We start from the raw sequence: 65,466 nt of genomic DNA, 5'->3' as shown, positions 1-65,466 counted from the left end.
AATTCATTTCATAAAATCCTAAATGAAAAAGCTGGAAGGTATCTTAGAGACCAGCTCCCTCATTTTACAGATGAGGAAAGAAGCTGGAATTGCCTCTTACTTTGTCTTTACTTCTTAGATTTGATTTTCTTCTCTAATTTTTTCCCTAACCTTTTTAGCTTGAAGAGTACGGAGATACATACCAACAAAGTCAGATTAATATAGTTCTGTCTTCCTTTTTTTTATTATTTGTTAACAATATATTATGTGAGGGGGGGGCAGATATATAATCCAATGGATAGAGAAGTAGGTGTAGAGATGGGAGGTCCTGGGTTCAAATGTGGTCTTAGACATTTTCCAGCTATGGGACCATAGGCAAGCCACTTAACACCCATTGCACAGACCTTAACACTCTTCTACCTTGGAACCAATCTATAATATTCATTCTAAGACAGAAGGTAAAGGTTAAAAAAAAATATATTGTTTTCCATAAACAACAAATCTCTATCATCTTTGATCTTCTTATTTATAGCTTTTATGTAAGGGGGTTTAAATCCTTGGAGCATGCACAGTTAGTGAGTTTGCTTCTGAAAATGACTGTGTGTGTGTGTGTGTGTGTGTGTGTGTGTGTGTGTACTATAAAGCCTCCCCCAGTTCTATTTTGGGGTAGATGCAGAAATTCTATAGCTACTTCTGGACTGATAACCACATAGAGAGGAAATGGACTTTGGCCTAGCTGCTGACCTAATATTAATGCATTCAATATGCAGTTAGATGATGCAGTGGATAGAGGACAGCCAGTGAAAATGCCAAGAGGCAGAAAATGGAATGCCTTGTTCAAGGAACGAATAGGATTCATGTCACTGGATCACAGAGTACCTGGGATGGAATAAGATGTGAGAAAAAGAAGTGGCTAGCTTATTAAGAGCTTTTAGTTCCAAACAGATGGTTTTATGTTTGATCCCAGAGATGATAGGAAGTTACTGAAGCTTATTGAGTAGGAGATCGAATTGGTCAGATCTGTGCTTTAAGAAGACCATGTTGGCAGCTGAGTGAGTATGGACTATAGTGAAGAGACTCAGGCAGGGAAAAAGCAACCAGGAAGTTATTGCCAATAGTTCTGACATGAGGTGATGAGGGTCCACATCAGAGTGGTGGCAGTGTGAGAGGAGAGAAGTGCCATAGATAAAGATATTGGAAAAGCAAGAATGACAACCAACAGGCTTTGGCAACATATTGAATATGGGAGACGGAGGTGAGAGGGTGGGATGTGGAGGGAGAGTGAGAAGTTGAGGATGATACCTAGTGTGAAGAATGAATCAAACTTTGTTTATCAATCAATAATTTTTAGGTTAATCAATCAAAAACTTAAGCACCCCTACTTAACATTAAGAGTGTTTGCAAAGAAACCTCTGACAAAGGTTTAATTACTCAAATTTATAAAGAGCTAAATCAACTGTACAAAAAATCAAGCCATTCTCCAATTGATAAATGGGCAAGGGACATGGATAGGCAGTTCTCAGATAAAGAAATCAAAACTATTAATAAGCACATGAAGAAGTGTTCTAAATCTCTTATAATCAGAGAGATGCAAATCAAAACAACTCTGAGGTATCACCTCACACCTAGCAGATTGGCTAACATGACAGCTATGGAAAGTAATGAATGCTGGAGGGGATGTGGCAAAGTAGGGACATTAATTCATTGTTGGTGGAGTTGTGAACTGATCCAACCATTCTGGAGGGCAATTTGGAACTATGCCCAAAGGGCGACAAAAGAATATCTACCCTTTGATCCAGCCATAGCACTGCTGGGTCTGTACCCCAAAGAGATAATGGACAAAAAGACTTGTACAAAAATATTCATAGCTGCGCTCTTTGTGGTGGCCAAAAACTGGAAAACGAGGGGATGCCCATCAATTGGGGAATGGCTGAGCAAATTGTGGTATATGTTGGTGATGGAATACTATTGTGCTAAAAGGAATAATAAAATGGAGGAGTTCCATGGAGACTGGAACAACCTCCAGGAAGTGATGCAGAGCAAGAGGAGCAGAAACAGGAGAACATTGTACACAGAGACTAATACACTGTGGTATAATTGAACATAATGGACTTCTCCATTAGTGGCGGTGTAATGTCCCTGAACAATTTGCAGGGATCTAGGAGAAAAAAACACCATTCATAAGCAGAGGATAAACTGTGGGAGTAGAAACACTGAGGAAAAGCAACTGCCTGAATACAGCAGTTGAGGGGACATGACAGAGGAGAGACTCTAAATGAACACTCTAATGCAAATATTATCAACATAGCAATGGGTTCAAATCAAGAAAACATGTAATGCCCAGTGGATTTACGCGTCGGCTATGGGGGGCGGGAGGAGGAAAAGAAAATGATCTATGTCTTTAATGAATAATGCTTGGAAATGATCAAATAAAATATTTAAAAAAAAAAAGAGTGTTTGCAAGTCACTTGCTAAAGTGGGTGACAATGCCAGAGGCAAATGACAATCCCCTGGGAAGTGCTAAACAGACTGAAAGACTGCAATTGTTTCCTATAAAGTAGAGGAAGGGACAGGAAGGGACTTGGAGAAAGGACAATAAAAAGTCCTAAATTTCCTGTCCAGGCTTCTGGGGCTGGTGATTTGCCTCTTGGGGGTGGCTTTGGACTGGGACTTCGACTTTGACTTGGGACTTTGGTTCTTAGACTTCTGATTTGGAGGACTGCTACTGAGACTTCCCTTTCAGAGACTCTGCATCAGATTGCTGGGTGAGTAGCTGGCTTTCCTTTCCTGGCTTCTGGAAAGATTGGTTCCAGAGAGGTCCTCTTTTTCTGGAGGAGACTGCATTGGTAGAACTCTAGCTGAAGATAGATTGGATTTTCTGGATTGGGAATTACCACTGGATTTCTGGCTTGGGAATTAGCAGGAAATCCATGTGGGGAAGCCCTGCAAAACTGAGCCTAAATTCACCTGAGAAGGGCTGGTAGGCTTGTTAAATCTCTCTTTTGTTACATTTTTCCACTTTCATTCTTTCCACCTCTCCATAAATAAAGGTGCTAAAAGTCATTTTGACTTAAACTATAATGTTTTAAAATCAGTGACCACAAGATTATTTTGAATTCTCATATTAGCATAAAACCCTAATTTTAAATTCTTACACTAGGTTGTGAGGGGGAGGGGAGTGAAAGAACTGCCATACCTTCAACAATAATAGGGAAGTGAGACGAATTCTCTAGCAAATTGCTAGAGAACATATGCAATGGGATCACTTGTGCACATAAAAGGGTTTGCCTTGGCAAGAAGAGCTGCCTCATTATGTGAGACAGGGTTGAAGGAGGAGATCACAGCAGAATGTATCTGAGTGATGTTAGATGAAGAAGAAGGGGATAAGTAGGAGCTCTCAACAAATGGCCTCAATCTGTCACTGAAATATGAGTCGAGGTTTTAGCTGAGAGGGTGTGGGAAGGAGGAGCCAGGAGAGGTTTGAGGAGTGATAAAGGATGGGAAAGGCCACGCTAATGACTTATAGAGTGAATCAATTAGGGAAGGGTAAAAGGATTGCCTTGCTGCAATGAGAGCCCAGCTGAGATTATATAACTAACATACATTTGTAGTGGACTCAGTTGGCATGGTTTTGTGGTTTTCTTCAGCAGCCTATAAGTAGGAACAAAGGCAACAGATGGTGGGAGTAATCCAAGGCTGAGACTTGAGGCAAGACTAACAATAGAAAAAGAAGGCAAGGGATTCAAGAGAAGAGAATGGTGTAGAGTTGATTTAGTTTACCAAAAGGGGAAGGGGAGAAAATGTGGCCAGGGCAGGGGTAATGTCCTAGGAAAGAACTGAAGAGATGAAGAGGGACTGGAGATCATGTACCGAAAACTTGGTTTAGAGTTTTGTGGCAGAGGGAAAGCTGAAAGCACAACAGATTGTGATTAGATAAAGAAATTTCAGTTTGTAAAATTTGTTTGTGAATATAGAAGTGGAATATTTGTGGATGATGGAAAGATCAAAGTATTGATCATTTCTGTGTATAACTAAATTGAGATAAAATGAGTAAGTTGAGGATCTGGGAGGTTAAGATTTTTGAGGGAGTTTCTATATCTATTTGTGTGTGTGAATGCACATATACATATTTGTGAAGATATATATCTATATATATATATTGAGAGAGAGAGCCTTTTCTTGGCAAAGATTCTGAGTAGTGGTTTGCCATTTCCTTCTTTAGCTCATTTTACAAAAGAGGAAACTGAGGCAAATAGGGTGAAGTAACTTGCCTAGGGTCACACAGCTAATGTCTCAAGCTGAATTTGAACTCAGGTGGATGAATATTCTTGACTCCAGATCCAGCATTCTAACGAATATGCTACTGATCTTTTGTGTGTGTGTATACACAGACACACATATATGCAATCTATATATATGTGTAGATAAATATATACATATGTGTGTATAGACACATATACATAGGTATGCATAAACATCCCCTAGCATGAGAACAGGAGTTGTTGAGGAAAAACTGTGAACTAGGCACTAAATTAATTAAGGAAAGAAGAAAAATATCCTGGACATAGATAGATAAGTTATTTGAATCTTAATTGGGTAGTTATGATTAATTGAAGATCTAGAGGTTACTAAGTGATGGTGGTAGAGAGAGAGAACCTGGTAGCAAAGGGGAATGAGAAGAATTTCAACTCCTTTATCATTCATGACCAGTTAGTTGGAGAATATAAGTTTATGATGGAGAATATAATCATTTATGTGCAACTAGGGGAAGCTAAGTGGATAGAGAGGCAGGGCTAGAGAACCAACAGAATAATTAATCAAGCCTTGATCTACTGTATTGCTGACTTCTGAGGTTTAAATACTCTCAATGAAAATTTAACAGAGCCAGGCCTAGAGATCAGAGGTCCTGGGTTAAAATTTGGACTCAGACACTTCCTAGCTGTGTGATTCCGAGAAAGTCACTTAACTTCAATTGCCTAGCTCATACTACTCTTCTGCCTTGAAATCAATACTTAGTATCAATTCTGTCAGCAAGTAAAGGTTTATAAAAAGTTCAACTTGTTCTGGAAACAGTGGTCAGGAAGACTGAATAAGTGATTATAATACAAAATATTACATGATGAATGCATTCAAGAATTTCACAGCAAAGTTCAAGGAGGATTGAATGGGGTGGAGGAATCGGAAAATGCTTCTTGAAGGAGGTGATATTTGACTGGACTTCAAAGGCTGGGTAGGAATTCAGCAGGTAAAGTAGAGAAGCAAACCAGAGGAGGTAAGAGAACACATGGTATGTTTGAGGAACAGAGAGCAGTCCACTTTCAAAGGAGTGTAGAATTATCTGAAGTAAAGCGAGAAAGAGAGGGTTACAGCAAGCTGGCCTTGAATGTCGGGCAAAAGAGTTTAGCCAGCTTTAGTCAGACTATGTTTAAGTAAACCAAAGATTCTTCATCTGAGGAAGGAAATAGCCAGATCTACATATAAGAAAGATTAGCATGCCAGTAATATAAAAATAAATTTTCTAAATTTTAATTTTATCCAGATTACATGGTAATACAATTTTTAACTTTTGTTTTCTGACATTTTGTCACCCATGTTCTCTCCCTCCCTCCCGTTCCTTCCCCCTCCCCAAGAAGGCAGGTAATATGATATTGGTTGTACATATGTTATCATATAATGCATATTTCCATGTTCATCCTGTGAAACAAGACACATATCATATACGTTAGAGAAAAATTCATGGAGGAAATGAAGGGAAGAATGGTTTGTTTCAATCTGCATTTGGACTCCATCTGTCCTTTTGGCAGTAGATAGCCTTCTTCATATGAGACTTCATATAAATTTTTCCAGATTTTGGTGATCATTTAATTTGTTGTTTCTTATGGCAAATAGTATTCTTGTTCAGCCATTCCCCAACTGATGGACATCCCTTCAGTTTCCAGTTCTTTGCTACCAAAAAAAAAAAAAACAGAGAGAGAGAGCTGCTAGAAATATTTTTGTATAAACAGGTCCTTTTCCTCCTTCTTTGATCTCTTTGGAATATAGACCTAGTAGTGGTATTGCTGGGTCAAAGGCTATGCACAATTTGAAAATAATTTTTCAACTAATAACAGCTAATCCTTATATAGCACCTTAAGTTTTGCAACATGTTTTACATTTGTTGTCTCATTTTATCCTCACATCCATCCCCAAAAGCATTATTATCATTATTTTACCTATGGTTCAATTGCATCAGATAGAGTTCTTGCTCAAGGTCTCCTAGCTAGTAAGTAGGTCCCTGAATTGAGATTCAAACTCAGTTCCTCTTGACGTTAGGTCCAGCATTCTAACCACTCTACCATCTAGTTAGAACACAATGAGAAAGGACAGGAAGACCCATTCGGGATGTATTGTGATAGTCTTGGCAGGGGATATTGAGGAATTTTGAGTTTGTGCTATGGAAATGGAGAAGAAATGGAGGTGATAGATTATGGGAACTTAGAAGAGAAAGGGTTTAGCAACTATGAGAAATAAAGCAGAAGGAAAAGTCAAAAGAAACCCCACATTTCTGACATGAGAGACTAGACAAATAGAAGTGTTACAGATATAATGAAATCAGAAAGAAGGGCACATTTAGAGGGAAAGATATATAGAAAGGCAGTGTGGCAGAATAGTTAGGGTGCTATGCTTAAGAGTTAGGAAAATATGAGTTCAAATTCTATGTCAAACTCTCTAGTTCTATGACCCTGGAAAAGTAATTTCACTTCTCTGACTCAGTTTCCTCATGATGAGGGGAGTTTGATTCATTGGCCTTTATAAGGTTCCTCCCAACTCTAAATCTGTGACCCTAAAATAAGTTCAGTTTGGACAAATTGAGCTTGAAGTGCTACTCTATAGCTCAGAAGTCAATGTTAAAGACAAAGATCTGAGATTCATCTAGGTAGAAGTGGTAGCTAAAGGCACAGAAGTAAATAAGGTTATCAAGAGTGAAAGCACATGGTGCAGCCAGGTGGCTCAGTGAAGAAAGTCAGGCCTGGAGATGGGAGGTCCTGGGTTCAAATCAGGCCTCAGAAACTTCCTAGCTGTGTGACCCTGGACAAGTCACTTAACCCCAACTGCCCAGACCTTACAGCTCTTCTATCTTGGACTAGATACAGAGTGTCAATTCAAAGATGGAAGATAAAGGTTTTAAAAAAAAACAAGGTAAAGAGAATAGAGAAGAAACTCTTAAGAAATGCACACACTAAGGGGTTGAGAGGATACACAACTAGCAAGACAGAGATGGTAGTACAGAGGGAGGAAGATCACTAGGAAAACATATTGTATTTGAGTCAAGAAAGGAGAGAATATCCAACAAGGGCAAGTTAATAATCAAGGCTGCCCCAAGATCAAAGATGAAGACAGAAATAAAGCCATGGAAGTTGGCAATTAGGAAACAACCAACTTTAGAGCAATATTGGTGGAGAATTGGGGACAAAAAAAAAACACATTGCAAAAGGGTGGGAACACTGGGATGATGATGAGGAATTAGACTTATCAGGTGTAGACTGTTTGTCAAGAAGTTTAGCTGTAAAACAGAGAAGGTGGAATACCAGCTAGGTAGCACAGAGGCTAGAGGGCTGAGCCTAGAGCCAGAAAGACCCAAGTTCAAATATGAACTTAGACACTTCCCAGCTGTTTTTGTCTGCCTCAGTTTCCCCATCTGTAAAATGGAGATAATAATAGCACTTACCTCCCAGTGTTGTTGTGAGGATCAAATAAGATAACTGTAAAGTGCTTTGAAAATCTTGAAAATGTTGCATAAATGCTAGCTATTACTATGAATAGGCTAAAAAGATCAAGGAAAGAATTGTTTGAGGTTTTATTAGGCCTGGGAAGAGGCCTTGGTTTTCAGACAAATGCTAAAGCCTCAGTAGATGAAAGCCTGAAAATTGTGATGTCAATACATAATCAGGTTAAGTGAGCAAGTTCTTGGAGGAGGCAAGAAGGAATGGGGACCACAACATGATATAGAAAGATGTTGTACCATAACAGATATATGACTTATATTTTATCCACCAACTTGAGGAAAGGGGAGGAGTGAGAGGGAGAGAACATGGATGGGAAAATGTCAGAAACAATCACTGAAAATTATAAAGGGGGGAATCTAGGTGGCTCAATGGATTAAGAGTCAGGCCTAGAGATGGTAGGTCTTGGGTTCAAATATGACCTTAAACTTCCTAGGTATGTGACCCAGTTGCCTAGCCCTCACTGCTCCTCTGTCTTGGAACTAATACCTGTATCAATTCTAAGACAGAAAGTAAGGGTTAAAAAAGAAAGAAATAGCACTATTCTGGGAGCTGGTACACATGAGTCTTTTGCCAACTGCTATGTGGTCACAGAGTTTAAATACTCTGGTCTTTAGTGTCTTCACCCACTAAGCAGATCTTTTAAAAAATGGTCTCAATCTACCTCCCGAGACAAACACAGGAACTATATGAACACAACTACAAAACACTCTCCACACAACTAAAACTAGACTTGAGCAATTGGAAAAACATTAACTGCTCATGGATAGGATGAGCTAATATAATAAAAATGACCATCCTACCCAAACTTATCTATTTAGTGCCATACCCATTGAACTACCAAAATACTTCTTCACTGATTTAGAAAAAAACATAACAAAATTCATTTGGAACAACAAAAGATCAAGGATATCCAGGGAAATAATGAAAAAAAAACACATATGATGGGGGCCTTGCAGTCCCTGACCTTAAACTATATTACAAAGCAGCAGTCATCAAAACAATTTGGTACTGGCTAAGAAACAGAAAGGAAGATCAGTGGAATAGAGTGGGGGCACGCAACCTCAGCAAGACAGTATACAATAAACCCAAAGATCCCAGCTTTTGGGACAAAAATCCACTATTCAATAAAAACTGTTGGGAAAATTGGAAGACAGTGTGGGAGAGACTAGGAATAGATCAACACCTCACACCCTACACCAAGATAAATTCAAAATGGGTGAGTGACTTAAACATAAAGAAGGAAGCCATAAGTAAATTGGGTAAACACAGAATAGTATACATGTCAGACCTTTGGGAGGGGAAAGACTTTAAAACCAAGCAAGACATAGAAAGAATCACAAAATGTAAAATAAATAATTTTGACTACATCAAATTAAAAAGCTTTTGCACAAACAAAACCAATGTAACTAAAATCAGAAGGGAAACAACAAATTGGGAAAAAATCTTCATAGAAACCTCTGACAAAGGTTTAATTACTCAAATTTATAAAGAGCTAAATCAATTGTACAAAAAATCAAGCCATTCTCTAATTGATAAATGGGCAAGGGACATGGATAGGCAGTTCTCAGATAAAGAAATCAAAACTATTAATAAGCACATGAAGAAGTGTTCTAAATCTCTTATAATCAGAGAGATGCAAATCAAAATCACCTCACACCTAGCAGACTGGCTAACATGATAGCAAAGGAAAGTAATGAATGCTGGAGGGAATGTGGCAAAGTGGGGGCATTAATTCATTGCTGGTGGAGTTGTGAACTGATCCAACCATTCTGGAGGGCAATTTGGACCTATGCCCAAAGGGTGACAAAAGAATGTCTACCCTTTGATCCAGCCATAGCACTGCTGGGTCTGTACCCTAAAGAGATAATGGACAAAAAGACTTGTACAAAAATATTCATAGCTGCGCTCTTTGTGATGGCCAAAAACTGGAAAACGAGGGGATGCCCATCAATTGGGGAATGGCTGAACAAACTGTGGTATATGTTGGTGATGGAATACTATTGTGCTAAAAGGAATAATAAAGTGGAAGAATTCCATGGAGACTGGAACAACTGGAAGTGATGCAGAGCAAGAGGAGCAGAACCAGGAGAACATTGTACACAGAGACTAATACACTGTGGTATAATCGAACATAATGGACTTCTCCATTAGTGGCGGTGTAATGTCCCTGAACAACTTGCAGGGATCCAGGAGAAAAAAACACTATCCATAAGCAGAGGATAAACTGTGGGAGTAGAAACACCGAGGAAAAAGCAACTGCCTGAATACAGCAGTTGAGGGGACATGACAGAGGAGAGACTCTAAATGAACACTCTAATGCAAATATTATCAACATAGCAATGGGTTCAAATCAAGAAAACATGTAATGCCCAGTGGACTTATGCGTCGGCTATGGGGGGTGGGGGGAGGAAAAGAAAATCATCTATGCCTTTAATGAATAATGCTTGGAAATGTTCCAATAAAATATTTTTTTAAAAAATGGTCTCTACCAATTCTAAAATTCTTTCTCTTCTATCCAGGCCCTCTCCAACTCAAACCAAGAGCTTAGAGCACCATCTAGAAGGCTCCTTTTTTCCCCTTTTATTTCTTTCTTTTCTCTTTTTGCTATTGACATGTATTTATCCTTTACATCAAGACTATAACACTTTGTCTTTACCTTCTATACCTCGTTCTATATTTCATTTCCTGACTTTCATCTTTTGTCATAAAGTTGAGTTTTCTTCTTGTTTTCCCTGACACAAAAGTCTCAGTTCCTTTCCCCCTTGGAAGGTAAAGTAGGAGGTAAAGTAGGCCTGGAGTTAGCAAGCCCTCAATTCAAATGCAACCTCTAATACTTCCTAGTTGTGCAATCCTGGGCAAGTAACTTAACCCTAGTCTATTTCAGTTTCCTCAACTGTAAAATGGGGATAATAACACCTATCTTCTCTCAGGATTGTTGTTATGAATCAAATAAAATATTTGTAAAGTGCTTAACACAGTACTTGGCACATAAGAGCTTAATGGATACTTGTTTCTTTCCTTTCTCCTCTTAGGAAAGGAACCATAGGAAGTGCATGACATTGTGGAAAATGAAGCAAAGGAAACTAGGGTGGGAGAAGGATTTTGTAGCTATCTCAAGAATCAGACATGGAGCACGTTTGGAAAACTCAACCTTTATTACCTGCCTATTGCAGGGGATTAAAATCGCCTCCAACTAAGTTCATATATTAGTGTAAAAATCTGTGTCTTTCCCCCCACCCCCAAAATGTACAAACCCCAAATGATTATAGAAAACCCCAAAAGATATCAATAATAAAGACATCTAACCCAGGGGTCAGGTACATTCCCTCCCCCCACCCCACTCCCCCCAAGCCAAAATATTTACTCCAAAGAAACTTACAGACTCAGACACGCACTATCTACAGCACAGGGGCAGGGAGTGGGGGAGATGAGGACAATTAGAGAAGTAGGGATGAATTAACCCCCAAGTCCAGTGTATTGGGAGATGGAGAAAGGTAAAAGACAAGAGCCCAGGAACAATTCCAGGAGAAGTGATAGAGGATATCCATCCCTTCTTCCTGTCCTCCCCATCCCCCCAAAATTCTCAGCCAGTTGTGTCCAGTGTGTGACAGAGAGAAACTGGTGGGGGCTACAGCCATCTCTCCAGGAACCAGTGTCTTCCAGTGGGGCCCATTTACCCCAATGGGCCATGTCCAGTGTCTGCCCAATGTGTGCCCTCCTTCTATTTGAGGATTGCTGGAGTTCAGAGGAAACCCCAATCCCAGGGCCAGCTGGGTGGGTGGGAACAAGAAAGACAGACTGAGAAAGAGAAAGAAACAGAGACGTGGGGGGAAAAACAGGGGGGTTATGGAAAAAAAGGTCAAAAAAAAAGAAGAGATCATACAATCCCCACCTCCCTCAGCAGACACAGTCTGCCTGAGATTAAGTCTTTTCCTCTGCCTCCAAATGGGGTAGCTTTGTGCTCACAGAGAAGAGGCAGGAAAGAAGGAAAGATGGCAACAGTGAAGATCATGGAGATGAGGATCAGAAGATGTGGGAAGGGGCAGAAGAGTTTGGAGGGAGGTGATGGGAACAGGACAAATGTGCTCTTTTCCAGGTACAGCTGCTGTTTCCATCATTGAGCCACATCAGGAAGGTGGATAGGGGAATGAAGAACAGGTGCCAAGATTCAAACCATATTAAGGGCATCTTCTGTCAGATATCGATGTAACTGAGGAAAAGGGGGTCGTTCCTCTGGTTCTCGGCTCCAACACTGAAGCATCAGTTCATAGAGTCCCAAAGGACAGGCATCAGGGCGAGCCAAATACACCTGGATTATATCAGAAAATGGTGAGAAGAGTCCATCACACAAGTTAGGTGGCAAAATTGGATCTCAAACTCAGGTCTAAATCTGGTGCTTTTCCCATTAAACTATTCTGCCCCTTCTGCATAAGTCCTATCTATCTCTCCAGAAGCCCTCAGGCCTTCCTTACCTACCCCAGACAAACTTCTTACCTGCCGGCCTTGGTCCCTGAAGAACTCCCCAGCATTCTCAATGACTTGCTCATCAGTAAGCTGCCCAAAAGGCTGAGCTCGACACAGCATCAACACCTCCCACAAGGTCACTCCAAAGGCCCACACATCACTTGCTGTTGTGAACTTTCCCTGGAGTGGTAGAAAGAGGATTAGCCAGGAAAGGGATTTAGTGCAGAAGAAACCCAAAACCTCTTTCCTAAACATTGGTCCCTCCCACCCACTTAGCTCCTGGGTTTCCTGGTTCCCCTCACCATGCAGAGGACTTTTCCCATGATTCCATCCTCCCCTAAAACCCTGCTCGATTTTGGTGGCCCATCTTTCCAAAAGTTTTCCCATTGTCTTTCCCCTTCCCCCTTGTCTTTTTAACCATTCCCCTGGCCCAAGATTCTCTTCTCTCGGATTAGACCCTCTCCCCATCTCTTCACTCTCTGACTTTCTCCTCTATCACCTTTTCTATTGACTTATCTCTATTCTCATATATATGTATGCATAAACACCCATTAAACAATCCCAATGATTAGCCCCTTTCTCAAATTCCTTAGAAAACAAGATATTAAGCTGGAAGACTTTAGAAATCCCCTAGTTGAAATTCTTCATTTTACACATGAGGAAACAGGCCCAGAAAGAAGTTACTTGCTCAGTTAAGAGGACAGCTAAGTGACACAATGGATAGAGCTCCAAGCCTAGAGTCTGAAGGACCTGGGTTCAAATTTGGCTGCAGATACTTCCTAGCTGTGTGACCCTGAGCAAGTCACATAACCCTGTTTGCCTAACCCTTACCTTTCTGTCTTAAAAGAGTTGATTCTAAGACAGAAAGGAAGGGTTTAAAAAAGTTACTATGTTAATTAGTGACAGAATCTAAACTAGAACCCAGTCCCTTGACTCCTAGCATAATTATTAGCCATATCTCTATTACTGACTCCCCTTCTTTTCTCTCTACTTACCATAAGAATGCACTCCCAAGCCATCCATCGGATGGGCAGCACAGCTCGGCCCTGCACACGGTAATAATCCCCAGCATAGAGGTTTCGGCTCATTCCAAAGTCAGCAATTTTGATGGTGAAATGTTCACCCACCAAGCAGTTCCTTGTGGCTAGATCCCGGTGCACAAAATTGAGTGTGGCAAGATAACGCATGCCTGAAGCAATCTGGGCTGCCACGTGAAGCAGCATTGCATAGCTGAAAGGGAGCAGGATTCCAGCATCAGAGAGGCAAGCCCCCAGAACCCCAGCCTGGAGAGGGAGAGCTGTCCAAGTTATACCTGCTAACTCCTTTCCAGGGAAGGGATGGAATAGCTCACTCACCAATATTTGAGATCAACTTTTCCCCCAAACCCACTCACAGAAAGCCAATATTTATGGGGTTCCAGACTTGTATTATGAGGCTGGAGAAGGGATGACAGTGGTCAGGTCCTCGTACCTTTAGGATTCCAAATGTCCTTTCTGTCTACTTGTTCCCAGAGCCCTTGAACAGACCTCCAGCCTAAAACCTTAGCCATCTCTCTACCCATCTGGGAGCCTCTGCCTATCTCCTCTCTATAAATCATTGGTTCTTAACCCCAGGGTCTAGTGACTTCAAAGGTAGATTTCAGGACACAAGAACTTAGATGAGAAAAAAAAATTACATCTTTATTTTCATTAACCTCTACCTGAAAGTTAGTATTTCCTTTAATAATAATAATTATTATTATTATTTTTAAAAACCCTTACCTTCTGTCTTAGAATCAATACTGTGTATTGGTTCCAAGGCAGAAGAGTGGTACGAGCTAGACAATGGGGTCAAATGACTTGCCCAGGGTCACACAGCTGGGAAGTGTTTGAGGTCACATTTGAACCTGGGACCTCCCACCTTTAGGCCTGACACTGAGCCACCCAGATGCCCCCCATTTCCTTTAATTGTTTTACAAGATTGTTCTGAGGACTCCATAGACTTCATCAGAATGCCAAAAGGTTGAGCCCGATTACAAATCCTTATGTTATAATTCCTTACTAACTCAATGATCTATTTGAGATCTTACTAGGAGATAGCCTCAGGCTGAAGTATGCATATGAGTACATGTGTGGAGTCACCAAAGGCTAACCTTCATGAGTCCTTTGTGTTAGGGTAGGTTACCTGATCGTGGGCCCCTGAGTGGTTCCCCCATCTCCTGGGCTGCCATCTACAGCTTTGTCCTCCAATCGGTGGGCACTGAGGAACTGATTAAGGTCGCCATTCTCCATGTAGTCAGTAATCATACAGAGAGGATCATCCTGCACGCACACTCCTAGCAGCCGAATTATGTTAGGATCCTTCAGCCTTGACATGATCTTCACCTCTTTCAGGAAATCATTCCTGGAGAACAGAGGAGAAGATTAAAAGGGGCAGTTTCTAACATTCCCCTCTCCACCTCCCTGCTCATAAGAGAGTTAATCAAATGGATAAATTCCTTTTTCTAGATTTTATCCTCTCCCTTCAGAAAAATCAATCCCTTCTTCCCCTCACCCTACAGCGTCTCCTCTGTCTCTACCTACCTATCCCTATCCCCAAAATGCATTCAAGAGTCTTGCCTGGCATTCTTTGTGGCATCCGGGCGAAGGATCTTGACGGCCACCAGCAAGGGGCGCCCCTTTCTTACATTGAGAGGGAACTCTAGGTTGAGCAGATCCTGGGGACTTTCTACCTCACATAAGTGTACCTGTGAAGCAGAGGGAAAGAAGAGAGAGATCAATGGGAGATACTACCAGTATCACAGAGGTCATGGAATCAAAAGAAGCAATATTGGCATAATGGACTAAGAACCACAGTCCTAATTTACTTACATGCTATGTGACTTTGGGCAATGTACTTAACTTCTCTGAATCTCAATCTGTAAAACAGTCTGTAAAATGCCTTCTTCCCTAAGTAGTTATAAAGATGAGGAAATATATTCTGAAAGCTTGGTTAAAATTGAATTATAGGGGGCAGCTAGGTGGCTCAATGGATTGAGAGCCAGGCCTGGAGACCGGAAGTCCTGGGTTCAAATCTGACCCCAGACACTTCCTAGCCATGTGCCCCTCTCCCTGTGTTCATTCAATTGCCGAGCACTGTCCATTCTAACTTTATAGCTTCTCTCCAAATCCTGATTTTTCCTCCACTCAAACACCTGCCATCACAGTTCAGGCCCTAATCACCTATCACCTAGACTGTTGCAATAGTCTCCTAATTTGTTCATTGCTAGCAGGCTTTCCCCTATCCAACCTGTCCTCTCTTTAGCTCCTTAAATAACTTTCCTAAGGCATGAGTCTCCCAATGCCACTCTCTTGCCTTCAAAGTTCTCTATTGCCTATAAGATAAAACATGATCTCCTTGTCTGTTCTTTCAGGCCTTCCACCATCTAGCTCAGACCTACCTTTCCTGCCTTGTTTTGCATTAATCCCCATTATACACTCTATGTCCCAACTAAATTGGCCTACTAGCTGTTTCCCACAATGGACAAATATCTCCCACCTCCCTGCTTTTGCACAGGTTGTGAGCCCAACTCTCCACTTCCACACCTGGAGTAACCTCTCCCTGCCTCCGCCTCTCAGAATGCCTTTCACAGTTCAATTCAGGTGTCAGCTTCTTTGTGAAGCTTTCCCTGGTCCTCCCAATTATTAATACTCTCTTCCTCCTCAAATTACCTTGTATTTACTTATCTGTATACCTGCTGTATCCCCCCAGTAGAATGTAAGCTCCTTGAGGGCAGGTCTTTTTCTTGTTTTTGCCTTTGTATCTCCAGTGCCTTGCACCCAGCAGGAACTTAATAAATGTTTGCTCAATTGAACTGAATTGAGTTCCTCCTCACCTCCCCGAACTGGCCTTCACCTAGCTTCTCCTTGAAGCGGAGCCGGGATCGGGGGAAATCCCCTCGGGGAGGGCCATCACCTGTAGCCCCTGGAGGCAGTGCAGGGACAGCATAGGTGTTTCCCCCAGTGACACCCTGTAGAGTGACGATGTCAGCCTCAGCATAGTGGGGGACACTGCTCTGGGAAGGTGGAGGCAACAGTGGGGCGCACGGCTTCTCTGGCTCCATGTAGTCTCCATGGTAGGCTGGAGGGTTGGGCAGAAGAGAGAGGCATTAAAAGCTGCAGTAGCCTCGGATTCCCTATAGCACAATTCCAGGGGTAAGTGGTCATATTCCCCCTCCCCACCAAGGTCCCTACTTCAGCTCACAGTCCTCCTCCCTCCTGCTTTCCCCAGATGAATAGGTCCCAGATATCCTCTAGATCTTGAATTTTCTTATTTTTCAGCTAAAAAAACAGGTGGGATGAAGATCTAACTTCACAACATGGGGGATGTGACATGGAAAAGGGTGAGCTCTGAAGACCAGAGAGAGCTCTTCCTTAGGGGTTCTTCAGCATAACAGATACCCCTGGACCTATTTGGACAGGAGGGGAGATTTACCCATTCACATTTTTCTAAACCCGAAACTACCCCATCACAGATTTTTCTCTCCCTCAATTGGCCTCCCCTCCCAGCCCTTCATCTCTGACTTTACCATTTTGAGGTCCCTCCAAGCCCTTCCCATCCCAACCCACCAGCCCCAAAGACAGAGCAGAAACAGCAGGGGGGTACATTAGGGGAACAGAAACTAGAAGAACCCTTTCCTCTACAAATCCTACAACAAGGAATCTAGACAAGGGAGGAAATATAGACAGGTAGAGAACTTTCTTTGAAGTTCAGGGGGGCCTGGGAGAGACAACAAAGCAAACACAAAGGAGTAGGAGGGGAAAGAGAAGGTATGGGATTTGAGAACCTTCACCTCAGAAACTCCAGGGAGAAGAAATACAGGGGAAGAAAGGGAGTGCCAAGGTGATAGAACCTCCTCCTATGCAGCTCTGGAGAGAGGGGAAAACAAAAGGCAGGGAATGGGAGGTGATGGATAAGAGTTAAAGCTGTGAAGCCACCTTCCTCTTCAACTCTAAAAATCTAAAGAGAATATGCTAGAAGAGGAGAACTCAATCCAAGTGAGTCTTTTCCTCCATCATTCTAAAGAAAGAAGACCTAAAAAAAAGGGAGAAAATAATACAGTAAAGCTAAGGGTACAAGAAATTTTTTTTTTCTCCAATGCTCTGGAGAGCAGAAGAGGACATGGTTGTGAGCAAAGAAAGCATAAGGAATCAGAATCTTTTTCCCACACCATTATGGAGTGGGGAGCCCAGAGAATGATGGGGCTTACCCTGGGTGTTGGTGGGTTTGGCCCAGGCGGGTGTGGGGGGGCCAAAGCCTCTGGGGGGACGGGCGTAAGTAGCCAGGAGGAGGCGGTAGGCTGGATTGGAGAGCAGCATCGCTGTCGGGAGAAGGAGGGGTGGGGGAGACACCGGGATAGGGTGAGACCAAGGGGGATGGACAAATGATTAGAGGAGACCAGAGCCTTAACTGATATTTTTGATGCCTGAGGCATGAGCAAGCAGCACTTATGTGTGCCCTGGGTAAGCAATATGAATTGTGGCCTGAGATCATTTTTATAATTAAAAAGATGAAAATAATCTTAAGCAATTAATACATAGTTATCTTGAGCAGGAGGGGTACCAAATTACTATCATGGCTTCTCCATTGTTAAATTTTTATATCCTCTAAAATTTGGTGCCAGCAACAAAGCCTGAGCTGCCCCAAACTAGTTATGACTCTGGGGGAAACAAAGGACAGGTAAAGAACAAGAAGACAAGACAGACAGAGGAGACGAGTCTAGAAGAATAGATAAGACAGGTGGACAGAGAAGGAACAGATTGTGCACAAATGAGGAGTATGGTCCAAAGATTTGGTTATGGGAAACACAAGGATGAGGATAACTGCTTGCAAACTGATCAAAAGATAAGGAAGACTTTGGAAAGACTAGAGTGGGTGGGATTGACTGACACAAACAATAAAGAGTATAATGGGTAACAAGGAACACAGATGGACTTGGGAATACAAGGGGATGAGTTATGACATCCTGAGAGAGGTCATAGAGAAAAAGCAAGATAGAAGATAAAGAGAGAGAGATGGAGAGAGACAGAGACAGAGAGAGACAGAAATGGAGAGAGACAGAGACAGAGAAGAAGAGGATAAAAGTAGAAGATGGTTTTAATCCTTCCCTCCCAAGTCCATACCAGAGCCATTAGGGGCACTGGGAACAGGGTGAGGTGGATTCCCACGAGGTCGAGGTTCTTGATAAGGGGGTGGTTCTCGAGGTCCTGGACGGTTATTGATGAGTACAGTGTCCCCAGGGACAGAGAGATGAACTGTCAGCTCCTCCTCTGATACTCGTCTTTCAGCCTGGTAGGGATTGAGGGAAAATAAGAGGGTCTGGAAGTCAAAGCACACATTGACTATACCACTTTCTACCAGACTAGTTTATATCTTAGCTATACCAACCATTCCCATAAGCTAGGTGAAGTAGTGGACTTGGAGTCAGGAAGACATGAATTCAAACAGTACCTTTTAGCCATGTGCCAAGTCCCCTTATCTTTCTCTTTTCCTCATCTATTAAATATCTAAAACAACAGTATCTGTTCCACAAGGCTATTATGAAGATCAAATGAGCCATTTGAAAAGCATTTTATAAATACTTACACCTTTTGTCCTGTCCTTCTCCTCCTCATTCATTCCCTTTTATTCCTAAAACCTTATATCCTCTTGAGTAACAAACCCTCCCAAGCCCTTGCCCACCTTGCCAAGTAGCCTTCGCCAATGCTGCCTCCAAAGCATGAGAGCGATGATCAGCAGCAGCAGCAAGATGATAGCCACCAGGCAGCCAATCAGTATGGCTGTGGGGCTGCCTTCTGCTTTGGCCACAGGCTGCTGCCCCCGAGGTTCCAGTTCTGTTCAGAGAAAAGGAGAAAGAAGTCAGAACTCAAGACTAGAGATGAAAAGGGAATAGAATACTCAGGTAGCCCAGCATAATGTAAATTTCTTTAGGGCAGAGGGTGGGTTTTTTCCCCTTTTGGGGGGGGTCTTTATATCTAAAGGGCATCGTCTCAAGCTTAATGGGCATTTTAGAAAAATTTGTTGGATTAAATTCAAGGACTAGGGAGGAAGGAGCAAGGTATTACCCAAGCTGCTGAAGTTGGTAGAAACTGGGCCTGGGGGCCACCAAGGGGCAGGTGGTCGAGTGCCACCCAAAGCTGGAGAGGATTCGTTCACAATATCTGGGGAGAACAAGTAGAAAAAGAAAGGAAATTTGAGTGAAAATAAGGTAAACAAGATGAGGAGAGATGAAAAATGAAGAAATGTGGAGAAGATGGATTAGATGCAAGTAAAACATTCTTCTGAAACATGAAGATCAGAAATGAATTCTAGAGTAGCTAAGAGGAGGATATTGAAAACCTCCGGGGTGAAGAAAAACAAGACGGGTAGATGAGTCTAGAAGAATAAATAGGCAAATTGACAGAGAAGGGTACAAATGAAAAGTGTGGTCCAAAGATTTGTGTAGAGGAGACACAAGGATGAAGATAACTGCTAGCAAAACTAATAAAAAAAGACAAGGAATAAATGGGCAAGACTGGTAGGAGTGAGAATGACACAAACAATATAGCCTGTAAGGGTGACCAGGAACACAGAGATGGGTTTGAGAAACAAGGGAATGAATTATAAAGGAACACAGAAGAACCATACAGGTTGAGATAGTGAGAGGAAAGGTGTTAGGAGACTTGGGACAGTGTGTGGTGTTGTCAGATAAGAACATCTCAGGAGCAAAGGAAAGAGATATTGCCAGATGCTGAGAATCTGAGACAGTAAGCAGGAGGGATGCACAGCATTATTTAGCCAGAAAAGTGTCTGGGAATGTAGGGTATTATTGGGGGAAAAACTTACTAGAAAGGAAGGAGATTTCGCTGAAGAGCAGCCAGGCCCCGGTAAAACGGAAACGACACTGCAGAAATCGACCTACGTGGCCCCCCAAAAGCACAACAACAGGCCGGGCTCTGGGATCCCCTAGACTTCCTCCTAAGGCTTGATAGACTGGATCTCCTTCCCAGGCTGTGGCTGGGCTTCTCTTAAAGCGGCACTCCACCCCACCAGGAAGTCGGGCACCCAGAGTGTGCATGTTGTTACAGTGGACCTGGGTCAAGATGAAAGGGAACAAGATAATAACAAAGGGATCAGGGATCCCCAGAGGACCTCATATCTCCCCCCTTTATGGCTTCTCTTTACCCTCCCAACCAGGCCACTATGTCCCCTTTATCTGGGTTCTCAGACACAGAATTCTCACCTGCATGGCTTGGAAGACCCGTAGTCGGTCAAACTCAAATTCCATCTCGATATAGCCATTGGGGAAGCTGTTGTTATTCCATCCTACATAGTCATAGCCTGGCCATACTCGAAGCTCCTGACTCTGCCTAAAGTCATCCAGCCCTACCACACCATCTGCCAGCTGACCCAGACCTCCATATTGCAAGCTAGAGTCAGGGAGAAAAGCAGGGGATAATGAATTGTAGAACAAGAATGGGATGTCTCCTAATACCTTCACCCCTCTTTAAGCTCTAGGCCTGTTTCTATATCTCCAACTCCAGCCTCAACCCTCAAATATTAGGGCTTATCTCTACTCTCCCCTCAAGCCAAAAAGCCTTTCCATCTCCTGTCCATAGTTTCCATATTCCATACATCCCAAGCTCCATTTTTCTCTTTCCTCAATTTGTTCCCTGTTTCCTCTATCACCTTTACCATCCTCATCCATGAGTTTGCTCCTTCCCTCAAATATTTTAATTGTGTTTTACTTTAGCAAAAATCCTTCTCTCCACACCCCACTAAGAAAGAAAAATAAAACCTTTGTTACAAACATGTTTAGTCAAGCACATTAAATTTTTGCCTTAGTTAGGTCCTAACTCTCATTCCTGGTTTTTCCTTCATGCTTTTACTATTCTCCAAAGTCCTAACTCCAGAGACCTGCCTCTCTCACCCGTCAACTATGTGTCCATCATAGGTGGAATCATTGAGATGCACAGCCTCAGTCAGGTACATAGTCTGCCCCACAGGGGCTGTGTAGGAGAGCAGTCCATCTGAGACAAAGTAGAAAGAACTGGGATTAGAGAAGAGAAACCCACATTTCTTACAACCTATTCTTGCATATAGGGAAAATGTCAAGCTTCCAGCTTACCCAACACCTACCTTTTCAGGCTTAATATACATTACTCTCCTTCATATACTATATGACTTAGCCAAACTGACCTTTTTTATAAGCTTCTCACACAATTTGTCATTTCCCACCTCTTTAAGCTGTTGTCCCGTATATCTGGAATGATCTGTACCATGAAGAATCTTAAAATCCTTAGCTCAGCTCCTGTGCCACCTTGTATACGAGTTCTTCTTGATGCTACCAAATGACCCACAATCCATAATTTTACATGTATTTTATCTAGATTTATATATATATTTAGATTTTCATATATTTTTATTTAGATATACATATATAGATATGCAGGTTGTCTCCCCTATAAGAATGTAAGATCCTTGGGGGCAGGTAGAATGGTTCATTTTTGTCTTTGTAGCCCCAGCATCTAGTAGAGTAGCACGTGATAGGCATTTTAAAATGCTAGTTGTGGACAACTACATAGCTCAGTGGATAGAGAGCCAGACCTGGAAATAAGAGGTCCTGGGTTCAAATCTGCCCTCAGACACTTCCTAGCTATAAGTCCCTAGGCAGGTCATTTAACCCCCATTACCTAGTCCTTACTACTCTTCTGCCTTGGAACCAATAAGATAGAAGATAAGGGTTCTCAAACATTAATTAATTAATTAAATGTTCATCTACTGGTTGATAGAAATTTTTTTCACAACCATTCCATCTGTCTTACTGATGTGACTAGTAATCATTTCAATTCCCAACCACCCCCAGTGGAGAATTAGATATTTAGTACTCCTCTTCTTTCCTGAGGGCATGACACAGTGGTTTTAGGTCTCCCTTAAACAAGAAACCCAAGTTTTAGATCCCCAGGAAGAAATGAAGTACTGAATTTACCTCTCCAGAGGCAGCCATATAATTCCACTCGAAGACAGACACTCATGACTCTGTCAGCCCTGGGATAGAATCGGACAAGACGGGCCACCATGGGGGGTCCCAAGTCCTTCAACACCACTCCACCAGTGTCCTCATTCCCTGAGATCACCTAGGATGAAGGTGAAGTAGGGAAGAAGTGATGAGAAGAGGCTCAGTGCTCAAAGAGAGAACAGGTAGGAAAGTCAGATGCTTGGCATGAGTTCCCAGACTAGCTGTTCTGCTGACCCCCATCTCCAACCTAGAGTACCATTTGGGAAGGGGAAGGGAACTATGAAGGGAACACTAGACTGAGAGTCAGGAGACATGGATCTACCTCTAGTTGTGAGTACTTGAATAGACCAGTTCATATCTCAGCCTCAATTTCCTTATCTACAAAATGAGGAAGTAGGTCTAAATGAATAGTTCAAATTCAAATAGAAATGAGGGTTACTAAACCATACATAAGAATCCCTGCAAACTGCATAATGACTTAGAAAACCACCAATTAACATCATCTGTGCTCTGTAGTAAGACCACACTAGGGAGTGCTACCCAAAGGCTTTTTGATCTTTTTGCATGACACCTCTAATCTAAATAATCTGTAAGAAATTCAAATTTCATGATTTTCTTTCCATTCTCTGTCCCCTTTCCCAATTCCACCTTCTCTTTCCTGAATCCTCTGACTATTTTACTTCCCCATTACACAGAATCTGTCCTCTTGCTTCCAGATGCCACGTATGCTTTCCCATTATCCCAATCTCCTCTATTAACTATTCTTTTCCCCCACATAATATTCTTTTCCTCTGCCTCTCTTTACCTCCTGGCCCCATCGGTCCTTCCAGTCCATCCAGCGGTGACCATCACGGGAGTATCTCAGTCGATAACTAGGAGAAAATTCTTTGCCTAACCCCCCAGCATGTCGTCCTTGGGTCCCCACTAGGGCCACCAAGTGTAGCCGTCGAAGGTCCACTTGCAGGTATTCTAATTCCAATGGAAACACAGGACCTGCTGGACACCATGCCCCATCTCCATCACTGCTCTCTAATCTGGAAGGAGGAAAGAGAGTGTTGAGTTATGTTTGGAATCTCAGGAATGGATTTATTGCTGAATGGACTCCCCTGTTATTATAATATCCCTTGGTTCCATGACATTACTATGAGCCTACTGAAATCACTTTCAGTTTTGACTGGGTCTCCAGAAGAAAAGCAGTCTGGAGAAGGAAAGGTAGAGATAGCCTGGAAGTCATATAAAATGACTATTGGATCCTGCCTGGGAGGACCCAAAAGATGAGTGTACCTGCTGTGTCGAGCAGCAGTGGAGTCTGACCAGGAACTAGAAGCAGAGATGTCACTGTCTGGAATGGTTCGGTCTTGCATACCCAGGGCATAGCGGCATTTGGCTGAATAGATATAAGAAATGGGTACCACTTAAATTTCCCCTTTGAAGGATCCTCTTTCTCAGAGACTTAGATATCTAGCTTCCTCACCAGGGTCAAAGTGTCCTTCCATATCAGCATTTCCAACTGCTATCAGCGTCACTGGCAGCAAAGACAACAGGATAACCAGCCCCATGGCTCCAGATCCCACAAATCTATGGTGGAAGGAACAGCATCTCTGCTGGAAGAGAGAAAAAGAATGGAGAGATCTCAGAAATGATACACAAAGATGAAATAAGAGGTTTTAATTCTTACCTTTGGAGCCCCACTTTCTCCATTCCCCACTTAAGTCCTAGCCAACCATCCCTCTAATTCTCTACTTCCGAATCTTCTTTCAGTTCACGAATTCTGTCCTCAGACTTGAAGCTACCAAGTCCCTGACTCTCTCTTCAGCTCCTGCTCCCTTCAGATATTTTGTCCCATCTGCAAGCATCTGTTTTTCTTGGGAACAGGGGCAGTCCTAACCACTACTTCCTTCAAGCCAAATTCACCATGGCTCCCCAGTTCTATCCAATTAGTCCTTACTCTTTTTCTGGGACCCAGATATCCTGCCCCTTCCTCATTTCCCCCCTCCCCATCTTGAGAGACAGCTGTCTCTGAGGGAGAAGTCCACAGCTGAAGAAAATTCAGTAGCCCTGAAGATAGAGGGAAGGGTTTAGAGAGTTTCCCCCTCCAAAGTCCCCCCCAGGAGGTAGGAGGAGTGGGGAGAAAGGGACACTCCCTCGTTCCTTTGTCCTTCCTCAGCTGCTCCCATAATGCCTTGGGGCAGGAATGTAAGAGGCAGCTGAGACCCCACAGCTCAAAGACAGCAGCTGAGGGGATGGGGGTGGTGGGAGGAGAGCCAGAGGCAGAGACTAGGAAGTAGGATGCTTGGGTTCCTGAGGTGAGCATAAGTTAGAGAGAAGGGAGAATCAGGGAGAGGGGAGCAAGCTTTTGGAATCCCAGGAGTTCTGTATATTGGATTCCTTCATACTACTCTCCACCCCCATCTCTTGGGAACAGCAGGGCCCTTGTTTCCTTGAGTAACCTTCATGCCCAGCCCTGGGTGAGTCATCACTGGCGCCGAGACCAGACAGAGACTGAGACAGAGCCCCCAGCAGAGATATCAAGACACACACACAACCGAAGGCAGAGAGAACAGAGAGAAAAACACCAAGAGACACACAGAATGAACGGCCAACACAGAGAGAGGTTGATTCAAAAAAACATATATAGACACCAAGAATAAGAAATCCTGAGATCTACAATGACCTCCATCTCTCCCTAGAGAACAGAGACACCAACTTAGCCCCAGACCCTCTCAGACAGAGCTGCCCCAGAATAACCCCAGAATAACCCTTCCTGTCAACCCAGAAGCCAATTATATCCCAGGATGAGGACACCCTGCCATCTTCCACTCCACCCCAACAGTCACTGACACACAGACACATACACACACTGATACACAGACACACACACACATACAGACACAGACACAGACACAGACACACACACACACACACACACACACTCAGACCCACATCTATACTGTAAACAGTGATAGACATCACACCAGGCTCTGGAAAATATTCATTCCCTGACATAGGTATACAGGTCCAAAGATGCAGACCCATTCCCACATTTTCACATGACACACCATAATAACAAAAATAACAACATGACATTTATATAGTGCTTTGACCCCATGACAACCCTCTCACATCCACGTACCAAACCCATACAGATCCAGAGACATACACCCCCACACTGACATTAACTCCTAACCACAAATCAAACAAGTCTAAATTCATTAATAAGTTAATAAGAGAAATACTGGAGGGAATAATAAAACAATGGATGCTTGCACAGTAATAAAGTCCTAGTAAAGGGAATGTACTTTTGTACACAAGTACTCAAGCCTTCAGATGCTTCAGCTTCCAGGAATGAAGAGCTTCGTCCCCCTCCGTGTATATATGGTGGAAAATTAACTATAGACCCAAGAAACAGATGGGGAAAGAAGAGAAAAAATAGGAGATAAGAAAAGTAGCAAAACTTTGTTTTTTTCCTTATTCCATTCAGATTCTTCTCTCAAGTCCAAACAACTCCTACTTTAACAAAGTCCCCAAGAAATGCTGGAATTTGCCCTGATCAGCTAGAGCTCAGAAACTTGGGGAGCTGGTCTATACACTTATATGTACAGAATGACCTGTGGATGTGTATGGACAAGTTTGTCTGGGGACTGGATGAGGGTAGAAACTCCTGAAGCTGCTGCTTATCAGTTTTAAATTATTGAGGGTGGCTCAATAGATTGAGAGCCAATGCCTCCAGCTGGAAGGTCCTGTGTTCAAATCTGACCTCAAACACTTTCTAGCCATGTGACTCTGAACAAGTTATTTAACCCCCATTGCCTAGCCCTTACTGATTTTCTGCCTTAGAACCAACACTCAGTACTGATTCTTTTTTTCTTTTAGACCCTTACCTTCTATCTTAGAATCAAAAATCAATATTTGTATTGGTTCTAAGACAGACAAGTAGTAAGGGCTAGGCAATGGGGGTTAAGTGACTTGCCCAAGGTCATATATCTAGGAAGTGTTTGAGACCAGATTTGAAGCCAGGACCTTCTGTCTTTAGGCCTGGCTCTCAATCCACTGAGTCACCTGGCTGCCTTCCTTAGTACTGATTCTAAGATGGGAGGTAAAGATTTCTTTTAAAAAAAAAAGAAAAAGAAAGGAAAAAATTATATTATTGGAGTATGATTAGTCGGATGGTAGATATTGGGCTCATGAAGGCTAGGCCCCAACTGTTTTTTTGTTTTTTGTTTGGGGATTTTGGATGGATTTTTTGCTATGATGTTGAGAGGAGTTTAAGGAGAAGAGGTATCAGTAAATGCACTGCCCAGGCCTCATCTTCGCCCTTGCCATGTCCACTCTAAGGGAGTGTCTATCCCAAGACTAACTGTTCTGGGTCGCCTTCTCTTTCCCTGTTGTGCTCTCTCATTTGTAACCTCATTTGGCTCCATGATTGCCAGTATGATTTAGTAGTTAAGAGTCAGGAAGGCCTAGGCTCACTTCCCTTGGTACTTGCTATGTAGCCCTGAGGAAATCACTAAACCCCTCTGGGCTCCACTTTCTTCTTCTATACAATGAGAGATCTGGTGATCTCTAGTATGTACCTTGCATGGCTAGGAGGCCCAGTGGAAAGAATGTTGGACCTGGAATCAGGAAGACTCGTCCTCATGAGTTTAAATTCAGCCTTGAGACACTTATTGGCTGTGTGACCCTAGGCAAGTCACTTTACCCCATTTGTCTCAAGTGTCTGCATTGGTAAAGTGGGGTAGAGAAGGACATGGAAAACCACTCCAGTATCTTTGCCAAGAAAAACCTCAACATGGGGCCACAAAGAGTCATGGCAATTGAAATGACAACATACACATAACATGTTCCTTGCCTAAGGACCCTTCTAGCTCTAAATATGTGATCCTATGATCCCATACACAACAGAGGGCAGGATGGTTCTTGCCTGGGAGGAATGGAAGGAGAGACGTATTTTAGGGGGTTTCTCCTGCTGAATAGGCCTTGTTCAGCAGGGCATGAATGCTGAATACTGAACTACCCACCAGGGAAGTTCCAGTCTGTCTGTGGCAGAGAAAGCCAGCACAGTACTGTGACTCCTTCTGTCCTAAAAGTGAGGAAGCCAATCTGAAGGATAGTATTTGGGGCAAAGAAGCTAGATTGAATGTCTAACTGAAGCAGGCAGAGACAACAAGTATCCCATCTCCCAAACCTCAGACCTTCTCCCTTAAGCTACCACTTCCCTCTTAGGATCCAGGGGTCTCACTCTATCAGGCTTCTGGTCTCTCCATCAGGACCCAGGTGTCCTTCCCCAGCACCTCCTACCTCTCTTCCCTCTTCCTGGAAAACCTAGGCTTCCTGCCTCTTCTATAGTTTGGCCCTGCCAAGCAGGAGATGGGGGAAAAGAGGAGGGGAATCCACAGAGGGAGGCGCCAGTTAGGCTCGGGTGTCAGGAGGTAGTTCGCAGGAGCAGCTGTTGGGGGGCCTTTTCCGGGGAGAGTATCCAAGAGCTGGAGCTTCTCAGAGCCCAAGAAGTAAACTCCCTCCTCCTACCACTCAGTTCCCTCTATGCCCTCCTTTTCTCTTCCTTGGCCTTAGCTTTTTCTTCTCTTTTCTCCCTCATTTCTCTTATCCTGCCCTCTGCAAATACTAACCTACCCCCAACCCCCCAGCATTCCCTGCCCTTCCTTTCTATCCTTTCTTCTACTTTTCTACCCTTTTTCATCACTGCCCCCTTCACTCTCCCCCTTCCTGGGCCCCTGAGGATTCCTTTCCCAATCCACTGATTCCATTTTTCATCTATACTGGCCACGCCCCTCCTCAGCCCCTCCTCTCCCCCCAACTCCCGAGCTCCCCATAGGCTTCTACTGCCCAGTACCCAGCTCACATCCTACATTTACCCCCCCCATCCCTCCCAGCCCCAATGTTTACAGCTCTGCTGCCCTCCCCATCTCTAATGTTCCCACTTTCCCCTTCTCCCCCAAACAACGGACTTGAGAGTTATGGTGGCAAAGGCAGAGAGTCAGGCTAGAAGAGGTAATCTCTTCTTTTGGGCTCCTCCCTTTCTGGGCTCAGTCCCAAAAGAGGGGTGTGAGCTGGAGAGGCCCCCAGGGCAGGTGGGAAGGAGCAGGTTCTTGCAGGCCCAGCTTAGAACTGAGCACACCGAAAGTGCCCAGTGGGGGAGGGGCACAGTCTCCCACCTGCCCGTCCCTTTCCCCGATACTTGCCCTTCTGTAGGACTGAAGTGTTCTTTCTCCTAGCCATATAATCGGCGTCGTCTACCATTTCACAACACAACTTCCATTATGGACGAAAGTATCTGTGAGTCAATTAACCACTGGCTCTTCCCATTCTCCAATCCTACCAACTCTCGCAGCCACGACTCCCCAACCAGAGGTCCAATCGGGTAGGCAGTACCTTTGGGTCCAGTTCCCTATGCCCCGGTTCTCCTCTGCTTTCCCCTGAACCAGGGACCAGGTCTCCTGATCCCAGCAAGTCTAACCCAGCAAGTCCAACTGCTTCTCCGAGAAGTGCCTGATGGTAGCCACAGGATCTCAACATCCAGAGTATACTGACTAAATATAGAACCAGGGGCCAGGGGAGTGAGAGAGCCAAAAGAGAGATAGAGACTGGGGAGAGAGAAACACACAAGTTAAGCAGCCGAGAAAGACCAGAATGAAGAAGAGAAAAGGCAGACTCTACGCTAGACTGGCCTAACGAGAAGAGGGAAGACCACAGAGGTAGGTGGGGAAGATCCTGTCTGCCACACTCCTGGACAATCACCTTAACTGGATGCAGCCCCCGCCCCCGCCCCCCATATACATATACATGCTCTTAAACAGACACGCTATGACACTAATCATCTCAATGATTCTGCAATTAGCGATAAGTTCACACCTGTTCAAAAAGGCAAACAGAGATAACAAATCCCAAGCCAGAAATGTAAAGTCCCCACCAGATACAGGTACAGAGGCAGACAGGGAGACCTAAAAAGGCCGAGACTCTCAGCACCTAAACATAAACTCTATAGCATACAAGAAAACAGAGAGACAGACGTACCCTCAGAGAACACCCCCGTCCCTCCCTACATGTTCCACCCAGAGCTTTCATACCACTCCAGAGACGAGACCGACAGGCAGATGGGGAAACTGGGTTCCTAGAGAGGCCAGACGAGGAGGGGAAGGGAGAAGAGAAGGCGGACCTGAGCAGGGGGGAGGCGCTAGGTCCTAGAATAGGTAACCACACCTCAGCCTCCACCCCCATCCTCCTTTTCCCGGGGACTGGAGATGACTACAGTCCTGGCTGGCAGATGTAGCAGCAACGAGGGGAAAGGGAAACTCCAGTGAGGGAGGACATAAAGCCAGAGCCAGACTTATCAGGAACGGAGCCTGCGCCCCTCACACTCCACTGAGACATTCCCCACTCCAGACCAATATTGACCCTGGGCTCCAGATAAGGCAGTGCCAGACAGAGAGAGGTCAAGGTGGGAAAGGAAGAGCACTGGTAAGGCTGTGAACCTAGCCTGGCCCCAGCTCCCTAGAAGTCCCAGGGCTGAAGTGCTCACTCACCTTCTTAACTCTTTCCAGAGCACCCTAGCCTAGGGTAGACAGCATGGGTGGGGGGGAGTGGGAAGGGGAAGTATGCTGGTCCAAGTGGAGTCAAGTGACAAGGGAAAGGAGGCTGGAGCCAACTGGAATGTAAGACTGGAGCCGAGATTCCCAGGGGCGGGAGAGGGGAGAGCCCAGGAATACAGATGGCTCCAGAGTGGAGTCAAAGAACCCCGATTCCCCCATAATGCAGAGTCTTGGTGTCCTCATTTCTCTCTCTGTCTCTCTCTGTCTGTCTCTGTCTCTCTGTCTGTCTCTGTCTCTCTCTCTCTTTCTCTCTCTCTCTCTCTTTCTCTCTCTCTTTTTCTCTCTCATCTCCATAGCCTCTCTAGCCCACTAGCCCATCTTTGAGGTTCCCATGTCATCATCCCAGGTCTTTTTTCTTTCCCCACAAGACTTTGTCTTCATTTCATCCCAGTTCCCCAGAGGACCCTATGTTTCTCCAATTCCACAGCCATATCTTATTTGCTAGGAGTTCCCAAGTCCTTAGCTCTCAGAGTACCCTTATTGTGCCAGGCAGTGAGCATCAAATGGCAATTCAGAATAGAAAAAAAAAACACACACAAAACAAAACACTGGACTAACTGGGTCCAAAGTCCTCACACCTTCACTAACTAGCAGTGTAATAGTCATTCCTAGAGTAGTTTTATGGGCCTTAGTTTCCCCACCTGTAAAAGGAAGAGATTGGACTAGATGATTTATAAGATATCCTCCGACCCTAGTAATGTATGAATTTACTATCCAGGGAGAGCACAGCTGTGTCAGAGAGAGCAACTGGAGTAGCTAAAGGTTTGGGGAGGGGGCAATCGGAGAGTGAAGCTCCCAGCTCGGTAGACCACCCAACCGCTGTTGGGAAACATCAAGAAGAAGGAGAGATCAAGCCGGATGGACCTCCCATAAAGGGCAAGATTTCCTCCTGGAAATGCAGCTGGTCTGGGGAGAAGCAGTAAAACAGCTGGGAGAGAAGGAGCAAAGGAGCTCATATAAAAGGTAGTTGGGGGAGTTGGTAATGACCAAACTGGGAAGACCAGATCACTTAGCCATCCTCTGATCCTACAGTGAAGGATAATGAAATGGCTACAAGTAAAGAAGAGTTTGGGGGAGAATAAAATGGGGACGTAAAAAAATGAGAGAAAAAAGGAAAGAGAGGAGGCTGAAGTACAGAAAGGTAAGGAAGGAGGAAGGGATTAGTCTGAGGACCCCGAAGAAAAGTGGGAAGTTTAAAAAAGGAAGGATCAAGGAATGACTGAGGAAGACAGGTGTGAAGAAATAGGGCTAAGACTAAAGGAATTATATTAAATTTTTCCTAAAAATTTCAAGTACTTGATCTCTTCAGAGTACTAGGAACAGAGAATTAGGAACACTTCTGAGTACCAGAAACACAAAAACCACCTGCTTTCAAGAAAATAAGGAAATGTGACCTACACAAATGTCTATAAATACATCATTACTTTAGTGCATAAGAGAAGTGAAAAATAAAGATGGGAGATGCAAAAAAAAGGAACTACTTCCTGATGTGAAGATCAGAAAGTAACAGGAAGAAACTGGGAAAGCTTCATAGAGGAGGCAACAGTTGGATTACACTTTAAAAGATGGGGCAGAATTCAAAAGAGGAGAAAGCATTCCAGGCAGGGGTACCCTGAGAGTAAAAGTACAGAGACAGACACTTTCAAGGCATGTACAATGGTTCCAATCTGATTGCAGCATTGAATATTTGGTGGGGGTAAAGAAGAAAGGAGTATGAGAGAAGGCCACAACAGAAGGTTGGTACTAAACTGTGGAGGTTCTTGAATACTAGTTGGAACTTTGTAGCCAATAGGAAGCCATAGAAGGGTTTTGGGCAAAAGAGTGGCATGATCAGTTCATCACAAAAACAAGATAAGTTTAACAAACCTTTGAAGGAATGATTGGAGGGAGAGCAGAGTAAAGTAGTGAGATTGAAAAAAAAAAGGACTTGTAAAATAGATACAGAGAGAGATGTAGTGACTGAGGAAGAGATGTTAACAATAGATAAGATACAGAAAAGGAGAAGCTGAGGAACAAGGGAAATTTAAGAGAGTGATTGGAAGCAAGAAAGGAGATGATAGTACAAAGAAGATTAAGAGAAATGGAAGAAGATGGATGAAGGATATTGTAATAGAGAATGAGGTCACACAAGACCAGAAAGCCCCTGGGTTGGTAGCATCTTACCCACCTCAGCTCCCAACCCTGTCTCTTTCCTCAGCACAATTCCCCACATCCCACGTCTAGTCCACCATCCCTATTCCCTATGTCCCGTATCTCCAATTCCCTTTACCGCCCACCCCCACCCCCGCCTTTCCCCATCTCCAGTCATTTCTCCCGTCCGCCCTTCTCTTCCAGGCAGTCACTTGGTCTGTCCCTCTCTCAGTCTGTCTGTCCTTCCTCCCAGAGGAGGACGTCCAAGCTGCAGCCCATATTTCCAACCCCCACAACACTCTCTCATTCATCCTCCAACCCACCCCGCTCTGACCTGTGGCTGGGCTCAGGGATCCCCTGGGTCCTTTCCGTGTGGGCCCTGGATTTGAGGGGGAGGGGGATTGCCTGCCGTGGGGCCCCAGGGCCTCCCAGTTCCCTGGCTTTGTCCGCTCAGGGCGGTGCTTAGTCCTAGCACAGGATCCTGGGAGCAGCTGCCCCGACCAGCTGCGGCCGGCTTTGCGGTGGTCATGGCAACGCCAGTCCCATACCCCATTTCCAAGCCTCCTCAGCCCCGGCAGGGAAAGAGTAGTGCTAAGAGCCTGGCACAGTGGGGGAGGGCAAAGTTATGGGGAGAAAAGCCGGGGAAGAAAGGAGGCTGAATGGGGGCGGAGGGGGGTGGCGAGGGCAACAGCCAGACAAAGCGACAGCTTGGACAAAGGGGGAAGTTTTTTAAGAGGCAGAGATCGGAGAATACAACACTGAGAATATGCGAGGCCCTTTTTATTCAGTCAGTTAGATAGGGAGGTTTGAGACTTGAACAGGTAACGATGTGGAAGAGAATCAGTCCATATGCTGAAAGGAGAAGGCTTTGCACAGAAAGCAGAGACTGGGAGGTGGTAGTAGTGCATAATGGCAATACCAGCTCACAGAATCACTGAAATGTCAGGGATGGAGGGGATTTGAGTTTCTCTTCTGGAAAGGAATCTCCCACTATATCATGCTTTACAAGTGGCCCTCCATACTGATGAAAGATTTCCAAGGAGGGGGAACCCTCCTCCTTCTGAGACAGCCCATTCCACATCTGGGGACAGTGCTAACTGTTTGGAAGTTTTTTCTTAAAATTGCACCTGAATTTGACTGCAACATTCATCCATTGCTTTTAATGTTGCCCTCTATGGCCAAACTGAAGAACTCTAATCTCTCTTCCACATGATAACTTTTTGAATACCAAAAGACAGCTATTATGTCTCCCTTGAGTCTTCCCTTTTGCAGGCTTTATACTTCATCCCTGGAGATTTTGTTCCTTTACCCCCTGCATTGTAGAAAACCAGGGTCACCTGGGTTCCATGGTTTTTGCCTGAGCCCTACTGGATAAATAGAGGTACTGCATAAACAGGGATCCCAAAATCACTGGGTGAAAAATGGGACCATGGTACAATAAAGTCTCTCAATTAATCTTGTGAGCTCAGCTCTAGGCCCATTTATGCCCCCAGGCAATGTGATCATCAGTAACTTTAAGTGTAGCTGTATTTTCCAAGTCAAAATACCATTCCCTAGGCACTATTCCCCTATATAGGATGTCTCTTCTCTTAAAATGTAAGCTCTTCCCTGAAGAAATCAAAGAAAGAATAAAAGGGTCCATCAGGGGCAGCTAGATGACTCAGTGGATAGAGAGCCATGCCTGGAAATAGAAGGTCCTGGGTTCAAATGTGACCTCAGACACTTCTTAGCTCTGTGTCCCTTGGCAAGTCACTTAACCCAAGTTGCCTAGTCCTTATTGCTGTGCTGCCTTACAACTAAGAGTATCCATAATCCAGAAAGAAGGTAAGTATTAAAAAGAAAAGGGTCCATGTCTATACGTAAATAATTATAGCAGCTCTTTTTTGAAATAGAAACAGAAAATCTAGATGGTATTACTTGCCAGCTCTGGGAGCAGGGTGGGGAGGAAGGAAGGGAAGGAGAAATTTATGACATGTAATTGGCAAAAAATAATAATAATAAATCATGAAATAGAAATGGAAAGTACCCATCAATTAAGAAATGGCTGAACAAATTATGGTATATGAATGGTATAGGAACAAATTATATTTAATAGTATCATATCGTATGAAATGATGAATGGGATGGTTTCTGAGAATTCTGGGAAAACTTGTATGACTTGATGCAAAGTAAAAGTGATCAATATCCAGGGAACAGTTTGTGCAATAATAACAACATTGTAAAGGGAAAAAAATAGCTTTTGAAAGATTTAAGAGCTTGATTAGGGCAATGGCCACCTATCTATAAATCCTTTGGACCAGTGATGAAGCATGCTACCTACCTCCTAAGAGAGAGGTGATTGAATCAAGGTAGGAAATGAAACATATATTTGGACATGGAAAATGTATAGATTTGTTTTTCTTGACCACACTTATTAGTTACAAGGAATGTGTTTGAGCCTTTGTTTTGTTTTATTTTGGGGAAAGAGGAAAGCTAGCAATAGCATTGCTATAAAAAGGAAAGAGGGCCTTTGAAACATCTTCTAAAAATACACAGAAGAAAATACAGAGGAGAGTTATCAATATAGTAAAGGCATTCAAAATCATATGAATAGAATAGCCTCAGTTTTTTTATCCAGGAGAAGACAAAATTTTGGAGGAACATTGGGAGGTTATTGTCTTTGAGTTGCCTTCTGATCTTTTAATTGCCAAATGTGGTGATCTTTCCTTAGTGCTTCCTGACCTTTAGGCAGCATTTGACACTTTTGATCACCTTCTACTCTTGGGCAATCTAGCTTCTCTGGGTTTTTCTGACCACTCCTTGTCAGTTTCCATTTATCATATATATCATGCCTCCTAATTGTATGTGAATCCATAAGGCTCTATCCTAGGTCCTCTTCTGTTCCTTCTCTATACTTTTTCTCATGAGCATCCTCATGGGCTTAATTATGGTATCTAGTTTGATGACTTTTAGATCTATATATCTAGCCCTAATCTCTCTTCTAAACTTGAATCTCACATCACAAATCGCCTATAGGGCAATTAGAACTTGATGTTTCAAAGGTATCCCAACACATTATCTTTTCCCCCAAACCCACTCCTCTTCTAACTCGATATCTATCTAGGGCACCACCATCTTTCCACTTATTTGGGTTAAAAACCTCTAAGTCATCCTCCATTTCTCATTCTCCTTCACCCCACATATCCAATCAGTTGTCATTTTTATTGCCACAGTATTTGTATTATCTGTGTCCTTTTACATTCCACTTTCATGAGCACCACCTTCATTCATGCCCTTATAAGCACTAGCCTACATTACTTCAGCAGCTTCTTAATTGGTGTTCTGGCCTCATCTCTCCCCACTTTGTCTTCTGCATAGCTGCCAAATTGATTTTCCATGTCACTCCCCTACTCAATGTTCTCTAGAGGCTCGCTCTTAACTCTAGGATAAAATATACTCCTTAGTCTGGCATTTAAAGCTCTTCACAATGGGGCCCCAATCTACCTTTCCAGCCTTATTATATATTAGTCCAGTCCCTTTCACATCCAACCAAACTAGCCTTTTTATTGTTCTTCATAAATGACACTCTCGGTGTCATCTCAGTACCTCTGCATTTTCTGACCCCCATTTCCATAATGTACTTCCTCTTCACTGCCACCTCTTAGAATTTCTAGTTTCCTTCAAGGATTCATTGAAATACTACTTTCTATTGTAAATCTTTCCTATTCCCTTTCCTCGGTTTCTAGTATGCCTCCCCCCCCCCCCCAATGCCCTGAAAAAAATAATCTTGAATCTATTTTGAATATACAATGCCTAGTATATAGTATGTGTTAAATCAATGTTTTTTCTATCTATCTGTGCATTTATGTAAACATCAACATCTTCCAAAAAGATAATAAGCTTCTTGAGGACAAGAGTTGTTCCACTACTGTCTATAACCCAAATACCCAGGATAGTTATCATTTAATTAATATTTGTTGATTTAGTATTAGAAGGACTATAATGTTAAAGACATATTAGACTTGTTCTCTATTGGACCCAGAGCCATAGGTGAAAGTTACAGGAATGCAAGTTTAGACTTGATGTAAGGAAAAATTCCTAGCATTTCAAGCTGGTTAAAAGTGGAATTGGTAACCAATTCTCTGAAAACAGTTGTCTCAGAAAAACCATCCTAATTGCTAGTTTTCAAAGGGAGACTGGAAGAAAAGGAATCCTTGATCTTTTTTTTAAACCCTTACCTTCCATCTTGGAGTCAATACTGTATATTGGCTCCAAGGCAGAAGAGTGGTAAGGGCTAGGCAATGGAGCTCAACTGACTTGCCCAGGAAGTGTCTGAAGCCAGATTTGAACCTAGAACCTCCTGTCTCTAGGCCTGGCACTCAATCCACTGAGATATCCAGCTGCCCCCTCCTTCATCTTTTAACAGGATGGGTTTGATGTCTTCTGGGTTCTCTTACAATTCAGAGTTTTTGTAATTATCTCACGAATTAAGATAGGAGAGGGATTATTTGTTACCATCTTACCAATGCAGAAATATCTATTTAGACATATAAAAAGGTAACTGCATACTTTGATGCATCCCAAAAGAGTAGTATGCTGAAGTAGAAATAGTAATTAACTTGGAGTCAGTGGAGTTAAGTTTAAATCCCAGCTCTTACCACTTAATTCCCTGGGCAAAACTGATCAAGCCACTTAACTTCTCTAGGCCTTGGTTTCTCTATCTGTAAAATAAGGGGGTTTTCTCTTGTCGATTTAATATCTCAGGTTATATCTATGAACAACATGCTTGGCACAAAATAAGCACTTAAGAAATACTTGTTTCGTGACAGTTAGGTTGCTCAGTGAATAGAGCACCAGGCCTGGTGATGGAAATTCTGAGATTCAAATCTGACCTCAGATACTTCTTAGCTGGATGACCTGGGGCAAGTCACCTAACCCTAGCTGCCTACCCCTTACTGTTTGTTCTTCTGCCTGGGAATTGATACTTGTATTGATTCTAAGTCAGAAGGCAAGGGTTTGAATTTTTTTTCTTTCCTTCCTTCCCTTCTCTCTTTCCCTCCTTTTCTCCTTCTTTCCCTCTTTCCCTCTTTCCTTCCTTCCTTTATTCCTTCCACAACTCAGGCTCATTCTAACTATCTCACTTCCCTTTCTGGTCCAACACATCTTGATCATGTCTTTTATATGAGTTCTTCCACAAAAGTCATCTTTGTTAACCTGCTATGACCTGCTTCCACTCAGGCTCTCCATTGTTTTTTTTTCTTCCCAGAGGTTACACCCAACATTTCCCATGTTCCTTCCAGCTATAAATTGTATTACTTTGTTTTAATTCTTCTGCAATTACCACACAGCATTATATAATGGAAGTCATATTTCAGGCAGGTTGATAAACCAAGTCTCCTTATTTTGAGTCACTAAGTAGTTAACCAGTGTTTATTAAAAACCTATGAGAGTCCCTGTCTGATTTCAAGACAGAAGGGTTGTTGTTTTTTTTTAAGAACCTATTAGGTGCTAGCCACTTTACAAATATTATTTCATTTGATCCTCACAACAATACTGGAAGATATTACTATGACCATTTTACATTGAGAAAACTTAGGCAAACCATAGTTATTAAGTCACACAGCTAGTGTCTGCAGTCAGATTTGAACTCAAGGCTACCCAACCAACTAAGCTCAGTGCTCAATCCATTGCATTACTTAGCTGTCTATTGGGAAAGACAACATGCAAACAACAATGTATGAGATATATGCATCTATATGTATGTATGTACAAATACAGATACCCATAAATTCATATGCCTGTATACATGTATCTATCTCTATATTCCTGTGGAAGCCACATGCAAATAATTATGTATAAAATATACCCCAAATCAACTGGAGGAGATTCTCAGAGAGAAAAAGATCAAGGACTGAGGAAGCTTTCTTGCAGAAGGAAGCCAGGACACAGAGATGAGGAAGGAGAGAGTTCCAGACACGGAGTACAATTAGTGAAAACGCTAAGAGTGGGGAGATGGAAGTGTCCTGTGCCACAGCTTTCTTTTAGGAATCCTTGCTTCTGGATTCCTTATCACCCTTCTAATAGTGATGAACTAGGTTAAAAGATCTTAAAGGAAAAAAAAAACAACTAGAAAGGATACAGAAGGAGAGAAAATCAAATTGTCACTGGAACCATAAAGCATGCCCCTAATTCCCCGGAGTATGCCTCCTTCCCACAATCCTCTGTCTTTTCTCTCACTCCCAACAATAGCTCCGCAGTGCGAGGAGCTGCGGCCAACGCCTGAGGAGCGATTTAATTATTTGCCAGCCAAAGGACCCTGGCTCTCTGCAATAACCCGCGTGCCTCCGGAAGATGGCGTTGCTGCCCATTTCCAGGCAATGCAGCTGCCCTGGGAGCCCCAGAGAGTGAAGAAGGACGTGACCATCTATGCCTGGGTGTGGAAAGTGAAGATGAGGATCGGGATGGGTCGGAGATCCATCGGAGGTTTCTTGGGGAACCTACCCCTTGCCTAAGTTAACTGATTCTGCAACCAATGGATTGAGCGTGACCTAATGGAGGGCCTTGAGAGAGCTGTGGCTACCTTGGCCAGGGCATCGGGAAATGTGTGAGCTACTGAGCAGCCTCCCGGGACTGAGCACAGAGCCTTGTGGTTTGGGGCTAGGCAAAAGAAAAGAGGCAGCCCTGTTCTTGTTCCCAAAGAGCTGACTCATCTCACTAGGTGGCTTTGTGCACGGGGCGGGCAGCCAAAACGCCTGCGGACTATTACAAAGCAACTTTTCCAGCATTTGCAAAATCATCTAACAAATAGAAAGATGGGGAAGGCTCTAATGATACTTCGGCATCTACATGCAGCAACAAAGCAAAAAGCAAGCATTTATTAAATCAAAGCATATCTCCTTTTTTGCAGAGCACTGTGTTAGGTGCTGGCTGGGTTCTTGCCCTTCTGTAAGGGAGATACACAGATACAGATACACAGTGTTATACAAGTGTATTAAGAAATGAAAAACAAGATAGGGGCAAAAAGAAAAAGTTTAATTCATCTTCCCCATGGGATCCCTTCAAATGTGTGAAGATACTTATTGGTTAGGCAGAACAGTGGATGAAGTTCTAGATTTTATCAAGAAAACCTGAGTTCAAATATAGCCTCAAACACTTGTTATGCGACTAACAGTGGACAAGACACTTAACCTCACAGGACCTCAGTTTTCTTATCTGTAAAATGATAAAAAAAAAAAGGCACCTACCTTCCAGGGTTGTTGTGAGAACCAAATGAGATAATATTTGTAAAGCCCCTGAGTAAGTACAATGTATAAATACTAATTCTTATATAATGCCCTCCCACCCCACCCCCATTCTTCTCTAGTCTAAACAGCCACATAAATGTCACAAATTCATTTGAAGGAAAAAAATCTTATTCTAGCTATTTGAAATAAGTATCAGTGATTTCATTTGTGTAAGGAACTTCTAGTGAGAACATTTCCTCTACCAATGTAGATCAGCAACTGTGGTGCAATTTAGAGGCTAAGTGACTGGTTCTCAGTGACATTAAGTTTCAGAGGAGGACTTAAATTTATCTTTTCTCCAAGGATATTTCCTTATCCATTACTCCACCCTGCAGATACACTATCTAAACTGAGCTACTTGTCATTCCTCAAACAGCAAACTTAATATTAGATTTTTTTTTTTAAACCCTTACCTTCCGTCTTGGAGTCAATACTGTGTATTGGCTCCAAGGCAGAAGAGTGGTAAGGGTAGGCAATGGGGGTCAAGTGACTTGCCCAGGGTCACAGAGCTAGGAAGTGGCTGAGGCCAGATTTGAACCTAGGACCTCCCGTCTCTAGGCCTGGTTCTCAATCCACTGAGCTACCTAGCTGCCCCCTTAATATTAGATTTTTAAACATATTATGATCACTAAGAAAAGAAAATGGTGAACACAAAAAGTCCACATGGGTTCTCAAACTAACTTATGTTGAAATACTTTAATTTTCTTTTTTGCCAAACACAGTTGTTCTTAACATATTTTGGGCAGCCTGGTTAAGCTTAAGCACCCCTATGTCATTTGATTGGGGAATGGCTGAACAAATTGTGGTATCTGTTGGTGATGGAATGCCATTGTGACCAAAGGAATAATGAACTGGAGGAATTCCATGTGAACTGGGACAACTTCCAGGAATTGATGCAGAGTGAAAGGAGCAGAACCAGGAGAACCTTATACACAGAGATGATACACTGTGGCACAATTGAATATAATGGACTTCTATGCTAATGGACTTCTCTATGCAAAGATCCAGGACAATTCTGAGGGACCTATGAGAAAGAATGTTATCTACATCTAGAGAAAGAACTGTGGGAATAGAAACATATGATATGATTGGGGATTTAGACTCTAAGTGATCCCCCTAATGCAAATATTAATAATATGGAAATACATGTTGATCAATGACACATGTAAAACCCAGTGGAATTGCTCGTTGGCTACAGGAAGGGGGTGGGAAAGAACATGAATCATGTAGCCATGGAAAAATATTCTAAATTAATTAAATAATTTTTTTCAAATTAAAAAAAGCTTAAGTACCCCTTCTCAAGATAATTTAAAACGCATAAAGTAAAGTACAAAGGATTATAAAAGAAATCAGTGATAATGAAATATAGTTATCAAAACATTTTTTAAAGTTCTTGGGTTAAGACTCCAGGTTAAGCACTCATGTTATGCAATATCCTATCCATAATTATTTCTAAGACTATAGCTCCCTGATGGTGAACCTATGGAACATATGTCAAAGATGGCACAGAGAGACCTCTCTGTGGGCATGAGCACCATTGCCCACCACAGTTAGTTACTAGAAAGGCTGCTTCCTTCTCCCTCTCTATTCTACCTCCTTGCCCCTCTGTCCAGCAGTCCAATGGAAGTACTTACTTTCTCCCCTGAGCAGAGTGCCTGGGCTACTCCCCTCCCTTGTCTGGGTTAAGGTGGGGGCGGGGGAGGAGTATGGCAAGTGGGCTTTAAAAGGCTGTCTATCACTGCTAAAGCTCATGAAACCCAACCAATGTGCTACCCATTAATAGTCAGCCAGTAGAAACAATTGGGTTATTGCAAAGCCAGTGCTACTCCAGTCTATATTTCCTCCTATCTTTTCTCTTTTGAATAAAGATTGTCTTTCCAAAATCAAATTCCAATCAAGATACTCATTTCACCAAGCCTCAGTGCTATCTATGAGGTTAAATGTGCCTTCCTCAATTAGGACCTCCATTAATTCATTCTAATATCTTTGTATTATTGCAAAATTCCATTTCCCTATTAAATTTCATCTGTTGCTATTGTTTTAAACCCTTAGCCTCTGTCAGTATCAATTTTAAGTCAGAAGCGTGATAGGGACTAGGCAGTCAGGGTTAAATGACTTGTCCAGAGTCACAAAGCTACCAATTATCTGAGGTAACATTTAAACCCAGTTCCTCTTGACCAGGCTCTATCCTGTCTCTATCCATTGTATTACCTATCTGCTCATCTACTGTTCTTAATTCCTTCTTCTTGATGTACTCAGATGAACATTTTTGTTGCTTTTCCACCTGATTTGCCCTTCAAATATTTGAGGTGGAATACTAAGGTTCAAATTCTGACTCCATAGTTCCTATTGTGTAACTATGGGCAGACCACTTAATTTCTCTAATACTAATTTTTTCTTTCTGGAAAATAGCAGCAATAATGGTACTACTTACCTCACAAAGTTATCATAATAGCATTTAAATAGCACTATAAGGTTTGCCAAGCACTTTATAAATATCTCATTTTATCCTCACAACAACCCTGGGAGATAGATGCTATCATTATCCCCAGTTTACAGATGAGAAAACAGAGGCAGGCAAAGGTTAAGTGACATGTCCATAGTCATATTGCTGGTAAGTGTTTAAGGCCATTTAGAAGTTTTACTGAATCTAAGTCCATCTCCCCATTCAACTAGTTGTGGACAGCATTTTGTATATCTTAAAGTGCTATATAAATATGAACCATCATCATCATCATACCTTAAAAACAAACAAACAAACAAACAAACAAAACCAGCTCTCATCCTCACCCTTCCCAAATCTTCTCTAAGTTAAATATTTCTAGTCCATGCAAACACCAACAACATGGAAATAGATTCTGATCAAGGACACATGTAAAACCCAGTGGAATTGTGCCTGGGCTATGGGAAGGCAGGGGGAGGGGAGGGAGGGAAAGAATTTGATTCTTGTAACCAAGGAATAATGTTCTAAATTGACTAAATAAAATTTTCTAAAGTAAAAGAAAGAACCATTCCATTGCAAATATATATATATATATATATAGCTAGTGCCACCAACTAACATTCATATGACATAATTTCAGGTCTCCTCACAAACTATTTGTAGTTCTGTTTGCCCAAGGTCTTAACTGAGATGAATACCTGCAGCAGAAAACAGAAGTCATTATCCTAATTTGATCTGAGGACTACTGGGGGCTATTATTATCCCCAGAAAATGTCAGTCTCTTTTTCCACTTGACCTGAAGGAGGATGCTGAACTAAATTCTGTCAAGGGACAAGAAATTCAAGTGCAGTGTGATCAAGGGGGCTGCAAAGAGGAAAAGCAGTTTGGGTCCACAGTGTGTGCCCCAGGGAAAGGAGCCATGGGGAGCCTGCTACCACTTTCCATACCCAAGACACATACCTACTACCTCTGGCTTGTAGTGGGCTAAAAAGATGAGAGAAGGTGGGATAGCTGCACAATGGATGGAGGCTGTTGTTCCAGCTGCTACCCAGCTACCTGGTTTGGGGCAATGGACAGGGGAGATGCTTGAAAAGGATGTGAATGAACAATTCAGGGACACCCAGAACCATGGCAAAAAAGAAAGAAAGAAAGAAAGAAAGAAAGAAAGAAAGAAAGAAAGAAAGAAAGAAAGAAAGAAAGAAAGAAAGAAAGAAAGAAAGAAAGAAAGAAAGAAAGAAAGAAAGAAAGAAAGAAAGAAAGAAAGAAAGAAAGAAAGAAAGAAAGAAAGAAAGAAAGAAAGAAAGAAAGAAAGAAAGAAAGAAAGAAAGAAAGAAAGAAAAAGAAAGAAAGAAAGAGAGAAAGAAAGAGAGAAAGAAAGAGAGAAAGAAAGAAAGAAAGAAAAATGTGTCTGGGTCAACTAGGTGGCTCACAGGATAGATAGCCAGGATTAGAGCTGAGAAGTCACGTGTTCAAAGTTGACCTTCCTAACTGTGTGATCCTGGGCAAGTCACTTACACCCACTTGCCTAACCTTTACTGCTTTTCTGCTTTTTAACCAGTACTTAGTAATGATTCCAAGATGGAAGATTAAGGTTAAAAAAAAAAAGATGTACCTGCTCTTATTTGCTGAAAATGACAATGATGACACATTTCACTTTCCCCATCTCTCATCTCCTTCCCTCTCTGTTTTATAATGTCTATTTTGCATTTTCATCTATCTCTCTAAAAGCATAAATTAAAACTAAACTACAGTTAGCCCAATTACTGGTCTCTGCATATTTGATTTACACAAAGCCAGGTGGGCAGGAAGCTATTCTAAGGTCAGCTACTTCCAAAGAGAAGGAGGTTATTTTTCTCAGTTGCTGTGATTAATAGCCAGAACCTAAGACAAACAAAAGTGGTTTTGTTGATAAATATCATTAAAACTCCCACAGAGCAGGGAAAAAATTAAATGAATTTTGAGCATCCTAAACACAAATGAATCAACAGTGCTGTGGAGGGAGGAGACTTGGTAAGGAAAAGCAAGAAAAATTCATCCAAGCAATTTTTCGTTGTTCCATTTCCTAGAGCAAATTTAAAGAATCCTATCCACAAGAACAGAGTAAAGACAGTGACTCCAAAGAAAGTCACTCCTGAAGGGAGGATTTGGGAGTATGGCACTCTGCCCATCTGACAGCAGGGATGAGAGAAAGACAGAGACAGAGACAGAAACACAGAGACCTTCTAACAAAGGAACCTCAATATCTTTGCTCACATAACTAGGTTCATGTCCTGGGGGATCTTGCTCTCAAAGAGAGGGGGGATAAGGCATTTCTTCAACTCGGTAGATACCTCCTTGCAAAATAGAAATCTGGAGACAAAGACAAAAGAAAGCTAGAAATGAGATAGAGGGAGAGAAGGAAACGCAGAGAATGAGTGAGAGAGGCAGAGAGACAGATACAAAGAGAAATAGAAACAGAGAAACAGTCCAAAAGAGACTAGTGCTCCCCTTCAGTTAAACAATGCCATAGCACCATTACTATTAAATAGTCATCATGTAACTGATTCTGCAATTTTTCCCCAAGACTAGACTTCAAGCTTGTTGGTTTATATTTTTCAAAATCTGCTTTTATTTCTTTTTCAAAAATTGGGGCATTTTTTCAATCCCAGTTTGTGAAACCTCTTTTGTTCTTAATTTCCCTATGATCATTGACAGTAGATTTACAATCACAGCTGCAGATTCTTGCTGTACCCTGGGATGTAATTTATACTCTGGCTAGGTGACCATGACTATTCGGAGCAGCTAAATGCTTACTATGCCTTCATTTATCTTGCCCTTTACTTCTCTCTGAATCTTTCTTGTTCAAGCCTCTTCAGGCTAAAAATCATTCTTAATCGAGAGAAGAGAAGTAAAAGTTGGGCTGTTCTGCTCATCTTTTTCTAGCCATCTACCCCAATCAGCATGCTTATCCTGTCCTGGGCAGCTAGGTAGGGCATGGAGACAGTACCAGTCTGAAGACTCATCTTCCTAAGTTCAATTATGTCCTCAGATACTTGCTAGCTGTGCGACTCTGGGCAGGTTCCCTAACCCTGTCCACCTCCGTTTTTTCATCTGTAAAATGAAATGGAAAAGGAAATGGCAAACTACTCTAGTATCTTTGCCAAGGTGATTACCATGACCCAAAAGGGGTCATGAAGAGTCAGCCATGACTTCAACATCATCTTGTCCTTACTGTTTACTTTACCTGACCACATATGTTTCACCAATCTTTTAAGGTCTTCCTCAAGTTCCACTTCTATAAAACTTTTCCTGGCCCTTGGTTCAGAGTTAAATTCTTTTTATCTCAAAGCAAGGAATTAAACAAGTCTAATAATAACTACTGCTCTTACCCCATGCCCTTGCAGAAGTAGGCCTTCTAACAAAGGAACCTCAACTTCATGCTCACATAAACCAGGGAGGATCTTGTCCTCAAAAAGAGGGGATCAGGCTTTTCTTTAACTCTCTGGATACTTCCTCACAGAATAGAAATCTGGAGTAAATCTCTTAAATAAAGCTTAAGTCTAGGCTGTTCCCAAAAAGGAAATTAGGTCCCTCCTAGAAAGTTACTCAATAAAGAACTGATTTGTGCAAAAATATTTGAGGTGGCACAGAATTGGACATTGAAGGGATTCCCTCATTTGGGGAAATGCTAAACAAGTTGTGGTATATGGTTGTAGTGGAATACTATTGGACCATAAGAAATGACAAGATGAGTTCAGAAAAACCTGAAAAGACTTATATGAACTGATGCAAATTGAAGTGAGGAGAACCAGGAGAATAGTATATATTTTAACAGAAATATTGTATAATGATCAATTGTGAAAAACTAAACCATTATCAGCAAAACAAGGTCCCAAGATAACCCCAAGGAACTTGTGATAAAAAAAATACTATCCAAAGCCAAAGTAGGAATTATTGGAATCTGATTACAAATTAAAGCATGTCATCTTTCACTTTATTTCTTTCAAGAGTTTTTTAAATGTATTTGTGATATGTATTGCATGGAAACACTGGTATAATTCATATCATACCATTTTATCACCTTGGGAAGGGGAGAGGGAAGGAAAAATAAGAATTTGAATCATAAAATGTCAGAAAACCATTGTAAAAAATGTTACTACTTGTAATTGGAGGGATAAAAAGAAAAAATTTAAAAAGACTTAGCTATTCCAATCAAGACAATGATGATTCTAGATAATTACAAATCATGATTCTCCAGAGAGAGAACAGATGAATTCTAAGTGGATATTGAAGCATACTTCTTTTTACTATCTTTATTTTTATTGTTTTTTTGTTTTTGTTTTATAATGTGATTTAAATGGAAATATGTTCTGCATGACCTCACATGTAAAATCAAAATCAAATTGTTTGTTTTTCAAAGAGGGAGAAAGGACAGGAGAAAGAGAGAGAATTTGGGACTCAAATTTTTTTTAAATGATTGCCAAAAAATTTTACAGGTAACTGGGAAATATCTAATGAAGTAAATAAAAATAATAGTAATAAAGTAAAATATGGTTCTTATAAGCAGCAAAAAAAGAAAGTTACTCAAAGTACAAAATAGTAAATATCTGGTATAGGGCAGCTATCTATTTCTTCCACTACAAAAGGAATGCTAAAAACACAAAAGCCTCATAATTTGCATTGACAAACATATAAAGCATGAAATAGTAACCTGTCACAAAGGACTTGCAGGAGTCCTTAAACAGATACAGAAACACATGAGGTATTCAAAGGATTGAAAAATAGAAGCCCCTCAACTCTATTATACCCTCCCAAGGGTTCAAAAAGTCAACAAGAACTTATTAAGTTCTTATCATATGATAGACACCATGCTAATCCTGGAGAAAACTGATTAAACTTTAAATTATGTCAGGAGTACCTTCCCCTCCCCGGCCCCTGAAGAGCTGGTTGTTAAATATTTGCCAACCCAAGTGAACATAAATAGAAGTAAAAGGAAAGAGGTGGAGTCCTTTCCTTCAAGGAACTTAAAGTCTAATGGAAGACATTCAATGTAAAGAAGCTGAAAAAGCTAGATTAAGGAGTGAAAAAGGTACCCAGAATAAGAGAATGGTAGAGAAAGAATTCTAGAGTCAGGAGTAGGGAAAGGAGCAAAGGAGTAAATATGGCTAATGTGACCCTTCCTTAAAATCATGACTCTAGGAAGAACTGAACAATCAGAGGAAGGGGTTTACAAAAGCAAAAGATTGCTAGACTCAGCTTGTACCTGCTGAACGTCAGCTGATTGTTAAATTTTCTTTCTTAAGCCCTTACTTTCTGTCTTGGAATCAATATTGTGTATTTAATTCCAAGGCAAAGCAGTGGTAAGGGCTAGGCAACTGGGGTTAAATGTCTTGCCCAGGGTCACACAGTTAGGAAGCATGAGGTCAAATTTGAACCCAGGACCTTCCATCTCTAGACCTGGTTCTCTGTTAAATTTTCATTATATAGGAATGAGATTATAGAAAGCTGAATTTTGGTAGGGTTAAGTTCAAGAATATTAGATGCTGTCTCCAGAGTTACTAACATGAGTTCATTCCAAGAATCCTGGAAGGGAGAGGAAAGTTGCTGCTCTCTTCTGAGTTTTTCTGCCTTAACCTTTTGTGGAAGAAGGGAAACCTTTCAACTGCCTTTGGAGGTTCCTTTTTTTACTGGAGAGAACATCTTACAGAAGATCTATCTATACCTGCTGTTTTTACCAACACTGGCTGAGAGAAGATTTACCTGAAGATCTTGCTCTGAGTGAACTCAGAGATCTTGAGTTCATTCTTAGTAAATTTGTAGACAACTTCTGAGATAAATAACTAAACCAACAACTGAGGATTATAGTCAGGTAGATTAGAAAGGTTTTGATGGAAAACTAGTTAGAGCCAGGAAGGGATAGAGTTGCTAGAAGACCTGAAGACTCCATTGTGAGATGAATGTAGATTGAAGGGTTGGAATATTAGGACTTAGAACTAGGGCATCCTTGTGCTTTAATCCTCATATGCTACCCTTGGTTTCTCAATAAACGTAGATACTTTTTATACAAAATAGCCTCCAAGGTTTGTGTGCACTGGCCCAGTGAAGGAAGGCTCACTTTGCCTTCCCTTGACAAAAGGGAATGAAGATACAGATAGCCAATTAAGTATCTAACCCAGTTTCCTATCATAAATATCACCATCTATCAACAATATTATTACAATTCTGACCTCAGAAATCAGCAATACAATAAATCAAAGCTTGATTAATTGTTCTGTTGGTTCTCTAGATTTAAGAATATGATCATGAAAATGTTAATAATGCAATTAATTTTAAATAATTTTAATAATAAATATTAAATAAATTCTAGCTATTTTATATTTAAATCATTTAAACAATGCAATTAAATGTACAAGTATGTCATAAATATTTTTCCCTAGAGAGCTATTTGTTCAAAACCAATGCAACCAAGATTAGAAGGAAAACAACGAATTGGGTTGGAGGGAAATTTATAACAAATCTCTCTAATAAAAGTCTTAATCCTCAAATATGTAAAGAGCTAAGCCAAATTTATAAGAATCTAAGTCATTCTCCAATTGATAAATGGTCAAAGGCTACGAATAGGCAGTTTTCAGAGGAAGAAATCAATGCTATCAATAACCATATTAAAAATGTTCTAAATCTCTCTTGATTAGAGAAATGCAAATCAAAACAACTCTGAGGTACCATCTCACACCTATCAGATTGGCAAATATGACAGTAAAGGTAAATGATACATGTTGGAAGGAATGTGGCAAAATTGGGACATTAATGCATTGTTGGTGGAGCTGTGAACTGATCCAACCATTCTGACTGGCAACTTGGCATTATGCCCAAAGGGCTATAAAAGAATGCATACTCTTTGATCCAGTAATACCACTACTAGTTCTGTATCCCAAAGAGATTTTTTTTTAATAGGAAAGGACCTGCTTGTACAGATATATTTATAGCTGCTCTTTTTGTGGTCACAAAGAATTGGAAACTAAAGGGAAATCAGTCAATTGGGGAATGGCTGACAAATTGTGGTATATGATGGTGATAGAATACTATTGTGCTATAAGGAATGATGAATTTCATCAGCAGGATGATTTCAGAAAGAGCTGGAAAGACTTATTCAAACTGATACAGAGTGAAATAAGCAGAACCATGAGAACATTTTAGAATTGTTTTGTGGAATAGTACATGTATAACCCAGATTTAATTGTTTGTCAGCTCCAGAAGAAGGGAGGGAGACAATATGGATGATATGGTTTCTGAAAAATTTGTTATTTTAAAAATTAATTAATATTTTTAAAAGAAAAAGAAAAAATTCAGAGAGCTGTTTGTTAAACATTTTCCAAAACACCCCTGTGAAAGGATGAAGATAATTTGAGAAGGATACAAAGGTGAAGGAATCTTCCAGAGTAATATCAAGTAATAGTGACAAAGACTTATTCATTGGAAACTTGTGAGACTTTTAAACAGATTTCTCTTTTACCTCTCCTTTTATCTTTATTCTTTTACCTTACCTTTTATCTCTCTCTTTTGGAATACATTGTCTGGCCAGCAGCTCAAGTTCCAAGTCTTCTTTCCAGGTAGGGTATGGCTCATCCTTCTGATGGTAACTTTCTCCTCCTATTAATAGTCAGCTCCCAGGAACTTCTGATTTCTTGAATCCACAAGGATAGCTCCCAAGGCTAGAAACATCTGTTTCAAGATTGCTTTTCCAAGAAAGAAACTCAAAGCACAAGGATCATCTAGTGGCATAAAATCCAGTTTCAGGCAACATGCTCATTGCCTTTGAGGGGTGAGATGAAAGGTCCCTTTACACATTCCAAGTCCAAATGAGAAGCTGTCTGATTCTGAAATAATGCACTCAGAAGTTAAGGGAAAGAGAATGTGGCATCACCCTTCACTTAGTGGATGTCTCATCTTTGCTAGTTCTATTTGGCATAGTTTTTTCCCCATAATGGGGTCCAAGAGACCAACCAGAAGTCTCTGGTTGTGTGTGCCCTTCAGTAAAAACAGGTGTTACTGGAAGTGGCCAAAGAATAGCCTCAACTCCATCCCTGCAGTGGAGGGGGAGGGGGAATCATAAGAAACCAATAAGATAATCATAATCCAAAAACCCAAGTCTCCAGAGACCAATATTGGGCTGTTGTATCACTCCAAAGTATAAGTCCTTCAGCACTCAACTCAGTTTATCCATGCTCCTTGGAATGCTCCCACACATCCCAATCCAGAGGATCATGGGAGTTCCTCAGGTGATATAAATATAGAGTTACAGTGACAAATAAAATTTTAAGAGATGAGGTTCCAGTCATAAAAAATCAGTTTCTTGATTAGGCTAGCAATAATCAATAAATTAATGGTCCATGATTATCTAGGTAATCAGAGGTGAAGATGCAAGGTTCTGGATCATCTTAAAGACAAGTGCTGTCTCTTTTACAGTTCATTATTCAGCCCTTCTGGTAGATCAAAAGATGGTTCAAATTGGTGAACATTTAATGAAGAAGTGGACTAATAGCTCCCAGTCCCCTCTGGATTGCTTCATTTGTGGTAGGGGAAGTCATAACAGGAGCTGTCTGGTCATGAGATTTTTTTTTATTTTAACAAACCCTTACCTTTTGTCTTAGAATCAATTCTAAATATCAGTTCCACTATGCCCAAAGGGCACTAAAATACTGTCTGCCCTTTTATCCAGCCATAGCACTGCTGGGTCTGTACCCCAAAGAGATAATAAGGAAAAAGACCTGTGCAAGAATATTCATAGCTGCCCTCTTTGTGGTGGCAAAAAAATTGGAAAATGAGGGGATGCCCTTCAATTGGGGAATGGCTGAACAAATTGTGGTAGTTGTTGGTGATGGAATACTATTGTACTCAAAGGAATAATAAAGTGGAGGAATTCCATGGGGATTGGGAACAACCTCCATGAATTGATGCAGAGTGAGAGGAGCTCAACCAGGAAAACATTGTATACAGAGCCTGATACACTGTGGTACAATAAAATGTAATGGACTTCTCCATTAGTGGCCAGGCAGTAATCCTGAACAACCTGGAGAGATCTATGAAAAAGAACACTTTCCACATCCAGAGGAAAAATTGTGGGAGTAGAAACCCAGAAGAAAAACAACTGCTTGAATACATGGGTCGAGGGGATATAGCTGGGGATGTAGACTCTAAATGAACATCCTAATATAAACACCAACAACATGGAAATGAGTTCTGATCAAAGACACACGTGGAATTGTGCATCAGCTATGGGAGGGGTGGGGGGAAGGGAAGGGAAGAATAGAATATGATTTCTGTAAGCAAGGAATAATGTTTGAAATTGACCGATTTAAAAAATTAAAAAAAAATCAGTTCCAAGTCAGAAGAGTGGTAAGGGTTAGGTAAGGGTTAAGGGACTTGCCTAGGGTGATACAGCTAGGAAGTTATCTGAAGCCAAATTTGAACCCAGGTCCTCCTGTCTCCAGACCTGACTTTCTATCCACTAAGCCACCTAACTGTCCCCTGGTCATGAGATTTTACCTTGGAGATCCAAGCAAAAAGATGCACCTTGGGCTGGTTAAGCTTTTACTTTCATGAACCATCTGCTCTTGTCTCTATTGGGGGGGGGGGGAGAAGACCAAGGGCAGAACCCCTGGGGAGTATCTGGTTTAGGGATGACACTGCTTTACATAGAAAATAGGATTCAAATGACCAATTATGTAGGACTCATTCCAATTTAGCAGATGCCTTAAAGCAAGGACATTTCTAGGAGTGTTAAGGAAACCTCTTTTGAGCTTAGACAGGAAAAGCAATGTTATAGAGTAATATTAAAAATAAAATTATACATAGTTTCCTCAGTTACCACTCTTACATTTTAATTTATCTTTTTTTTAATGAATGTGTTGTGTCTTCCCAGTTACAGATTGAGAACAGGGTGTTAATGATTGAGAACAAGATGATGATAATGAGGATAACAAAGTTGAGTAGAAGCTAATTAAAGAATGCCAAGGAGAGAAAGATGAGTTTTGAGGTAGATTTTAAAAGAAATGGTGGAGGAGCATCTAGATGGTTCAGTGATAGAGTCAGACCTAGAGATAAAAGGTCCTGACTTCAGATACTTACTACTATGTGACCCCAGGCAAGTCACTTAACCCCCATTGCCTAGCCCTTACTACTTTTCTGACTTGGAACTGCTATTTAGAATTGATTCTAAGTCAGAAGATAAGGGTTGTTTTTTTTGTTTTGTTTTATAATGGTGAAGCTTATTATATAAGACAGCAATGCTTAAAAAAAAAAAACAACCTCTACCTTCTGTCTTAGAATTAATTCTAAGACAGAAGAGTGGCAAGACTAGGCAAAGGGGGTTAAGTGACTTTCCCTGAGTCATATAGCTAGGAAGTATCTGAGTCCATATAATGACTAAAATAAAAGGAAATTTGAAAAATTGAAGGGACATTCAGTGTCCATGGATTGGTCAGATTAGTATAGTAAAAATAATGTTCTCCAAAATTAATCTACATATTTGATGCAATACCAAACGATGTATTCAAAAGTTCCCTATGACTAACTTTCTTTATCTTTGAAGGACATCATCCAGGGGATGGGGGGAGCACAGAGACATGCAGTAGTCAGACTGGAGCTCCCTGCTGGTCATGTGAATGAACAGCAGCATACTTTGGGCAGCAGACTTGTAGATTCATGCTCCTCTATCTGTAGTGATTGACTCTAGAGCCATAAGCAGCACACAGAGGTAAGTCCAAAAATATACAGTAATTTTCAGACTGGAAGACATTATTTAGTCTGTTTTCCTGTGAATTCACAGACTCAGATGATCTTTCAAAAATTCCTGATATAGTGACATAGGTAAAAGTCCCTAGAAACTGATCCCTACATCCTCTGAAGAAGAGTTGATTTTAAAAATGGAAACCTTAACGAGTGGAAAAGGCTTACCAATAGAAAAAACTGATATGCTCACTTAAATTGGAAAAAGATGTCTCACTCACAGATAATACTGGGTATAGACCTCCCACTTCCCAGGGAAATAATTGACTCAAACTAGGAATCTTTTCAGAAATAGACTCTGGGAAAGAGGAGCTGTCTAGATCAGTCATAATGAGCTATATGAATGAATTATTATTGTACTGGCAAGTAACTAAGCTGGAAAAAATGAGTTATTTGGTAGAAAGCAGCAATGCGCATCACTACAGATCCCAGCAATCTCTCTGCATCACCTATAGTGATACAAAGAAGAACAAGAAAAAATAAACAACATGTATAAACTATTAGATTTTGAGTAAGAGAACTAAAATGGATCAATACACTATTCTAAGAGTTTAAGATGCCCTAGACTGTCTATCAGTAGTTCTAAGTGTTAAATTTATCTAGGGAAAAATATCAGATGACTACAAAAGATAAAGATCTACAAAGTAGAGACAGTTTTTATCTGCTCCACCAGGATTTCTGCTCAGTCCTTAGTGATAATGTTAATTTGGTTATTCACTCAGAACAAGAGGTAGAAGCAGGTTGGAAATGTTTGTGCTAGCCTTGCAGGAAGATGACCTGGTGTGTTTAGATCTGGGACCAGATAGATATGGTGAACTTTCATCAATCAAGAAAGTATGACACTATGAAGGGAACTGGAGGTACAAGTCAGATGTGGAGGGTAGAATAGCAGTGGCAACATTGATAGGATGGCCTACTGTCTTTCTTTAGGCAAGAACATGATCTGTGCTTTGGGTGGAAACAAGAAGATGAAAAAGATGTAAAGATTCACAGGCTCAGACACCTATCAGCTCAAAAACCCTGGACAAGTCACTTAACCTCTTTTTTTCCTCTGTTTCCTCAACTATAAAATAAAATAAGGATATTAACAGTACCTACCTCCCAGGGTTGTTGTGAGGATTAAATTAATTATTTGTAAAGCATGTGTGTCTGGTACATAGTAGGTTGCTTAATAAATGCTTATTCCCTCTCTTCCCTCACTTTTGGCTGAAATATTAACTAAAAGAATAGGGGGCAAAATAAACAGTAAAAGAAGCAAGGGCTCTAGAAAGTGTCGGTGATAGGATATTGCACATAGACTTAAGAAGACCTGAGTTCAAATTCTTCCTCAGACACTTAAATCCTCTTTCAGATTCATGACCCTGAGCAAACCAGATAACCTTCTTATGCCTTAGTTTCTCTTTTGTAAAATGGAGCTGATAATAGTATCTGCCTTACATGGTAGTTGCGAGGATCAAATTACATGTAAAGTACTTTGCAAATCACAAAGTGCCATACAAGTGCTGACTCTTAGGAAGAAGCCTACCAATTAGGCATGACTTCATCTCAGAAGAGCTCTGAAAAAAATAAATGATGATAAAATTATAGAATTTCCAAATTAGTTATCAAGAATTCCAGCTGAGAATCTCTTGCTGAGAAAACCCCAAGCAATGATGGAAAGCCAATTCATACCAAGTAGTTGAGAGCCTGGACAACTTGCGTCTTTACAACAAAGCCCCAGAGAATGGTGGGGGCCCTATATGGTTAATTCATCACTATTGCCTTTTCTCCATAGAAGACAGTATATCTGCTTACTCAGAGTTAATCAGAACTTCTGATGAGCTGAAGAAATTAAATGATAGGTAGTCAGCTAAGCAAATTTCTAAAAGGATACCCACCAGTTGTATAGAGACTAAGATAGATAATAGCTCAAAAAGTGATGCATCAAGTGAAGAAGATGCTACTAAATCACAGCCAGTAATATCTGAACAATCCTCAACCCAGCAAATTCTACCTTCCAGTCCCAAACTGTGCAGGTATCCAGGAGGGTAGATTCTCTCCCCTACAGGCAATTATTTGTAAAAGGCAATAGGCAATCCTAGTAAATCATCTGTGTAGGGTCCCGTAATTCTCTGAGGCTATGTTGTAAAGAAGCAAGTTACCCAATTTTTAGGTGGAAAGGATACTGAAGATGTCAGTTCCCCTACTTTTGCAGTGTTCATGCAGCTCCTTCTGATTTGGCTCAAAAGGCAACCTTTGCTGGATTTTCATTCATGTCACATCCATTAAGAATGGAGATTCCCCAAGGCTCTGAACTGGACCCTTTTCTCTTTTTATTTTCAACTACCTCAATTTGGTGATCTCATCAGCACCCATGGTTTCAATGATCATCTCTATGCAGATGATTCCCAGCATCTAGATGGCATATAGATAAAGCACTGGACCTAGAGTCAGAAAGACCTTAGTTCAAATCTACCTTTGGACATTTACTAGCTATGTGACCTTGGACAAGTTATTTAAACTGTCTCAGTTTCCTCCTCTGTAAAACCTATTAAAGCCCTTCCTGGGATTGTTGTGAGGATAAAATGAAGTATTTGTAAAGTGCTCTGGAAACCTTAAAGAGCTATATAAATACAAGCTATCATTGTTATTACTTCAAACTCTAGCTTCTACACTGAACTCCACCATCTTATAGATGTAGAAACTGAGAACTAAAGTAGTAAAGCAATTTGTCTAAGGTCACACAAGTACAAGGTGTCAGAATAGGAATTTCATTTACAGTCCCAGTCCAGTATGATATTTGACAACATTCTATTACTTTTCAGTACCTAGCATAGTCTTTAGCATATAGAAAGTGCTTAATAAATGTTTATTAACTGACTAATTGAATGGATACTTTCTACTTGCCCTCTGATTTTCTTCCCAATGAAGGAAGGGGAGAAACAAGAAAAATGTGATAGAAAGTTCTACCTACCTAGATAAGTGATAGACATCCAAACTCCAGAGCCATACATTACTATAAGTAAACCAAAGAAACTTTAAGTAGGCAACCTCCAGAGCCCCACCTGACAAGATGGGATAGTTGGGATAATAGTAATTCTACTATCCGAGGCTAAACTCCAACTATCTTCTAGAACCTCACAGTTCTTAGTCTCTACTCATTCTCCTTTGACATAGCTGCCTTCTTATTCTTTGGATTTTGTTTCTGTTAAAGAAAGAGTATCTACTGCTGCTGCTGCTGGTGGTGGTATCAATATTGAATTAGATTATGACAAAAGGAGAAAAGGCACGAAGAACTATGAGATCTTTGCCTGGCAAATGAGTTGATTCTGACACATTAAAACATATATATGTATATATGTAAGTATATACTTTCCCCCCCTTGCATTTCCCCCTCCCAGAGCCAATAAGCCCTTCCACTGAGTTATACAAATGTTAGCATTTACACCTATTTCCATATTATTCATTTTTGAAATAAAGCAATCTTTTAAAAACAAAACCCCAAATCATATACTCATATAAACAAATGATAAATGATATGTTTTTCTTCTGTGTTTCTACTCCCATTGTTTTTTTTCCTCTCAATGGGAATATATTTGCATTCTTTCTCATCATCACTTGGGATTGTCCTGTAGTAGCAAAGTCCATTACATTGGAGTGTCCACAATGTTTCGCTTTCTGTGTACAATGTTCTCCTGGTTCTGCTCATTTCACTCTGCATCAATTCATTGAGGTTCTCCCAGTTCACATGGAATTCCTCCAGATCACCATTCCTTACAGCACAATAGTATTCCATCACCAACATACACCACAATTTGTTCAGTCATTCCCCAATTGAGGAACATCCCCTCATTTTCCAGTTTTTTGCCACCACAAAGAGCTCAACTATGAATATTTTTGTACAAACATTTTTTAAATTATTATCTCTTTAGGGTACAAACCTTGTAGTGGTATGGTTGGATCAAAGGGAGCATATACTTTTTAAAAAGGAATCTACTCAAGATTAATAACTGACATTATATTATTACCAATAAGGCCAAGTAAAGAAAGGGCAAAGTTCATTTACTATAGCCAGTCTACACAAAGGGCAAAACAGATCATAGTCTTTGAAGACCAAATCTTTGAGTCACATCCAATTTCATTGTATTTAAGTGGCTCCCGTCAAAGAGTTTTGAAAGGAGGTAAGTGATTGATGCAAGAGAAAGAAAGGAACTATAGATGAGAAGAAAGCAACATTTTTTTGAAAATGGAAAAAATAGCTAGAAAAATGTAACCTCTCTCCCATGGAAAATATGGTGGGACTGGAAGCTATTTGCAGGCACATATAGATTTACATAAGGTCCAAGGTTTCTGGAACTTTGGGCTTTGAAAGAAATTTGATCCTGCAGAGAAGCCTCACAAATGAGCCACAGGAAAATCCACATGGAGAGATCAAAGAGAAAGATTATATCTTTCTATTCAGATGTTATAATCTTCCACTACACTGAGAGAACTAAAGTCATCCAATATAAATTCATTCATCTTTGTTACTCCACAGCTCAAAACCTATGTATCTTCTCTCAGAGTTGACATTGCCAAAATGAATTCCTTTACCTATATTTTATTGTATTTTAATAATAATAGCTAGCATTTATATAGCACCTTCATATTTACAAATTGTTTTATACATAAACTTATTTGGTTTTCACAACAACCTGTTAAGGTAGATGCTTATTATTCCCATTCTTTATATGAAGAAACTGAGGTTAGGTCAGGTCAAGTAATTTGTCCAGGATTACATGACTAATATTTGTCAGAAGCAGGGTTTGAACTAAAATCTTTCTACACTCTATCCTCAATCTGATAGATAGAATCTATCATCTTTCCTTTGGGACTTTGCTCCACCAATGATCCTTTCTCCCCACTCCCCAGCCCCCCCATCCTATCATCAATCTCTCTCCCTTTACTGGCTTCCTCCTTATTGTCAACTAGCATACTCAGGTCCCTCCTTTTAGGAAAGAATAAAAGAGACATGTGAGCCTTATGGAAGACCAACAAGGCCTCATTAAAAGTGAGAGTGAGATGATGCCAAGATGAATTGAACATAGAGAGGCAATCTCTACTAGCTAGCCCAAGAGACAGTAGCAGTGGAGTGATGGACACATTCCTGAGCTAAGCAAAGAGTTCCTAGTTCAAGCCTGGCATCATGTGAACAAGAACAGAAGAGCTACAAAGCAACAATTTAAGGCAAATCCAATTCCTGTCCAACATTGACACTAAGTATGTCATGCAGACTAAGGAAAGGCAGTGAGACTGTAGCAACATCAAATTCTTTGACTACTTCATCAAGGTGAGAAAGTTCAGCTACGTGATAGTGCTACAAGTTTGTAGCAACTATTTAAAATCTTTGGGGAAGAGGAAACTTAGCAGGGGAAAAATATTTTTCAATGTTGGTGGGTTTAGGTATTAATTCTTTATTTATTCTTTGTTATGTGCATAACCAGCAGGTGTCACTGTGGAGAACAGAGTGTTTGAGGAAGACTTTCTTGACTTCTTTCTAGAAAAGGAAGGGACTAGTTCTCTCAGATGATGCCTTTCCCCTCCCATGGGACTTGGCTATGGTAGAACCTTCCTTCGGGGCCCCCCTTACCTCTACTCTCCTTCCCTTTCCTTAAGTGGTCCAGATTGTTACAGACAAATGGCTCAGTTTTAACCTAAAGACAATGGTCCAGTTCTATATGAATTCATGTTCTCTGCTATGTAGAGCTTTAAAAATAGAGATTATTAAAGCAAATAATAAAATCTTAATATTCTCAAAGCAGAGTAATTTCTAGTATCAAGGACAGAATTTTAATTATTAATTAATTAATCCTTGACCTATTTAAATTCTTAATTATACAAACCAGCCACTAGTGAATCTACCTCTCTCTCTCTCTCTCTCTCTCTCTCTCTCTCTCTCTCTCTCTCTCTCTCTCTCTCTCTCTCTCTCTCTCTTTCTCTTCTCTCTCTCTCTCTCTCTCTCTCTCTCTCTCTCTCTCTCTCTCTCTCTCTCTCTCTCTCTCTCTCTCTCTTTCTCTTTCTCTCTCTTTCTCTCTCTCTCTCTCTCTTTCCCCCCCCTCCCTCTCCTTCTCTCTCCCTCAGTAAGCAACTAATGATATTCACTCCAAAAACAATTGATACTATTTTATCTGTACCTAAAGAAATCTATCTATTCAAAACAGCGAGTGAAATGCTTAAAATAAATAGAAATTTTAGAATTGAAACATTTACCCATTCAGACAGAAAGGGAAGAAAAAGAAAGGAGGGGAGAGAAGACAAATCTTTCTATAATTTCCCTCAATTTCTAAAGGGTCAATCATCCCCAGCATATACAATCTGAGTTCTTTATTCTATTAAGCAGAGGCTGAACTGCTAAAAATCATGTCTACACTTAGTCCACAGTCCCAGTTGCCACAGCAACACAATTGTTTTTTCCTGATGTAGCAACTCAGGTCCCAGCTCAGTCACCTCTCCACCATGGCAGAGTAGTTCAGAACTTCAAAGGCCTCCAGGACCCTGCCTTGCAGCTTCAAACCATGTGATAATTCAATTTCTTCCTGGGCTGAGAAAATGACAAATCCCCATTCCCTTTAGTGGTTTATGCCCACCCATAAGGCACACTGTCTGAGACCTGTCTGAATAGAGTATTATTCTATGCCTTGAAAGGAGTCTTTGAACACTTCTATGTGAACTGGAAATAAACTTAATCTAATGTTCCCAGGGCAAACTTTGGGTAACTGGGGAGAAAACTCAGATTTTAGATCTTTTCCCAGATGCAATTCTGGATAGGGATAAAGCCCTATAAAGCTATTATTGATAAATCTCCAAGGTTTAAGTTGGTTCATCTTTCCTTAATTATGTAAATTATACTAAAAAAAAGTTCATCTTGATTTTTACCTCCTACCCCTTCCTTCAATCATTCTGCTTTTTTCTTCCCCTTTATCTTTAAACTTCTAGAAAGTTTTCTAGATTTGTCACCTCCATTTCCTCACCACATGGAAATCTAACTTCTAGACTCTATTATAGACATCCTATTGAAATTTATTCCTCTAAATTCACCAGTGATTTCCTGTTTATGAGATCAAAAGGCCTTGTCTCAGTCCTTTTTCTCCTTGTCCTCATTGTGACATTGGACACCATTGACTCCTTTTCATTCTTGGTATATTGTCTTCTTTTTCTGAGCTCCTCTCCTGACTCCCACAACATTCTGGACACTTTGAGGTTAAAATGTCTCAGACACATTAGCTTTATGACAATGGGCAAATTCACTTAAACTCTTAGCCTGTTTACTCATCCATAAAATGAGGGTTATAATAGCACCTACCTCCCAGGGTTGTAGTAAGAATTATATAATATGTAAAATGTTTCATAAGTAATAAAATGCCATATAAATGTTAGTTGTTTTTATTGCTACTCCTTTGGCACTCCCCACACTGTTCTCAAGCAAGGCAAACATTAGTTCCTACAATGTCTTCCCCGATACTGGAAAGTCTCTGAAGTTAAACATCTCTGAATAAACTTTTGAAGTGGTGAATGGGAGGGATGTGTGTGTGTGTGTGTGTGTGTGTGTGTGTGTGTGTGTGTGTGTGTGTGTGTTCAGAGGGGGCTGTCAGACACTCCCTGAGCTCTTTGCCAGTCCTTTATCTTTGATCTCCCTAAAAGATTCTATACAACCAGCACAGACTGTCAGGAAATTTAAATACTGGGTCCCAGATCCCTTAGAGCTGTACTCTGCCAGTACCTTGAATAGACCAAAGTTGGTCCCAACAAATAATGAAAGCCTAGAAACACCTATTGTGTTTAGATTTAGAGGAGCTACAATACTCTTCTTCTTGACTTAATTATTTAATCTTATTAGTTTTAATTTAATTTTAAAAATAATTTCTTTCTTACATGTAACTCATGGCTCAAAGTTTATCTGCAGAAGACTTTTTTCATTGGTAGAGATTTATTATTCAATGATCTAGGCCTGTGTGAAGTGTGAAATTAGAGAAAGTTTTAGAAAAGAGAACCTAGTCCTCTGGCTTCTAGTTCAAGAGAGAAAAGACATGCAGTTTTAGGTTCTTTTCAGGTCTCTGAAGAAAGACTGGGAAGAAGATGATACATAGAGGAGCCAGCACCTTAATCATATACCTATTCTCAGATTACTGCTCCAAAGACTCTGGAACTTTGGGGAATTTCCCCTTTGGTAAGATGGAAAGCTCTCTATTTTGACTGAGCTGAAATAATTTTGCTCTCAATGAGAGATCTCACTCACTCTGTGTTGTCTAGTATTTATTCACATATGTATAGTTTCCTTTGATTTCTATTCACCATTCACTTGGATAAATAGGCTTATTTGCTATTCACTATGTGTTTATTGTGGAACTAGTATTTGGTGGAAAGGGAATTAAGTCTTTGATATACATATGTAAATATATATGTGTATCTCTTCATATCTTATATGTATATGTATATATAGTATGAATACATACACATGTGTGTTTCTCTTATAATTCTCCTTCCACATTAAAGAAGAATAATCAGCATGACAAGAATAAAAGCCTCTCTTGGGAAAGGCTAGGGAGAGAAGACTTTGTAGACTTTAGAGTCTATTCTTGTCTATTCTTGCCTCCTTATGAGTCACATATAGACAGATTCATTTAGACACAGATAGTCTATGTCAGCAAAAAAACAACAACCCCAAAACATAGCACATGCAACCTATATGCTTGTTCATTCTTACTGCCACCTATGACTTTACTAGGGAACTCTAGATTCACTTTGACAAAGCCTAAAACCCTTTTTGTTCCATCTGCTGCCCAAGTTTTAAAGATTAATACTACCAAAATCCTTCCTAAAAAATGATTTCAATGTTTCCAGGGATCCACTGTCTATCACAGCATGACATTCTATACCTAGAAAAGTCTGCTGAAATCTGGAATAAGAGTCTTCAGTGCCGAAGATGGTCCTTTTCTATTGTCCATGCTAGTCTGATAGACTTTAGCTTCTGGTAGACCAGTCTGCATTCTCCTTCCAAGAACATCCAGCACATATAAGCCCATCTTATTCACAGTTGTAAAAAAAAGATAATTTAGACCCTTTGTTGTACTCCACTATTGCTGCTTCTGATGTGAGCCACCTTAACTAATATACCTAGGATCCTCTGTCCCTCTTGGAGGATTTGATCTATTTGCTGGTAGGACTTCCACCATATTGACCAGAATTTCTTCAGTGACATTTAGTTTGACTGAATTGACCACTTTTGTTCTTCATAACTTGACAACATGTCCTAGAGACATAGAAGCATGCTTTTTTTGCACTGTCTACTTCTCTTCAGGCTATTATCATCACCTTAGTTTTTCTGAATATCCATAACTAATGACTGGGATCATGTCATTGCTGCTTTCAAGTCAGCCTCAGGGCACCCTTTGGTACCATAAGTACCAATCATTTGATTACTGCTCTCTGAAGCAACCTTTGCAATAATAACACAATGGCAGAGTCCTTTTCCCATTCCATTGGAAGGTATTGAGGAACTTAGCATAGCTTTCCAGCATCTCCCAGAACCACCAAACTGACTACCCAGCATCTTTAAGCACTGGAGTATTTAGAAGAAAATTCTATACTCTGTGATTTGGGCACAAACCAAAAAGAAACTATTTTTATTCATTTAAACTATTTCTAGACATTTCCTACTTAGAATAGAGAGAGGTACAAAAATTAGCAGAATTCCTTCATGGCTTTGAAGGTAGAATACAAGACATTGTAGCTATAATTTATGATATTCTCAAAAAATATACAAAATTTCACAACAAAGATTCAGAGTTTAGGTAACAATTTAGTTCACAGTTTGCTTTATTAAACAGAATAATAAACACTCCACTTTGAGCACAATTTAGAGCAGTGAGCCTTAAATTTCTTGACTTGGGACCCCTTTCCATTCTTAAAAAGTATTAAAGATGCCCACAAAAGAGCTTTTATTGGTAATAATAGCTTTTGGTGTGGTACAGGGATAAGGTTCCTAATAATTAGAGCAGTCTAAATGTGGAAAGACTGCCAATGCACAAACTGAGGTCCTGAGATCCTATACTTTTGGTGTTCCTGGAGTTTACTGCTTATTCTCTGGCCTAGGACACTTACTCAGTAGAATACACTTTCTACCTTGTAGGAGCTGGGTTCTGGCCACATCCCTTTCTCCCAGACATTATAGAGTTGGCAGTTAAACAGAAATGGAAAAATACAATAAGCCAGAGCACAGAATGGAATACTACAAAAAACAAAGCCAAGAATCGGTCTCAGCATGAGGTACAGATTAACTATGGAAGGCAGTTGAGTAAGGAGATGTCCCAACCCTTTTGATCCTGGGGAGATTTCCCCACCCAAACCAAGTTATAACTAAGTGAGAAGATTATTTCTGATTCTTATCTCTCAAAGGAAAAAAATACTGATTCTGATGGTCTGAGTTTTCTGGAACTTCACTTGTAAAATGACGCAGAAACCTTCCAATGGCAAAAATCTAACTTCAAAGTGCTTAGACTTTGAGAGACTCCTTCAGCTTCCAGTGGTCTTGGCCAAACTCAAGAAGACTGAATACTACTGAACTTTTCCGATTTTATTGCATATTTTAAATATACTTGAATATTTCATAGAATCATAATATAGCAGTTTTGGAAGAAGCCTTAGATATCTCATTTAACTGAGGAGAGGGTGAAAAATAAGTCTCAGTCCCTTGCTTTGTGACCTTGAATAGACTATTTTACCTGGGTCTTAGTTTTTCCATATGCAAAATAAGAGATTTGAATGTCTGGATCTAAAATTCTTTGTTAAACTGAAGAACAAAAGAATTAAGTGACTTGTCCAAGATTACACAGGTGGCAGAGTGGGGATCTGAACCCAGGTCTCCTCAACCTGGTCGCACTGTCAGGATTTGAATCCAGTACTTTTCTTTGTCCATTCTATCAAACAGATTATTTGCTCTGCAACTAATTGTCCCTTTATTCAACAATTAAAATATAATTTATACTTAACATTTGTTTTTGTGCATGTACCCTTTCCTTAGTTCCTTAGGGCTCCTAAAGGTAAAGCAGATATGCCCCAACATCAGATCTGGGTGGAATGGAGTATCTTGTGGTCTCCTCCTCTAAATCCCTGCTGTGTCCTTTACAAACATATCCTCTCCCATAGAAGGTCTTTATGGGTATAATTTGAATATTTCAATAACTACATGAATATATAAGGACAGGAAAATGTAAGAACAGTGAATGTACTCAGACGCATCGTAGCTGGGTGATCCTGGGCAGGTCAATTTACCACCTTTGCCTAGCCTTTACCACTCCTCTGTCATAGAATTACTATTAAGGTGAGAGAGAGAGAGAGAGAGAGAGAGAGAGAGAGAGAGAGAGAGAGAGAGAGAGAGAGAGAGAGAGAGAGAGAGATCTAACTTCTCAACTTTCCTGGAAATATGTGCTACATCTTTAAAACCCACTCTAAGCCAAGGAAAGCAGTGAGATGGAATCTTGAGGAGGAGGAAGATAGAAGAAGCAAAACCTTAACACATCATTATTGTTGCTGTTACTTGCCCATAATTTTAGAGCTGGAAGGAATTTTAAAGGCCATCTAATCTAACCCTTTCATTTTACAAAAGAGGAAACCCCAGAGGTTAAGTGCTTTGTCCATGCAAGTAGAACATGACAGGGCTGAAATTTGAACAAAGATCTTCTAACTATACCACATTCTGTAATTTCATTAAGTAGACTGAGAGAAGAAATTAATCACCCACACCAGCAAGACAATATGTAATTTCATTTGATCCTTGAAACATATATAGAAACTGAGGATTAGGTTAAGTGACTTGTGCTTGATCATATACTTAGCTTATATAGATTATATACTTATATGATCAACTATATAAAGTATATAAAATATTACTTAAAGGTAGTATTTTAGCCCACATCTCTCCTGACTCCAAGAACAGAACTCTTTTCTCTACATTATACTATCCCTTCTGTGATAAGTGAAGCCTGGGGAGAAAAGGGATTAGGAAGATGGAAGAATAGAAAGAAATAAGGCAGTAAAGAGGCAAAGGATGAGAAGAAAAGGGACAGGTAGGAAGAGAAAGAGGAGAAAAGAGAGTAATGAGGAAGAGAGGAAAGAGAATGGGGTAGGAAGGAGGAAAAAAGAGAAAGTAAGGAAGAAGGGGACTAGGGAGAGTAAAGAGAAAGTGGAGAGATGGAGGGAAAGGAGATAGGGAAGATAAAGGAAAAGATAAGATGGAATAAAGAAGGAAGGGGAAGACAGAAAAACAATGGAGAAATTAGGAAAATAGAGAAGAGGATAAATATGGGGAAATGAAATAGAATTTGAAAAAGAAACAAATGGATTAAGGAACAAGATAGAGAAGGTGAAGGGGGAAGAGATAGATATAGAAAGCAGAATAAATGAGGAATAGGATATAGTGGAATAGAGAAACAAGACAAAAAGATTGGTATAGGAGACAGGTGGCTTAGTGGATTGAGAGTCAGATCTAGGGATAGGAGAACCTGGGTTCAAATTTGACCTCAGACCCTACCTAGCTGTGTGACCCGGGACAAGTCACTTAACCTCCATTGCCCCGCCCTTACTGCTCTTTTGCCTTGGAACCAATATGCAGTATTGATTCTAAGACAGAAGGTAAGGGTTATTAAAAAAAAGATGGGGATAGATGCAGGGATGAGATACATAGTAGAAGCAATGGTATAGAAAGAAATGGTTCTCCAGGAACCCATACAAATATCCCTTGAGGGAAAGGAGGAAGAAATTTATGGGCACTTATGAGAGAAGAGAATAAGTAGTTTGAGGCATCAGGAAGTGAGTGAAGATTAAAATACCCTGAAAAATTAAAGAGAGAAGGCAGGATTGGGGATATGGGGAAATAAGAGCTAAAGCACAAGGGATATTATGGGTACAGGAAGAGAGCAGAGGTCTGGGAGATACTTTGAGGAGTGGGGCAGGCATAAGACCTGGGGGTAAAGGAACAGTCACTAAAGTTGAAAAGGGAAAGCCAGATGGGATGAAG

At 40.9% G+C, this 65,466-nt stretch overlaps 1 protein-coding gene across 9 annotated transcripts; it reads right to left on the bottom strand.

The window, feature by feature from the left end:
- Positions 1 to 10,878: 10,878 nt before the first annotated feature.
- On the bottom strand, positions 10,879 to 32,444 carry DDR1 (discoidin domain receptor tyrosine kinase 1). 9 transcript variants are annotated; one of them, XM_056817851.1, is made up of 18 exons: positions 32,296 to 32,444; positions 23,699 to 23,828; positions 23,509 to 23,611; positions 23,030 to 23,258; positions 22,195 to 22,342; positions 21,136 to 21,235; positions 20,449 to 20,635; positions 20,052 to 20,298; positions 19,292 to 19,387; positions 18,909 to 19,060; positions 18,350 to 18,515; positions 17,437 to 17,547; positions 16,063 to 16,307; positions 14,807 to 14,934; positions 14,373 to 14,591; positions 13,205 to 13,439; positions 12,240 to 12,389; positions 10,879 to 12,054 (listed from the first exon to the last, which is right to left on the bottom strand). In XM_056817851.1, exons 2-18 carry the CDS (start codon positions 23,781 to 23,783, stop codon positions 11,914 to 11,916), a joined length of 2,742 nt encoding a protein of 913 aa, XP_056673829.1. In that variant the 5' UTR covers positions 23,784 to 23,828; positions 32,296 to 32,444; the 3' UTR covers positions 10,879 to 11,913. The 9 variants fall into 9 exon arrangements, with proteins under 9 accessions (XP_056673829.1, XP_056673830.1, XP_056673828.1 ...); XM_056817852.1 differs by having other exon boundaries at positions 23,699 to 23,825; XM_056817850.1 differs by lacking the exon at positions 32,296 to 32,444 and adding an exon at positions 29,310 to 29,497.
- Positions 32,445 to 65,466: the final 33,022 nt, after the last annotated feature.

The sequence above is a fragment of the Monodelphis domestica genome, chromosome 2, assembly GCF_027887165.1.
Source record: "Monodelphis domestica isolate mMonDom1 chromosome 2, mMonDom1.pri, whole genome shotgun sequence".
NCBI lineage: Eukaryota > Metazoa > Chordata > Mammalia > Didelphimorphia > Didelphidae > Monodelphis > Monodelphis domestica.
The sequence above is the reverse complement of the archived record's forward strand: the minus strand, read 5'-3'. Positions and strand labels throughout refer to the sequence as shown.

Coding starts and splice junctions, on each gene's coding strand:
- DDR1 (XM_056817849.1), bottom strand. CDS start 28,758: ATGTTGAGATCCTGTGGCTACCATCAGGCACTTCTCGGAGAAGCAGTT. Junction 12,390..13,204: donor CTTGGGAGTGCATTCTTATG/GTAAGTAGAGAG, acceptor CTACCACTCCAG/GGAAAGTTCACAACAGCAAG. Junction 12,055..12,239: donor TCAGGGACCAAGGCCGGCAG/GTAAGAAGTTTG, acceptor GATATAATCCAG/GTGTATTTGGCTCGCCCTGA.